General features: G+C 45.0%; 1 protein-coding gene across 3 annotated transcripts; it reads right to left on the bottom strand.

Moving 5' to 3' along the window:
• Positions 1–35,674: 35,674 nt before the first annotated feature.
• Positions 35,675–71,770, bottom strand: CEP44 (centrosomal protein 44). Of its 3 annotated transcripts, none has more exons than XM_073577576.1 (11): positions 71,704–71,770; positions 69,702–69,821; positions 64,569–64,716; positions 64,132–64,278; positions 52,785–52,895; positions 50,700–50,837; positions 50,105–50,311; positions 41,884–41,959; positions 39,317–39,429; positions 36,109–36,146; positions 35,675–35,805 (listed from the first exon to the last, which is right to left on the bottom strand). In XM_073577576.1, exons 2-11 carry the CDS (start codon positions 69,788–69,790, stop codon positions 35,760–35,762), a joined length of 1,113 nt encoding a protein of 370 aa, XP_073433677.1. In that variant the 5' UTR covers positions 69,791–69,821; positions 71,704–71,770; the 3' UTR covers positions 35,675–35,759. The 3 variants fall into 3 exon arrangements, with proteins under 3 accessions (XP_073433677.1, XP_073433671.1, XP_073433676.1); XM_073577570.1 differs by having other exon boundaries at positions 71,601–71,737; XM_073577575.1 differs by lacking the exon at positions 71,704–71,770 and adding an exon at positions 71,379–71,554.
• Positions 71,771–72,089: the final 319 nt, after the last annotated feature.

Here is a 72,089-nt window from a genome sequence, read left to right as displayed (position 1 = left end):
TGACACCACTGCTACTTCCACTGTTGTGTGTGCAAGCCAATCCTCTGTCCACAGTGCATGCGAAGATGCCTCCTGCCCTGCACCTGCAGTTGCCCACAGTCAATTAGCACCATTATCAAGTGCGTCCACGTCCTTGTCCCAGCGCAGCCTTCAGTTGTCCATACCCCTGTCATTGGAACGTAAGCGGAAATACGCAGCCAACGGCCCACAGGCCACAGTACTAAATTCATATATTTCTCGTCTGCTTGCGCTCAAAATGTTGCCTTTTAGGCTCGTGGAGACGGAAGCTTTCTGCAACCTGATGGCAGAGGTCGTCCCAAGGTATTCAGTCCCCAGCCGCCACTATTTCTCCCGCTGTGCCATCCTGGCATTACACAAGTACGTGTCCCACAACATAACCCGTGCCCTCAACAACGCAGTTACTGGGAAAGTACACCTAACCACGGACAAATGGACAAGTGCATGTGGCCAGGGATGGTACATCTTGCTGACGGCACACTGGGTTAACAAAGTGGAAGCCGGGACCCAGTCAGACATTGGGATGGAACACATCCTCCCGATGCTTCAATCAGGGTTGCCCCCACAGTGTACAGCTCCTGCACCTCCTCCTCTTCAGCCTCCATCTCTAAAATCAGCACATCAGTCAATCTGGAAGCATTGCAGCACTGCCAAAGACGAGCGGCAACAGGCTGTACGGAAGCTAATTTGCTTAGGTGACAAACCGCACAATGCTGAAGAGTTGTTGACAGCTCTGAAAGAGCAGGCAGATGTGTGGCTGACACCGGTGAATCTTCAGCCAGGCATGGTTGTGTGTGACAATGGCAGGAACCTGGTGGTGGCTCTGAGGCAAGGCAATCTGACACACGTACCATGCCTGGCCCATGTGCTTAACCTCGTTCAACATTTTCTAAAAAGCTACCCGGAGCTGCTACATCTGCTGGTGAAAGTACGCTGCCTCTGTGCCCATTTTAGAAAGTCAGCTACAGCTTCAGCTGCCCTTGCCGTACTTCAGCAGCGATTGCAGATTCCGGCTCACCGACTGGTGTGTGATGTCCCCACATGTTGGAACTCTACACTGCATATGCTGGAAAGGATTTGTGAGCAGAAGAGGGCAGTGGTTGAATACCAGCATCAACAATGCTGTCGTTATTCAGATTTGACTCCACACATAAGACCTCAGGAGTAGTGTTGAGCGACTTTTGGTTTTTTAGGGTCGAGTTTCGTTTCATGAAACCCGACTTTTCCAAAAGTCGGGTCGAGCAAAATCGGCCGACTATAGGGAAAAGTCGGGGTCGTCCCGAAACACGAAACCCAATGTAAGTCAATGGAGAATTAAAGTCGGCAGTGAGAGGAGGACAGGAAACACACCAACAGTGTCCATTTGAATGCCAAAAGCATAAATTCTTGTTACTGAAGCTTGTCAACCTTAATTAACTTCATAATACTAGTTACGCACTGAAAAATGGGGGTTATTTGGCTACAGTTGTGGGGGGAGAGGGCTGGCTCCAGGTTTTCGTGGGCCCAGGGCCAAAGAGCGCCCCTTTAACACATACCACAACTCATGATGCTCCGATACGGCAGAGAAATAGCAGTATAGTACAATGAAAAATACTTCACTTCTTACATCTCATGACTGATATCCATTTTAAATTCTCCAATACCTCCAAAAACGGACAGTATATAACTCCATACAGTATTATGGCCAGCGCTTAGTGCGCTATACAGAGTAATGAGGCCCATATATTTCTCCATACGGAATCATTATTCCCATATAATGTTTCAAACCGTATATGATGAGCTCCACATAATGCTACAGTATATGTTGGTCCCAATGGATGAAGCTCCACTGTCTTATGGGCCCAAACAATTTTCCATATATAATGGGCCACATTTCTACTGCTCTAGTGTATAATCGGCCCTGTAAATGCTGCTCCAGTGTCTGATGTCCACCTTTGGAATGCTCCAGTGTATGGTGGGCCCCATATATCATTCACCAGAGTATAGTGCTCCCCAAAAATTGCTGTCCCAACATTGAAAACAATTACATAAGTCTCCTTGCTAGGGAATCCCTGCACTACTCTGAACTCCTTGTCGTCCCCATCTTCCATCTCACTGCACTTGGCTGTTTAGGCCCTCCCACCGGCAGAGACACTTTTGCATACTATGCGGTGCCCTGTGCCAGTGCCATCGCCCATGAGTATGCCCCCCCACCTGCTCAAGGAACCTGCACTTTCATCTGCACCTTCCTCTTTGTCAACGTGTAAGGTGGTATAGTATGCGGGAAGGGGAACCTGAGTTTCCTCTGGGTCAGATTCTGGCTGTGTAGAGTGCGAGGGGAATGTAGTGGTCTGGGTCAATGTACCAGCAGCATCATCCAGCAGTGGCTGGGCCTCAGTGCACTTGTGGCGTCCCCAAGAGTACGGTCGCCACTGTGGCATTGCCTTCCTCCTAGGGAGTGTGTTGTCAAGCTTGGGAGCAACGAAGGATCTCTCTAGCAGTGAAACCAACACACAACACATTTCCCACTCCAGGCCAGCAGGGAGACCTCTGAACCTGACTGCTGAGGAGCTGCTCTCTGTGGTCGGGAGGAGGTAAGTTAGGGCACACTGTGCAGGGAAGGGGAAGTGTGTGGACGTGAGAAGGGGAGCTGGAGGATGAGCAGAGTTAAGGCTCACTCCTAGCTGGAGTGCATGGTCCAGATTCCGGTCTCCGAGTTGGTAGGGACACTGACGTTCCTGCAGCAGAAACCGGGGGAAGTAGCAGCTATAAATGCTCTGTACCCAACTAAGGCTCGGAGGCCCCAGCATCGACGTGTGCGAGGCAGAAGGAAAAGACTACAGCTGTCTGCCATACAAGTAAAGTCTGAGGAACATCTGTTAGACAGGAGGCATTTCAGTGAACCACGGTCCTGTGAGTGCTTCCTCCACAAGCGCTAGAAAGGAGACGTTCAGGAAGGTACATGTTGGCGGAGTGTTGGAAGGGAGCTTTCCATTCTGGTCCCGGAGGTTGGCAGAGGTCCTGACCCGGAGGACACAGCACGGAGGCAGGCATCTGTGTAACCTGCAGACTGTGAGTAAAGCTTTGGAACTGCACGCTCTGGTGTCCTACAGTTATTCCAGCACCGCTACATCTGGGTACCAGCACCTACACCGCCTGTGCCTTTCCCCCATCACTACATCTACACTTCCCTGGGACTCCAGCTCCACCTGTGGGGAGCTTCACCATCTTTGCTGCACAACACCATCAGTCCCAGAGGATCTGCATGCAGCGTCGGCCTAACATCTATGTTGCCGAACACCACAGGTGGCGTCAAACTATCTATATAAACTCTTTACCATTATACCACACCATTTACATGGGTGCCCAGGGCCACCGTCCAGGTCACCGCTGCTGTGACACATCCCACTGACACCGGTCCGGTACCAAGTACCCCACAGCCCTGGGAGGGCAACCCATATGCCGACTGCTGATCGGGAGGCGTTATTCCCACGAACCTCCAAACAGTGTCCCTGAAGGCAAAGTTTTTGGTTTCCGGGGGCAGTATGATTGCAAAGCTGAACCTTAAAGGAATGTCCAAAAGGGCACCACCAGGAGTGGAGCCTGTGGCTTAATTGGACTGCACCCGGGAAACCACTACCATACAAGCTACAGAAAAGATGGACAGATTGCAAGCTTTGTCGATTCTGTGTGTGGTGTGGTATGTCCGTTTGTAGTTGTGCTAGCGATTTCTCAGCTTTATTCCGTTAACGACCGAGACTCCGGCATGGCCCCGCGGTACGCGTCAAGCTTACTAGAGGGATATGCGAGGCTGTGGCACGTGAGATCGAGCAATAACAGGTCTAGCATTCCAGTACATGTCCGGGGCTGCATGCACGCTACACTGAAAGGACCAGCTTTTGTCGCTTACAGGTGCAGATAACCTGCTGAACTCCGTTAGTGATGGGGATCTGGGATTCAGATTATTCCCCGCGAACGATGATTTCCCAGTAAGTTCAGGTCAACCGCAATTCCGGAGTTAGGCCTAACCGTCATTCCTGAAAAAATTACGTGTCCAAACCACAGGTGCTGTAGCTTGCTTAACAGCTCGGCAGCCGTTCTTAGGCCCAGTATGGATTCAACAACATTGTAGAAAGTTGATAAAGGGTACAGTTTCACCAGATAACACGTATATATGTAGCCTAGTTTACACATTAAAAATATATGTCTATAGATCAGGAGGCAGACTCAGATGTTCTCAGGACCAGCATGGATTTGACCAGATTGTACAAAGTTGAGAAAGGGTACTTTATCACTGGATAGCAGGTATATATAGCATAGTTTAAACATGTAAAATCTCCGTGTTCTCAGTATAGATTACACAGAAATCTAAAAAAAAAGGAAATGCATTTGAGGCGTACACAACTATATACTTTTGGTGTTATTTTTAAATCTTCATATATATTTCTGTCTCAGTAATACAGTCCAGCCTCTCCGCAATAGGAAATGAGATGCATACAATTAGTGACATAAAGGCTATTGATTGCAGAAATCTAGGAATTATTATTCATGGGAAAAACTTCCGTCACAATTCTCATAGGCGATGCTGACCCTCAATTAATTTGTGTGTTGAGACAATGAAAACATTTTTTTGTGAATAAAGTCTTGCTGTATCGCACTTCCGTTGATTCCATCACTGTTACTCATCTCAATCCAATTTTTATCACAGGGAGCGATGGAAACATGGTGCTCACTGGCTATCATGATCTGTCACGTAACTTTGGAGTGCAAAAGACAGAAGCCACAGGCCGTAGGCGATTCTATTTGATTGGCATGAGAGGGCGCATTTTGAAATGTGCGCCGGAATGTCACACGTTTGTGAGTAGGAAAACTGTGAAAGCTGATGATAAACCACCATTGCATGTAATTGTGAGTCGACGTCCATAAGAAATGGAAGCCACTGATCATCTGGAGCTAGAGCCCGGCCAGCAGAGCAGGGCATAGCTACATCTTAACCATCATCTTTCAGTTCAATCAATTTGTAGTGGCAGTCCCAGTGAAGGATTTGACAGCCCAGACTACACAGCGGAGGAGCAGGGAGAGGTAAACATTGCAAATGCTGGGGCCCTGCCCAAGCAAGGGGGGCACACTCGTGGGCGTCGGTACTGGCACTGGGCCCCTCATAGTACGGCGGTGTGTCTGATGGCGGGTGTGCACCACCACTGTCAGAGACACTTGATTGCACTATGAGGGACCCTATGCCAGTGCCTGCGCCCAAGAGTCGGCCTACCCACCTGTCCAGGGCAATGGCACTCGCACGGTTTTGTGCGCTAGGTGGTGACCCCAGCCATGGGGGGGGCGCCCACTTAGGGAGGTTTACAAAGTGGCATATGTAGATGTGGGTCATTCAGCTGATGCAAAAGGCGAAATAGGTCAAGTTCGTGGAATAGGAGGAGGACCAAAGCAAGCCATTTTTATGGCAACCTATGTGTCATCAAGGGAAGGTGGGACAAAATCCTTGGAAACCCATGCATGGTTCATTTTAATGAAGGTTAGATCATCCACATTTTGGGTTGACAGACGGGTCTTTTTTTCTGTCAGGATTGATCCAGCTGCACTGAAGACTCTTTCCGATAGCACACTTGCAGCTGGGCAAGCGAGCTCCTGTAAGGCATATTGTGCCAATTCAGGCCAGGTGTCCAGTTTAGCGGCCCAATAGTCAAAGGGGAATGACCTGTGCAGGAGAACATCGATATGGGAGGAAACGTAGATGTTAACCATAGTTGACAACTGCTGCCTCCTGTCACTTTTAATCGATGCAGTATTAGCAGTCGTGTGAGCGGTACTTGAGAAATCATTCCACAACATGGTCATGAAACTCCTGTCTCCAACGCCACTTCTGCTGTGTGCACCACGAACACCTCTGCCAAGCTGCCCCCGGCCCGTACGGCTCGTGTGAGAACCATCACCGCTGCTGTGTGCTGGGAATGCCTCAACCAACCGGTTAACCAGAGTTGCTTGCTTAGTAGCCAATATTAAGTCAAGGTTCTCCTGTGGCATGATGTTTTGTAATTTGCCTTTATAGCGTGGATCCAGGATGCTGGCCAACCAGTAGTCATCATCGTTCATCATTTTGGCAATGCGTGGGTCCCTTTTTAGGATCTGCAAGGCATAATCTGACATGTGGGCCAATGTTCCCGGTGTCAATGATGCACTGCGAGTGTTGGGTGGAGGAGCACTTTCTGGCAAATCCACATCCCTCCAGTCACGCACAAACCCTGTACCAGACCTTGCCACGCCAACATTTTCACTTTCCCCACGAGATGCATCCTCCTCCCCTAAGTAATCATCCCCATCATCATCCTCCTCCTCCTCTTCTTCCTCCACCTCATCCAGGAGAGGTCCCTGAGCAGACAATGGCTGAATGTCATCAAGGATTCCCTCCACCTCTTCCTCCTCGTCAACATTGGCTGCAGACACCTGCTCCTTAAGGTGCGTCAAAGTTTGCATGAGCAGACGCATAAGTGGGACGCTCATGCTTAGGATGGCGTCGTCTGCGCTTACCAGCCGTGTGCATTCCTCAAAACACTGAAGGACTTTACAGAGGTCTTTCAGCTTCGACCACTGCACATCTGTCAACACCATGTCTGCTCTCAAAGTGCCTGGCCGTGTATCCTCCCACAAATGCATTATGGCCTGCCTCTGCTCGCACAGCCGCTCATGTCGATAATGAGGCGGTGGTTGGGAAGGTGGAGCAATCGCTGCAGCTTCTGCATACGAATGGAGTGTACAGGCGACCGGCGGATGTGTGCGCACAGTCTTCGCACCTTATGGAGCAGGGCTGTTAACTCCGGATAATTATTGAGGAAGCACTGCACCACCAGGTTCAAGGTGTGAGCCAAGCAAGGTATGTGGCTGAGTTTTGAAAGGGCTATGGCTGCCACAAAATTACGGCCGTTATCACTAACTACCTTGCCTGCCTCAAGATGTACACTGCCCAGCCATGACTCAGTTTGTCGCTGAAAGTACTCGGCCAGCACCTCGGCGGTGTGTCTGTCGCCCAAACACATCATCTGCAACACAGCCTGCTGACGCTTTCCACTAGCTGCTCGATAGGGGGACACCTCGTGTGCAACAGTGGCAGCTGCAGATGGAGTGCTCGTACGACTGCGCTCTGTGGACGAGCTTTCGCTTCTGGAGGAGGAGGAGGAGGAGGGTCGAACGCCTACAGCCAACTGTTTCCTATACCGTGGGCTAGGCAGCACTGTCCCACCACCGCTGTCCCCTGTGGACCCTGCATCCACCACATTAACCCAGTGCGCTGTGATGGACACGTAACGGCCCTGGCCATGCCGACTGGACCATGCATCAGTTGTGAGGTGCACCTTTCCACTCACTGACTGCTTGAGTGCATGGACAATGCGGTCTTTCACATGATGGTGGAGGGCTGGGATGGCTTTGCGAGAGAAGAAGTGGCGACTGGGTAGGTCATAGCGTGGTACTGCATAGGCCATGAGCTTTCCACCAACCGATAGGGCATCATCTCTAACGAGATTAGTTTGGCAATGTGGGCGTTCAAACCCAGTGTACGCGGATGAGAGACTGAGTACTTTCTTGACCTACTCATAGTGTCTGGGAGGGTGAGCTGGACTTGAGAGCTGCATATGGTGGAAGTAGCGGTGGACAGGGCGGACTGAGAGAGGGTTGATGATGGTGATGGAGTTGGTGTTCTTTCTGATGGCCTAGATTCAGTCTTTCGTTGATATAACAGTGGGATTCCCTGACTGCTGTGGCCTTGCAACGACACCTCAACATTTGCTGCTGTGCTAACCGGTAGGCTTACAGTGGGGGAAACAATGTAGCGTTGCTGACTACCTTCTTTGTGATCAGTTGCACATGTGGTACTTGAGGTTTGGTGTTGTGTCCAAGCTTGCAAGTGCATGGTGGTTAAATGTCTAAGCATGCAACTGGTATTCAAATTTTTCAGATTTTTCCCTCGGCTAAAGGTCTTTGCGCACTTCTTACAGATAACCTTGGCCTGATCATGAGGATTTTGTTCAAAAAAGTGCCACACTGCACTCTTCCTACTTTGGCAGACATTTTGCGGCCTAGCACGCTGTGCTATTTTGACCGCCTGGACAAGCTGTCCAGCAACTCTTTTGATTTTTGGAACCTGTCTTTGGAGTGCTCCGGGCCTGCCAGATAACAGCTGTTGCGATGTCGATGTCTGCTGTGGATGCTGCTCCTCCTCATCTGAGCTATGGTAAGCAGCACCCTCTTCCCCCAATGGATGCCAATCTGGGTCAACAACTGGGTCATCCATCACCTCCTCTTCAATGTCATGTGCACCTTCCTCTGTGTCACCGTGTATGGTGGTATAGTGTGCGGGAAGGGGCACCTGAGTCTCATCAGGGTCAGAATCTGGCTCTGTACACTGCGAGGACAATGTAGTGCTCTGAGTGAATGTACTAGCAGAATCATCTATCAGTGGCTGTGCATCAGTGCACTCCATATCAGATTCATCTTGGCCTGGGTAATTCACCATTTCACTTGATAATCCAGGCATGGTATGTGAAAACAGCTCCATGGAGTAATCAGTAGTATGGCCTGCATCATCCTTCAATCTTGGTTGGGGTGAAGGACACAAGGAAAGGTGTGGTTCATGAACATGAGCCTCCAATGACGACTCAGTGCTTTTATTTTTTACAACTTCAGAAGAGGAGGCGATAGAGCTGGAGGCTGAGTCAGCAATGTAAGACAAAAGTATAGGAGTAACCCCGGCACACTAATAACATGAAAGTAAAGTCTTCTCAACGACAGTCTTTAATTGTTGTGATTTTATTGATTGTGAAAAAAGGGTGGTGTTACAATCCAAAAAAGGGTGGTGTTACAATCCAACGTTTCAGCTCTACTTCTCGAGCTTTCATCAGGGATATGACTAGATCCTTGGTTTTGAGGTGTGTGTATAAGTGGTATAGGTTTGCCTTTGTAATCCAGCTGCTGGAACGGTACCTATAGTAACCACGATGTGTAGGGTCAGCACGTGACTCCCGTCCTTGTGTCCTAAATCTAGTCAGGTGTGGAGGAGGCCGGCCTCCTCCACACCTGACTAGATTTAGGACACAAGGACGGGAGTCACGTGCTGACCCTACACATCGTGGTTACTATAGGTACCGTTCCAGCAGCTGGATTACAAAGGCAAACCTATACCACTTATACACACACCTCAAAACCAAGGATCTAGTCATATCCCTGATGAAAGCTCGAGAAGTAGAGCTGAAACGTTGGATTGTAACACCACCCTTTTTTGGATTGTAACACCACCCTTTTTTTCACAATCAATAAAATCACAACAATTAAAGACTGTCGTTGAGAAGACTTTACTTTCATGTTATTAGTGTGCCGGGGTTACTCCTATACTTTAGTCTTGTTTTTTCCCAGAGCACCTAAGTTGGGGTTTGAGCCTGTCATATCTATTTTAGCAATGTAAGACAAAACTTTTTCCTGAAGCTCTGGCTTTAAAAGCGGTCTGCCAACTCCTAGAAAACTAAGCCTTCGAGGCCTTGTGGAGCCAGACGATGACGCAGGCTCAACACCTCCTGCATTCGGTCCTATTTTGCTTTTGCCACTACCATCAGATCCACCACCAACACCATCATTACCAGCTGCCAACCCCCGCCCAATTCCACGGCCTCTTCCACCAGCCTTCCTCATTTTTGGTAGAAATGTAGACAAAATCCAACAAACTATATAGTAATGTAAAACAAGGTACAAGGTGTCGATAGGACAGGGGAGATTTTGAATTTCTGCACACACTTGTGGACACTGAACACTTTTGGATTGTGTGAGGCCCACTGAATATCACAGCGCTATGTCACAGGCTTGATGTCGCAGGTGTGAAAAATGTCACTAGAGGATAACGGAGATTTTGAATTTCTGCACACACTTGTGGACACTGGACACTTTTGGATTGTGTGAGGCCCACTGAATATCACAGCGCTATGTCACAGGCTCGATGTCGCAGGTGTGAAAAATGTCACTAGAGGATAACGGAGATTTTGAATTTCTGCACACACTTGTGGACACTGGACACTTTTGGATTGTGTGAGGCCCACTGAATATCACAGCGCTATGTCACAGGCTCGATGTCGCAGGTGTGAAAAATGTCACTAGAGGATAACGGAGATTTTGAATTTCTGCACACACTTGTGGACACTGGACACTTTTGGATTGTGTGAGGCCCACTGAATATCACAGCGCTATGTCACAGGCTCGATGTCGCAGGTGTGAAAAATGTCACTAGAGGATAATGGAGATTTTGAATTTCTGCACACACTTGTGGACACTGGACACTTTTGGATTGTGTGAGGCCCACTGAATATCACAGCGCTATGTCACAGGCTCGATGTCGCAGGTGTGAAAAATGTCACTAGAGGATAACGGAGATTTTGAATTTCTGCACACACTTGTGGACACTGGACACTTTTGGATTGTGTGAGGCCCACTGAATATCACAGCGCTATGTCACAGGCTTGATGTCACAGGTGTGAAAAATGTGAATAGAGGATAACGGAGATTTTGAATTTCAGCACACACTTGTGGACACTGGACACTTTTGGATTGTGTGAGGCCCAGTGAATATCACAGCGCTATGTCACAGGCAGAAATTGGCTAGTGTATGACAAACTACAAGGTGTATATAGAATTGGGCAGAATAGGAATCTCCCTAGAGTGTAGGTCTGTAAGAACGGAACAAGTCCTCGACTTATCCTTACAGAGTCACACACAGATAGCTTCACTGTGACCGTGATAACAGCCGTTACACAGTACTGAGAGAGGAGCGTGCACGTACACGGCTGTCCGGTGAAATTTTTCGACCCGTTTCGCTCAACTCTACTCAGGAGTGGACATAGATGTCAGACATATGTAACATCCTCCAAAACTTTGAGGAGTCCACCAAAATGGTGGGGGGGCGATGATACCATAATTAGCGTCACCATCCCACTTCTCTGCATTCTGAAAAGCTCTCTGCTCACAATGAAAGAGGATGCATTGCAGGTGGAGCACGAGTACATGGAGCAAGGAACCATACAAGGTGATTACACACAGCCCAGCCTCATGTCATCCCAACATGGATTGGTTGCCAATGAGGAAGGAGGAGTAGGAGGAAGAATAGGAGCTACTTTCATGCACTATAGATGGTACTACAAGCACAACTGTCATACCGTCTGTTCAGCGTGGATGGCCTGAGGACAGGGAGGGAAGAGGAGGACACTTTGGTCAGTCGTCCTGTTGGTGAGGACATGGAAGGCTTGCCTGTTGCCAGTCTGGCATGCATGGCTGACTTTATGTTGCGCTGCCTTTCCCTTGACCCTCGTATTGTAAAAATATTGGGTAATAGTCATTACTGGGTAGTGACACTTTTAGACCCACGCTACAAGGAGACCTTTCAATCTCTTGTTCCAGAGGCAGACAGGTGTACTAAAATGGTGCAGTACCAGAGGGCTTTTGTTGCAGAATTATTAAAAAAATTCCCATCTCAAAACGCCGGCGGCAGACATAACAGTTCGTTGGACAACCAAGGAGTACAGGTGAGAGAAACACAACTCCAGTCCAGCAGAGGCAGGGGAACACTGGCTAAGTTCTAGGACAGTTTTCTCAGACCCTCCCATCACCCTGGCTCTGAGGCTCAGGGTAATGTCACAAGGAATGGAATGTTTTCTAAGATGCTGAGGGAGTACCTTGCTGACCTTACCAATGTCCTCTGTGATTCCTCTGTGCCTCTTAATTATTGGGTATCCAATCTGGACACGTGGCATGAACTGGCTCTCTACGCCTTGGAGGTCCTGACCTGCCCTGCCACTAGCGTTTTGTCAAAGTGGGTTTTTAGTGCCGCTGGTGGAATTATCACAGATAAGCATATTTGCCTGTCAATGGAAAATGCAGACACGCTGACTCTTATAAAAATGAACAAGGGATGGATTGGGCCAGGCTTCTCGACACCACCAAATGATGACAGTGAAACATTACCTCCAATCTAGTGTCTTTTTGGGAGGTGTATTCCCATGCACCTCTTCACACCCAAACATGGGTATACGCTTCTTGATTTTGGCTATTTGTTGTCCTCCTCTTTCTCATCCTCACCATCCACCACTACTAGAACACCAGGGTGACGTATTCAGTCATGCTCCAGCCACTCTAGTTTTTGGCAAGGGTGTTATGATGCCCATCACCAAATTTAAAAAAATATGTACACCCCCAAGTGGAAATGTTTGCCAGCCCATACACTTAGTGTATGGGCATTACAAGTTTAGGAGAGCTGCTTTTTTCAATTGGGCCTATTTTTTAATGAGGCCTTCCTTCATGTCTCATCAACCACCGCCACTAGATCACCAGCGTTAAAGAGTTCTGTGCTGCTACAGCCAGTGTCGATTTCTTAACAAGGGTGAGTGTGTTATGAATGAGTCACCGTAGGAGGCAAAAACAGAAATTCTAGCTAAGTCCAGAAAACCAGAGAAGTTGGCAGCTATCGGATTGCAGACCCCTGAACCTATCAACAACAACTAGCAGTAGCCGTGGGGGGTTCCTACGGTACCCTAGACCCCTCGATCACAGCCGGAGAACTAAATAGCCTAAAGACAGAAAGGGAAATCTAAACTGCCCCAGAGCAGACCCCAAAGCAATAGGCAGCCCCCAACATATAATGACGGTGAAGCAAGATGAAAAAACACTCACACAGATAGAAAGATAGGCTAAGCAAATGATGGGGCCTAAGCTAACTAAATAGGACAGGATTGAAAAGCTGCTGTCTGCAATCTGCCAAAACCCTATCAAAACAAGAGCCAACAGGCGGCTGATAGGGAAAAAAGCCCTGAAGACGCTAGGCTTCAAAAAGACTATATCAGTACTCAGGTATTTTCTGAAGACAGAGCAAAAAGGAATTCAGCTCACCCCAGCAGGGAATGGCAGAAATCAAGAAAAACAAGGCAAAACAAAACCAAAACACAAATGCAAAAAGCAGAGCAGAAAACTTAGCTTTTGAGGAGCAGGAATCAGACTGGTCTCCTAGAATCCCTCAGAGAGATCACCAGCAAGGCAGAAGGGCATCGGCTGCCTTATATCCAGTTAGCAATTCCCGTCACCCAGTCATAATCATCCTGCCCAGGTGCTTGGTAATCAGCCTCACTACCTTCCTTCACCAGAAGAGGGACTTCATCAGACCTCCATGGTGAAGGGGAAAATGAACTCACAACATGAGTGGTTATGCTGTGGGTAAAATACTTGTTATAAGGTTGAGGTGTACCCCACAGGGGAAAATGTTTGCCAGCACATACACTTAGTGTCTGGACATTACCAGTCTAGGAGACCCGCTCCTTTGTAATGGGACATTTTTTTTATGAGGCCCTCCTCCATGTTTCTTCCAAGGGGGGATTGGGGTGCGTGCAAATTTGGGTCAAGGCGGCCCTTGCATTCAATGCATAAGGAAAGAGTATGGCAGGACCAACTGAAGAATGTGAAGTGGATTTTCCTGTGCCCATCCAGTATGTGGGATGTGGGTTAAAAGGCTTATTGGGGTGCATATGACTTGGTAGCAGGGCGGACCTTGCTGTCAATGCATAAGAAAAGAGTTTGGGAGTACAAAATGAATAATGTGAAGTGGATTTTCCTGAGCCCATCCAGTATGTGGGTTCAAAAGCTTATTGGGGTGCATGTAACTTTGGGGCAGGCCAGGCCTTGCATTCAATGCAACATTTTTTCAGGAAGCCCTCCTGTACCTCTCGTAAAAGGGGTATTGGGGTGCGTCGTAATTCTTGGCAGACCATCCACTCACTGCATAGGCAATAACAGCATAGGAGACCCACTGTTTAATAATGGCCCTTTAAGAAGATTAATGCTGCCTAATGCCCTGGCAAAAATAGGCTCTGTGAATTTACGAGTCCCTCCTTCATAAATGAAACAAGATGTGTCTGCTTATGTGTCACACACCACATGGCCAGCTAGGGTTGATAAATGTTACAATGACATTTCCCAGTGAATGCAAAAGTATTGGTTGAAAGCAATGCTAAAGTTGCACAACACCTCAAAAACGCTGTGTGTGAAGATAGCCCAAGTGGTGGAGGAACATTTTTGCTTTGGGTTAATTATTTTGGCTTAGATAAAAGTCATTAACCTGGAAAGGATGTTCCTTAACATATTTCCCAGCAAAATCCATTTTTGTTTCGTTTTTGTTGGTTTTTTGGGGCGCCTGTAAAAAGGGTGTGAAACTCTGACAACATTGTTTAGAACTATGACCTAGAGTGAGAAATGCTTCCAGGGGCATTTGTAATGATGTTCCCATGTCATTTGAGCAGTGTTTCCATCACTTTCTGATATTTTTAGACTTTGAAAAGATCGAGGGGATGGCGGTAAAAATGCTCAGTAGTTGATACCTTTTAATGGCTAACTGAAAAGATGGTAACACATTGCAAGCTTTCGAGACTACTCAGGTCTCTTCATCAGGCTAGACTAATACAAAATCTGAAGTCACATATTTATGAACAATACAGCCTAGAAAAAATGCAATAGATAAGAAAAGTGACGTGAAGCAGAACTATCAATATGGGAGAGGGAGAAACATAAATATAAACATTGGACCAGTTCATAGATAAGGAGTCCGGATGTTTTATGGTCCTCTGATTGGGGTCTAGTTCTGTGTTGTAATGCCCCCACAAGGTTTTAAAAGGAAATTCCTTAATTGATGTAACAAGACATAAATCCATGAGACCCCATTATTCTCCAGTGGAAGGGGAGCCAGTCCTACATTGGAGTCCATGGAGATGGGAACCATCGACCTCAAAGAGAAAGAAAGGAGACGGCGGCACTTAGGAAAGTGTTTTTACTGTGGTGATTCTGGACTTTGGAAAAAGGACTGTCCCTCCTGCCCACCGACTAACAAGCGGCTGAGTCTGGGTGATCATCTTGGAGGGCACTCAGACTCTCAAGTACCCCTTTCTTCATTTTCTAAGATACTATTAGAGGTGGAACTTGGTGTTAATAACTGCTTTTTCCCTACTTTGGCTTTTGTGGACTGTGGGTCATTCTTGAACCTGATTGACTCTAAGCAGGTAGCCAGCTGTAGATTAGAGACAGTTAGGATGGAGAGTCCTATAAAAATAATGGCCATTGATTCAACACCTCTCACCAAGGACGGTCTCCATTTTGTTTCTGAAGAATTCACCCTCAGGGTGGGGGCCCTTCACCAGGAGCGTATGTCATGTTTTGTTTTGGATAACCTCTCTGCTGGCCTGGTGTTAGGGTTTCCCTGGTTGAAAGGGCATAAACTGATTATTGACTGGGGTTCCTGGGATATTGTTAAATGGGGATCTAATTGTTCTGGAAGATGTCTTGCTACTGTGTCTGTGTCGTCCGTTGGTCTGGAAGGTATTCAGGAGTACCTGAAGGACTATACGGACATTTTCTCCGAAAAAGACGCTGAAGTTTTACCACCACACCGCCCATTTGATTGTGCCATTGACCTGGTTCCAGGTGCTAAATTTCCCAAGGCCCGTTTGTATGACCTCTCGGGTCCCGAGCAGGCTGCTATGAAAGAATACATTTCTGAGAGTCTTCGTAAAAGACACATTCATCCTTCGGTCTCTCCCGTGGCGGTGCGGTTCTTATTCGTAAAGAAAAAAGACGGTGGTTTGCGCCCATACCTCGATTTTCGAGAGTTGAATAAGATAACTGTGAGAAATACATACCCCCTCCCACTTATTCCTGATTTGTACAACCAGTTGTCAGGGGCTAAGTGGTTTCTGAAATTGGATCTGTGGGGAGCATATAACCTTATCCATGTCTGGGAGGGGGATGAGTGGAAAACTGCTTTTGTCACTACTGAAGGGTTTTTTGAGAACTTAGTCATGCCTTTCGGTCTGACCAATGCTCCAACAGTCTTCCAAAATTTCATCAATCATGTGTTCTCTGATTTTATTGGGCGTTTTATGGTTGTGTATTTGGATGACATACTTATCTACTCTCCTGATAAACAGGCTCACAATGGTCATCTTCGGGCAGTTCTCTAAAGGCTCCAGGAGAACTGTCTCTTTGCTAAGCTAGAGAAATGTTCATTTTTTGTTTAGGAACTGTCTTTTCTGGGGTTCATTGTGTCTGCTGAGGGGTACCGCATGGATCCTAATAAGGTGCAGGCCATTGTTGATTGGGTTCAACCTTGTGACTTGAAGGCTCTGCAGCGTTTCTTAGGATTCGCAACTTATTATCGCAAGTTTATAAAGGGGTTCTCACAGGTAGTTAAACCTCTCACAGATCTGACTCAAAAGGGGGCTGATATCAAGATTTGGTCAGCCGCAGCAATGGCGGCGTTTCAGTTTTTTAAAAAAATGTTTCTTGTCTGCTCCGGTTCTTATTCAACTGGACCCGTCTGAACCATTTATTGTTGAGGTGGACGCCTCGGAGGTGGGGGTGGGGGCGGTGTTGTCCCAGGGACCCGCCACTTTGACTAATTTGAGACCCTGAGCCTTTTTCTCTAAGAAATTCTCTCCTGCGGAAACTATGATGTTGGGAATCGAGAACTTCTGTCCGTGAAGTTGACCTTTGAAGAATGGAGGCATTTTTTGGAGGGGGCTGTCCATTCTATTACCGTGGTTACAGACCACAAGAACCTAGCTTACATTGAGTCAGCTAAAAGGTTGACTCCTAGACAGGCTAGATGGTCACTTTTTTTCCCGATTCCAGATCTCCATCACTTTTCGGCCAGGATCCAAAAATGTCAGGGCTGATGCCTTGTCACGCCCCCCGAACCTCCATCCTTCATTCATCAGCCCGGGATGGTGGTGGCAGGTGTTTCTACTGAGTTGCAGTGTGAGATTCCGGAAGCTCAGTCTCTTTGTTCCTCCAGCTAAGCCGGTGGATAAACTTTTTGTACCAGTTCAATTTCGTCTCAAGGTCCTTCGGGAGTTCCACGACTCAGTTCTGGGTGGACATCCAGGGATCTTGGCTACCTGGAAGGCCATCGCTCGGATATTCTGGTGGTCTTTAGCCTCTGATGTTGGCGAATTTGTGTCTGCTTGTGGTTTATGTGCCTGTGCGAAAACCTCCCATAACTGGCCGGCCGGGGAATTGGTGACACTGTCAATTCCTGATAGACCATGGACCCATTTGTCCATGGATTTTATCACCAATCTTCACCCTTCCAAGGGTAATATCGTCATTTGGGTAGTGGTGGACAGGTTTAGTAAGCAGGCACATTTTGTACCCTTGGCGGCTTTACCTAATGCGGAAACATTGTCCAGATTGTTTGCTGAGCATGTAGTGCGGTTGCATGGAGTACCCTTGAATGTGATGTCTGATAGGGGGGATACAATTTGTTTCCACATTTTGGAGGGTGTTTTGTAAGAGATTGGGTATTGGTCTGTCTTTTTCATCCGCTTATCATCCAAAGACTAATGGGCATACTGAGTGGACCAATCAGTCTCTGGAGCAAATTCTGCGTTGCCTGACCTCAGCCTGACAGGATGATTGGTGTACGGCGTTACCTTTGGCCAAGTGCATTTAACAACTGCATTAACCAGTCTATGGGAACATCCCCCTTTTTCTGCAACTATGGGTTTCATCCACATTTTGGAGAGTTCTCCTGTTTGGACTCTGGGTGTCCTGAGGCGGATGAGACTATCCAGCGGTTGGGGGAGGTATGGTGGGAGGTCCAAAGGAACATTACGAAGGCTCAGACTAAATCTAAGTATTTTGCAGACAAAAAACGGTCCATGGGGCTGGTGTTCCAGGTTGGAGATAAAGTATGGTTGTCTACTAAGAACATAAGGCTCAAGGTCCCCTCTGTGAAACTTGGACCTAAATTTATTGGTCCTTATGAAATTACCGAAGCAGTTAACCCAGTGGCTTTTCGGTTGCGTCTCCCGCCGTCTCTAGGATCCCCAATGTTTTCCATAGGGCCCTTTTGAAACCTGTGGGGTCCTGCGGGAAGGGATTATTGTCTTCCCCGCCACCGGTTTTGGTAGACGGGCAGCCGGAGTAAGAGGAGGAAAGAAGAATTGTTGACTCTAGATTGGTCCGTCGTGCTCTTCAGTATCTTGTGCATTGGAAAGGCTACGGTCCGGAGGACCGGTCGTGGGTTCCTTCCCAATCAGTTAATGCAGATCGGTTGGTCCGGGCCTTTCTTGCCAGGTATCCTGAGAAACCCGGGGGTCCAGTAGCCCCCCCGTTGATAGGGGGGTACTGTCATGATCCAGAATGGGGTATTGTCTTTGGCCCGTCCTGGTCAAACAGGAGTTAATTGTTTCTGCCTCTCTCCGGCAGAGGGCATCTATTTAGTTGCCACTCGACCTAGGTCCAGTGTCAGTTATACTCCTGCCCTCGGCTGAGTTAGTTGACCCCTTGCGTATGTGTGCCTTGTGCCTGATATCTTGTCGCTTGTTTGGTTTGGACCCGGGCCGTCTCTTCGTTGTGAGTTTGTCTGCTGTTTTGGTACTGTGTATTTGCCCATTCTGGTTTACATATTTCTTGCTATGTCCTGACTATCCGTTCTGTCTCATCCTTTGGTACTGTCGTGCTATCTCATGTTTGGACCCCAGCCTGATCTGTTTACGTCTGTCTATGCCCCTTGGTAACTTTGTCCCGGAGTTACCCTTCTAGGAGTTTTCATTTTAGTGCTCGCTCATCACTACCCCCCTAGCCTGTTATTACGACCATTTTGTTCCAATTGACTTCCATGAGGTTTGGGCACATTTCTGGTACCCAAGCCGATCTTTGGACTACAGTCCAGTCAAACCTGATGAACTCGAACATGCTGGGTCTGCTCATGCCTACTCCTTTTTATATGACCTCGCTTCCAGTTGTACAGCTCATGGCTGAAGATTTATCACATGGACTTCCTGTTTTTTCTATACCCCAGCTGTCACGCTGCAGCTATGCAGGTAACTGCAACCTCCAATAGATGGCAATAGAGTGGAAGGATGGTAACTAGTCAGCAAGAGCAGACATGCAGGTGGCAGCAGAATAGTCAAACAAGCCCAGTCAAAACCTAGATCGTCACGCAGTACAAAGGGAAACACAAGCACAGAGTCAGTGGAGAGCCAAAGTGTCAATACCAGACAAAAGGCAGAAATACCAGGGACTTGAGGCAACGTCAAGTCAGAGTCAAAGTCGAGTCAAACACCGGGAAATCCAAAAGCAGTCAGGAAACACTAAGACGGGACAGGCAGAGAAGGAGGAACAGACACAGGCAAGGTCAGAAAGCACAGCAAGACAAATCAGGGTACAACCTGTGTCAGTACTCATGCCGTACGAAGAATATATCACTGACATGGCCTGCAGGATGCAGCAGGAAGAAATGGCAGAGCTGAACCCAAAACGAGGCCAGGCAAAGTTAACCTTTGACATGATCAGCCCAGGAAAGGGGCAGACAGGACTCAAAAGCCAGACTGTATCATGACACCGGCATTCACTCTGCACGTAACAAAGTTAACACCAAGAGCCTTCTGCTAACATTCAGTTATTTGGCTATAGTTTTCAGTTGCAAAGCAGGAAGAAGCAGCAGAACAGAGAGATCTTAATATTAGCCCTACAATGTGGAGAGAGAAGGTATGGGGTGGGCATGTCTTGTCTGGTACAACACATTAGCTACAGGAGCACAGAGAGAAGAGGACAAAGTTTTGGCAACTTTCATTTTAAACATTCCCTATTAACCTTGTTGTATACAGAGCACCTTTGAGTATTAACCCCTTTACCCACAAGGGTGGTTTGCATGTTAATGACCAGGAAAATTTTTACAATTTTGACCACTGTCCCTTTATGAGGTAATAACTCTGGAATGCTTCCATGGATCCTGGTGATTCTGGCATTGTTTTCTCGTGACCTATTTTACTTCATGATAGTGGTAAAATTTCTTTGATATGACTTGCATTTATTTGTGAAAAAAATGGAAATTTGGCGAAAATTTCGCAATTTTCCAACTTTGATTTTTCATGCCCTTAAAGCAGAGAAATATGTCACACAAAATAGTCAATAAATAACATTTTCCACATGTCTACTTTACGTCATCACAATTTTTTGGAACCAAAATTTTTTTTGTTAGGAAGTTATAAGGGTTAAAACTTGACCAGCGATTTTATATTTTTACACCATTTCTTTTTAGGGACCACATTACTTTTGAAGTCACTTTGAGGGGTCTATATGATAGAAAATACCCAAAAGTGACACCATTCTAAAAACTGCACCCCCCCCAAGGTGCTCAAAACCACATTCAAGAAGTTTATTAACCCTTCAGGTGCTTCACAGAAATTAGCCCCAACCCTAACTTTAGCTCCAACCCTAACCCTAACTTTAGCCCCAACCCTAACCTTAGCCCTAACCCAAACTTTAGCCTCAACCCTAACGGGAAAATGGAAATAAATATATATTTTTATTTTATTTTTCCATAACTAAGGGAGTGATGAAGGGGGGTTTGATTCACTATTTATAGCGGGTTTTTAAAGTGGGTTATTCATGTTTGGCAGCTGTCACACACTAAAAGACGCTTTTTATTGCAAAAAATAGTTTTTGTATCCCCGCATTTTGAGAGCTATAATTTTTCCATATTTTGACCTACCGCGTCATGTGAGGTCTTGTTTTTTGCGGAACGAGTTGCCATTTTTATTGGTACCATTTTCTGGCACATGACATTTTTTGATCGCTTTTTACTCCGATTTTTGTGAGCCAGAATGAACGAAAACCAGCAATGAATTTCTTTTCGGGGGGAGTGTTTATACCATTCCGCATGTGATAAAATTGATAATGCAGTTTTATTCTTCACGTCGGTACGATGACAGCGATAACTCATTTATTTTTTATGTTTTGGTGCTTTTATACAATAAAAACTATTTTAAAGAAAAAAAAAATATTTTTGCATTTTTTATTCTGAGAGCTATAACTTTTTTATTTTTCCGGTGATGGAGCTATATGGCAGCTTGTTTTTTGCGGGGCAAGATGACGTTTTCAGGGGTACCACGTTTATTTATATCCGTCTTTTTGATTGCATTATTTCATTTTATTATTTTTTTTTACAATTATTAAAAAATTTTTTTTTATTTCATTCTTACTTTTACACTTTGACCCAATGAGATACTCATTTTGTGCAGACTGATCCCTTCTATAGCATGCAGATCTGCATGCTATAGAAGCTGTCAGCGATGCAGCTTCTATGCACTAACTTGAAAGACTTCCTGACATGCACCGCAGAGTCTCTGATCCAAAGGCAAAGGGGCTGTCAGTCCCTCTGCCGGCTCCAGAACGCTGTGATCATGTTTGATCACAGTGTTCCGGGGGATAAAAAGTGTCGGGAGCAGTCCGTGACCGTTCCTGACACTTAGTGCCGGGTGTCAGGTGTGAGAATCAGCTGACACCTGGCCGCGATCAGCCGCGCTCCCCCCGTTAGCGCAGCTGATCGCCTATGACGTACTATTCCGTCCATGGGCATTAAGTCCCAGGACACATGGACGAAATAGTATGTCCAATGTCAGAAAGGGGTTAAACGACTCATATGGTAGAACACTGTTACTTACAATGAAAAGATAAAATTGGACCATGCAAAGCTTTTTTTTTCCTTGAGATTATATGCAAGATTCTGTTTTTCTATATATTCAATCTTGCAAAAAATATAAACTAAAAAAATATTACTTATAATTTTTAGAATTGAAAACCCAGATAACTTTCCTATACATTATACTTAGGCTGCGTTCACACGTTGCGGTTTTTTCGTGTTTTTGCGGCAGTTTTTAATGTGCGTTTTTGCCACGAAAACGCAAAAAAACAGCATCCCATGAAATCCTATGGGATTCCGCAATGCTGTGCTAATGCTGCGGATTTCCCCGCGGTGGAATCGCATCGCAGAAAAATACGCAGCATGCTCGTTAATTTTGCGGAATCGCTGCGATTCTGCACACATAGGAATGCATTGTTCTGCTTACTTTCCGCATGTGGCTGTGCCCACCATGCGAAAAGTAAGCAGAACATTTGCGGATGGTACCCACGGTCCGGAGGAGAGGAGACTGCCCTCCGGGCTCTGGGTACCATATCCCTGTAAAAAATAGAATTAAAATAAAAAAATCATCATATCCTCACCTTTCGATGTACCGCGCAGCATCACCAGGCTTCAGCGATGCTGCCGGCAGGTCCCGACCTGCCGGCAGCATTGCGATGATCGGGAACGCTGTGCGGGACGTCGGAAGGTGAGAAAAACACCATTTTTTATTTTTTTTAATTATTTTTAACATTAGATCTTTTTACTACAGATGCTGCATAGGCAGCCTCAATAGTATGACAGGTTGGTCACACTCGTCAAATGTAGTGTTTGACGAGTGTGACCAACCTGTCAATCAGTTCTCCAAGCGATGCAACAGATCGCTTGGGAAACGCTAGTGTTCTGCAAGTTAATTACGCTTGCAAATCACTAGTTTTTCCGCGGGAAAATCGCAGTAATTTAAAATGCGGTTTTCCCACAGAATGGAATTCCCGTGGTAACTTCCGTGGGAATTCTGTAATGTGTGCACATAGCCTTACAGCTTAAAATCTTGCGAGGCTAGTGTGAACAATAATATTAAAGGGACTGTCCCAAGAACAAAGCACATTTTAATTAACAGATCTTGGAATAGTAGTGAGTTTCACAATTGTATGGGTTAAAAAAAAATGCCTGTGCTGAGATAATCTTATAAATGTGCCCTTGCTGTGTACTTTGTAATTGCTGTGCCTGACCATGCAGAGCTACTCCAGTTCAAGCTCAACATATACCACGGCTACTGGCCACGTGGGGAGACATGCCACTTTTGATAAATGATACAGATGAAACAGCATGGACACAACTGTTGCTTTCTGAGGTAATACATTTCACTGCCTGTTTTATTACAGGACTGTTTCTGATGCATCACCAGTCCTGTGAGCTGATCATAAGTCAAGTCAGTGAAAAATAAGCTCAGCAGCCTGTGGAGCAGCACTGACTTGATTTAGGATGAGCTCAGATTCCTGTAGATTTGGAAGAAACATTCACTGAAACATTCACTGTATAACCTCAGGCAGGGAAATGTGTTGCCTCAGAAAGCTGTGAGCCCCTGTAGTTTCATTCGTATACTCAGTTATCAAAATTAACTTATAGTATGCTTCCCCTCTGGCCACTGGCTGTGGTATGTGCCAACAATGATCTTGAGCAGCTCTGCATGGTCAGACACAGCCATTACACAGTACATAGCATGGACACATGTATAAGATGTCAGCATAGGAACATTTTCTAGTTACATCAAATTGCAGAACTTATTATTATAACATCTGTTAAAATGTACTTCAGTCATTGGACAACCCCTTTCAGATATTTTGCTTAATTCACCAACCCATAGAGTCTCAGTTGTCTTAAATCTTCAGTAAATTAATGAACTGCCATTTTCACTTATAGTATGGCATATTGAAAGTTATTTATCCATCAGCTTCACATTCTTTCTATAAAACACCTGCAGAGATGCAAGATCCATGACCCTCTTATCTATTTGCATGAATTGTAGGTTCAGGAAAAGATATTGCAGTTTTAAAAATGACAGATGTAAAATCCAGTATTACGTACATTTTACTCTTTTCGTGCTGAATTTTTACTGCTCTTTTTATTTGCTTATGTGAGTGTAGAACGTGCTATTTATACTGTATAAAAGGCAGTTAATAAAACTATAAAACTAAAATTATCCAGCAATGTTAGAGCTGCGTTCATCTATGCAACCATAAATAATGGCAGTGCTTCCAACTATTCTACCTGTCCTGACTTCAGAAATGTAACCATTAACCCCTTTGCCCAAAGCCTGTTTTCACCTTCCTGACCAGGCCAATTTTTACAATTCTGACCACTGTCACTTAATGAAGTCATAACTCTGGAACGCTTCAACACATCCTGGTGATTCTGAGACATATTGACATAGTGTACTTTATGATAGTGGTTACATTTCTTTGCACCTATTTGTGAAAAAAATGGAAATTTGGGGAGAATTTTGAAAATTTCGCAATTTTCAAACTTTAATTTTTATGTCCTTAAATCAGTGAGTCATATCGCACAAAATAGTTATTTATTAACATTTCCAACATGTCTACTTTACATCAGCACAATTTTGGAAACAATTTATTTTTGTTAGGAAGTTATAAGGGTTAAAAGTTGACCAGTGATTTCTCATTTTTACAACAAAATTTGCAAATCTACTTTTTTTAGTGACCACCTCACAAGTGACTCTGAGGGGCCAATATAACAGAAAATATCCAAACATGACACCATTCTAAAAGCTGCACCCCCTCAAGGTACTCAAAACTACAGTACATTCAAGAAGTTTATTAACCCTACAGGTGCTTCACAGGAATTTTTGGAATGTGGAAGAAAAAAATAAGCAATTACTTTTCTTTCACAAATTTTATTTAGACCTAATTTTTTTTTTACTTTTGCAAGGGTAACAGGAGAAAATGAACCATACATTTTGTTGTGCAATTTCTCCTGAGCATGCTGATACCAAATATGTGGGGGAAATCTAATGTCTGGGTGCACGGCAGGGATTGGAAGGGAAGGAGCGCCATTTGACTTTTTGGATGCAAAATTTGATGGAAAAATTAGCAGACGCCATGTCGCGTTTGAATAGCACCTGATGTGCCACAACAAATGACACCATTTTAGAAACTAGACCTTACCTAGATGTGTATTGAGCACCTTAAACCCACAGGTGCTTCACAGAAGGTTATAAAGTTAAGCCGTGAAAAGGAAAAACACATTTTTCCCACAAAAATCTTTTTTAGCTACAAATTTTGTATTTTCACAAGGGCAAAAAGAGAAAATTGACCCCAAAGTTTGCTGTGCATTTTCTCCTGAGTTCACCCACAAGTGGTCAAAAACTACTTTTGAGGTACAGTGCAAAGCTCAAAAAGGAAGTAGCACCATATATGGGCAGCACAGTGGCTCAGTGTTTAACACTGTAGCCTGGCAGCGCTGGGGTCCTGGGTTGTGCTTTCACACTCGTGGTAGCATGAGATGGACTACAACCCACACAAGTGGTCAGGTAGTACAGTTCATCCAGGATGGCACATCAATGCGAGCTGTGGCAAGCAGGTTTGCTATGTCTGTCAGCATCCCACGTTCCAAAGACATACTGATTGGAAATTTAGATTGTGAACTCCATCGGGGACAGTGCCAATAATGTCTGTAAAGCGCTATGGAATTAATAGCACTATATAAATGAGTAGAATAAATTGCAGTACAAATTTTGCTGCACTTATTTGATGGTGCCATGCTACATTGGCAGAGCCCCTGAGGTGCTAGAACAGAAGAATCACCCATAAGTGACCCCATTTTACCAATTAAACCTCTCAATGAATTTATCTAGGGGTGCAGTGATTTTATTGACACCACAGGTGTGTCACAGACTTTTATACCATTGGGCAGTGAAGAAAAAATAATTTACATTTTTACCACCAAGATTGTGTTAGTCCCAAGTTTTGCATTTCATTTTCACACTGGGAAATGGATAAAAATGGCACCAGAATTTGTCCTACAATTTCTGCTGAATGTAGAAATACCCCATATGTGGCTGTACAGGACTACTTTGCGATATAGAGTTACTCGGGCAACAACCCAGCAGCAGGACAGCTACCTCCACCTTTGTGCAAGGAGGAACAGGAGCACTGCCAGAGCCCTGCAAAATGACCTCCAACAGGCCACAAATGTGCATGTATCTGCACAAACGGTTAGAAACCGACTCCATGAGGATAGTCTGAGAGCCTGATGTCCACAGATGGGGGTTGTGCTCACAGTCCAACACCATGTGGCCCTCCAAAGAAATGCCACCCCACACCATTACTGACCCACTGTCAAACTGATCACGTTGAAGGATGTTATAGGCAGATCACTAACCACGGCGTTTCCTATCCTGGTGTTCTGTGGCAAATGCCAAGCGTACTGCAGTGTTGGGCTGTGAGCACAACCCCTATCTGTGGACATAAGGCCCTCAGACCATCCTCATGGAGTCGGTTTCTAACCGGTTGTGCAGACACATGCACATTTGTGGCCTGCTGGAGGTCATTTTGTAGGGCTCTGGCAGTGCTCCTCCTTGCACAAAGGCGGAGGTAGCAGTCCTCCTGCTGGGTTGTTGCCCTCCTACGGCCCCCTTCATGTCTCCTGGTGTACTCGCCTGTCTCCTGGTAGCACCTCTGGACACTACGCTGACAGACATAGCAAACCTGCTTGCCACAGCTCGCATTGATGTGCCATCCTGGATGAACTGCACTACCTGACCACTTGTGTGGGTTGGAGTCCATCTCATGCTACCACGAGTGTGAAATTACAACCAACATTCAAAAGTGACCAAAACATTAGCCAGAAAACATTGGTACTGAGATGTGGTCTGTGGTCCCCACCTGCAGAACCACTCTTTTGTGGGTTTTTTGAGCAGTGTATGAGCATGTAATTGCCCGATAGCTTCCCAAGCTTACTCTCTGGTCTTCCCAAGACCTCCTTCTCTCCTCCACACTCGTACATTCCTCACCCATTCAAGACTTCCTGGCATCCCCCATCTTCTGAAACTCTGTGCCTCAACATGTCTGATTTTTGAGCAAGTGACAAGTCCTCTTTAAGGACTTTATTCAATATATATATTTTTTACGATGGTATTGATACTAGGTCCTGGGCTATAAAACCAAGTAGTAATCTAATAGCATGAGCTTTTAATTCCCCAGCAGGTTGGATTTGAGAGGTCAGCCCCCTATAGCAAATGCATCATATTGCCTGGTAGACTGGGAAGAGTGTAAAAGTAATGGTGTCGATGTTGGCACAACAGAGGGTGGACAGAATTTGAGCCATAGTGATAACTGGGATTTTAAAAACAGTACACAGTGAAAATCCCGGCCACCTATGGCTGAGCAATGGATGAACAATTTTGAAATTTTACCTTGCGATCCTTGTCCAGCAATGGGTGGGATTCTAAAACCATCAACAGCCCAGACCATGTTCTTTCATGACACTTTTCAGAAGCATATCCAGGTGGGTATAACACAAGGATAGCACTGGTGCACAATGTTCAAATAAGTTTAAATGTCAAGCTATGCATTGAACACGTGGCTAAGGCTGAGCCAGTAAACTTACAGTAAATGCCCTCGTACTCATTAAGCTAATGCGGACTAAATCCACTGATATCGGCTGACAGTCTAATGTGTATGGGAGTTACGGACAGAAGACAGTCTGGGGAGTTAAGGATCCAGCTTGTCTGATTTCGGACTGCTGATCCTCTTGTTCTCTAGAGAAAAGCTTGCATCAGAAGTGTCTGGCAGCAATTTGCTCAGGAGTGCTGGGCAGTCATTACTGCGTCCATGTATTGCCACGGAATGGAAGTGGTTGTCTGAATATCATTGTTCACAATGTCTCCCCAGACAACCACAAAATGAGGCCGTTCAGTCCTGGTATCATATCGCACATGACTAAATGTACACCAGATTTAATAGAGATCTTTGGTCACAGTTTTCTATACTTACTGTCAGTATTCCTATCAAATGGGTAATTGATCTATCCAACTTCGGGTGAAAATGGCCTTATGGAACAAATAAAGTAGTGACTGAAGGATCTGCCACCACATTAAACATTCATGGAATGTTAGAATTGGATGGGACCTAAAAGGGACAGCATGTCCAACCCCCTGTTCAATGGAGAATTCACTGGCAGTCTGTTCCACTAATTGATCACCCTCACAGTCATAATTTTTCTCCAATATTTAATTTGTATCTTCTTCCTGTCAGTTTCATTCCATGTGTCAGTGAGAATAAGAATGATCCCTCTATACTGACAGCCCTTCAGATATTTGTAGTCAACTATTTAGTCTCCTCTTCGCTTTCTTTTTTGCAAGCTAAACATTCCCAGATCCTTTAATCGTTCCTTGTAGGACATACAGTGCCTTGCAAAAGTATTTGCCCCCTGGAACTTTTCAACCTTTTCCCACATATGCTTCAAACATAAAGATTCCAAATGTAAATTTTTGGTGAAGAATCAACAAGTGGAACACAGTTGTGAAGTTGAATGAAATTTATTGGTTATTTTAAGTTTTTGTGGAAATTCAAAAACTGAAAAATGGGGCATGCAATATTATTCGTCCCCTTTAACGTAATACTTTGTTGTGCCACCTTTTGCTGCGATTTCAGCTGCAAGCCGCTTGGGGTATGTCTATTAGTTTTGTACATTGAGAGACAGATTCTTGCCCATTCTTCCTTGGCAAACAGCTTGAGCTCAGTGAGGTTTGATGGAGATCGCTTGTGAACAGCAGTTTTCAGCTTTTGATTTTGGTTTCATCTGACCAGAGCACCTTCTTCCACATGTTTGGTGTGTCTCCCAGGTGGCTTGTTGCAAACATTAAACTACACTTTTTATGAATATCTTTGAGAAATGGCTTTCTTCTTGCCACTATTCCATAAAGGCCAGATTTGTGAAGTGTACTGATTGTTGTCCTATGGACAGACTGTCCCACCTCAACTGTAGATCTCTGCAGCTCATCCAGAGTGATCATAGGTCTTTTGGCTCCATCTCTGATCAGAACACCTAAAGCATTTGCTAATATATGGGTATACTCAGTTGAACCACCATAAAGAAAACCCAAAACCTTTTCTTTCAAAATACTTTTTTGATACAATAGAGTAAATATATGTAGACAAATATAACTGACAGCACCTAGAACAAGGTAGGTTTTGAAAAAAACGATACAGATCATCTCAGAAAAAGAGGGCAATATCAAATATAAGCCCTCTTGAATACCGATAAAAACAATATTTTTGACAAAAATATATATAAAAGTAGTCCTATTGCAATAAAGAGCTACAAAGACATAATTATGTCGTCTTTGTAGCCCTTTATTGCAATATGACTACTTTCATATATTTGTGTCAAATAGAAATATTGTTTTTACAAATACAAGAGGGCTTATATTTGATATTGCCCTCTTTTTCTGAGATGATCTGTATTGTTTTTTCAAAACCTACCTTGTTCTAAGTGCTGTCAGTTATATTTGTCTACATATATTTGCATCTCTGATCAGTCTTCTCCTTGTTTGAGATGAAAGTTTAGAGGGAAAGCCGGGTCTTGGTAGCTTTGCAGTGGTATGATACTCCTTGGGATGTTTAAAGTTTTGGAAATCATTTGTATCCAAATCCAGCTTTAAACTTCTCCACAACAGTATCACGGATCTGCCTGTTCTGTTCCTTGGTCTTCATGATGCTCTCTGTGCTTCAAACAGAACCCTGAGACTATCACAGAGCAGGTGCATTTATACGGAGACTTGATTACACACAGGTGGATTACATTTAGCATCGTTCGTCATTTAGGACATCGGATCATTCAGAGATTCACAATGAACTTATGGAGTGAGTTTGCTGCACTGAAAGTAAAGGGGCCGAATAATATTGCACGCCCCACTTTTCAGTTTTTGAATTTCCACAAAAATTTAACCCCTTACCTACAATTGACGTAATATTCCGTCCATGTGTCCATGGACCTAATTACCATGGACGGAATATTACGTCATCGCGATCAGCGGCGCCCACGTGGTGAGCGCCGCTGATCGCAGCCGAGTGTCAGCTAATTATCATAGCTGACACCCGGCACAATGTGTCAGGGGCGGTCACGGACCGCCCCCGACACGTTAACCCCTTGCACACCGCGATCAAACGCGATCGCGGTGTACCGGGGGTTAAAGGGAAGCATCGGCAGGGAGGGGGCTCCCTCCGTGCTTCCCTGAGCCCCCCACGGCAGCGCAATGTGCAGCGCTGCTGCGGGGGGCTCCTTTCCTCCAGGCCCCCGAATCCAAGATGGCGACGGGGGCCTTCGGGGGCCTGAGGAAGCTGGCTTCCTCAGTGCCTGCAAAGCGCAGGCATGAGGAAGTCTGCAGCAGTGCCTGTGACAGATCGCTGATCTGTCACAGTGATCTGTGATGTGACAGATCAGCGATCTGTCACAGGACAGTGATGTCCCACCTGGGACAAGGTAATAAAGTAAAAAAAAAAAAAAAAAAAAAAAAAAAGTGTTAAAAAATAATTTAAAAAAAAAAAAAATCGCTAAATAAATTAGTAAAAAAAAAAAAAATATTCCCCAATAAATCCATTTTTTCAAAATAAAAAAACCCGAAAACAATAAAAGTACACATATTTGGTATCGCCGCGTCCGTAATGACCTGCCCTATAAAACTGTCCCATTAGTTAACCCCTTTAGCGAACCCCTTAAAAAAAATAAAAAACAAAGCAAAAAATAATGATTTATTATCATACCACCGAACAAAAAGTGCAATAACGCGCGATCAAAAAGACGCATATAAATATCCATGGTACCGCTGAAAACGTCATCTTGTCCCGCAAAAAACGAGCTGCCACACAGCATCATCAGCGAAAAAATAAAAAAGTTATAGCTCGCAGAATAAAGCGAAACAAAAAAAATTATTTTTTATATAAAATTGTTTTCATTGCAAAAAACCGACAAAACATAAAAAAAACGACCTAAATGAGGTATCGCTGTAACCGTACTGACCCGAAGAATAAAACCACTTTATCAATTTTACCGCACGCGGAATGGTGTAAACGCACCCCCCAAAAGAAATTCATGAAACGCTGGTTTTTGTTCATTCTGCGTCCCAAAAATCGAAATAAAAAGCGATCAAAAAATGTCACGTGCCCGAAAATGGTACCAATAAAAACGTCAACTCGTCCCGCAAAAAATAAGACCTCACATGACTCGGTGGGTCAAAATACGGAAAAATTATAGCTCTCAATATGTGGTGATGCAAAAACTATTTTTACAATAAAAAGCGTCTTTTAGCGTGCGACAGCTGCCAAACATAAAAACCGCCATAAATAGTAAATCAAACCCCCCGTTATCACCCCCTTAGTTAGGGAAAAATAATAAAATAAAAAAAATGTATTTATTTCCATTTTCCCGCTAGGGTTAGGTTAGGGTTAGGGTTAGGGCTAGGGTTAGGGCTAGGGCTCAGATTAGGGTTAGGGGTGTGTTGAGGTTAGGGTTGGAGTTATAATTGGGGGGTTTCCACTGTTTGGGCACATCAGGTGCTCTCCAAAGGCAACATGGCGTCTGATCTCAATTCCAGCCAATTCTGCGTTGAAAAAGTCAAATGGTGCTCCTTCCCTTCCAAGCTCTGCCATGCGCCCAAACAGTGTTTTACCCCCACATGTAGGGTATCAGCCTACTCAGGACAAATTACAAAACAACTTTTGGGGTCCAATTTCTCCTGTTACCCTTAGGAAAATAAAAAATTGGGGGCAAAAATATAATTTTGCGGAAAAAAATGTTTTTTTTATTTTCACGCCCAGGCGTTATAAACTTCTGTGAAGCACTTGGGGGTTCAAAGTGCTCTCCACACATCTAGATAAGCTCCGTGGGGGGTCTAGTTTCCAAAATGGGGTCACTTGTGGGGAGTTTCAATAGTTTACGTACATCAGGGGCTCTCCAAACGCACATGACACCCGCAGACCAATCCATCAAAGTCTGCATTCCAAAACGTCACTACTTCCCTTCCGAGCCCCGACGTGTGCCCATACAGTAGTTTTCTCCCACATATGAGGTATCAGCGTACTCAGGACAAATTGGACAACAACTTTTGGGGTCCAATTTCTCCTGTTACCCTTGGGAAAATAAAAAAATTGGGGACTAATTGATCATGTTTGTGGAAAAAATACGATTTTTTTATTTTCATGCCTGGGCATTGTAAACTTCTGTGAAGCCCTTGGGGGTTCAAAGTGCTCACCACACATCTAGATAAGTTCCTCAGGGGGTCTAGTTTCCAAAATGGGATCATTTGTGGGGGGTTTCCACTGTTTAGGTACATTAGGGGCTCTCCAAAGGCAACATGACACCCACAGACCATTCCATCAAAGTCTGCATTCCAAAACGTCACTACTTCCCTTCCGAGCCCCGACGTGTCCTCATACAGTAGTTATCTCCCACATATGGGGTGTCAGCGTACTCAGAACAAATTGGACAACAACTTTTGGGGTCCAATTTCTTCTGTTACCCTTGGGAAAATAAAAAAATGGGGACTAAAAGATGATGTTTGTGGAAAAAATACGATTTTTTTATTTTCACGCCCGGACGTTATAAACTTCAGTGAAGCACTGGGGGGTTCAAAGTGCTCACCACACATCTAGATAAGTTCCTTAGGGGGTCTAGTTTCCAAAATGGGGTCACCTGTGGGGGAATTCCACTGTTTAGGTACATCAGGGGCTTTCCTAACGCGACATGGTGTCCGATCTCAATTCCAGCCAAAAACGTCAAATGGCGCTGCTTCCCTTCCGAGCTCTGCCATGCGCCCAAATAGTGGTTTACCCCCACATGTGGGGTATCAGCGTACTCAGGATAAATTGCACAATATCTTTTAGGGTCCTGTTACTTTTGGAAAAATAAGAAAAGATCATTTTTGTGGAAAAAATATGATTTTTTAATTGTACTGCTGTACGTTATAAACTTCTGTGAAGCCCTTGGGGGTTCAAAGTTCTCACCACACATCTAGATAAGTTCCTTGGGGGGTCTAGATTCCAAAATGGTGTCATTTGTGGGGGGTTTCGACTGTTTTGGTACATCAGGGGTTTTCCAATCGCGACATGGTGTCCGATCTCAAATCTAGCCAAAAACGTCAAATGGCGCTGCTTCCCTTCCGAGCTCTGCTATGCGCCCAAATAGTCATTTACACCCACATATGGGGTATCAGCGTACTCAGGACAAATTGCACAATAACTTTTAGGGTCCTATTACCCTTGGAAAAATAAAAATTGGGGGTGAAAAGATCATTTTTGTGGAAAAAATATGGTTTTTTAATTGTACCGCTGTACGTTATAAACTTCTGTGAAGCCCTTGTGGGTTCAAAGTTCTCACCACATATCTAGATAAGTTCCTTGGGGGGTCTAGTTTCCAAAATGGGGTCACTTGGGGGGTTTCCACTGTTTAGGTACATCAGGGGCTCTCCAAACGCGACATGGCGTCCGATCTGAATTCCAGCCAATTTTGCATTGAAAAAGTCAAACGGCGCTCCTTCCCTACTGAGGTCTGCCATGCGCCGAAACAGTGGTTCCCCCCCACATATCAGGTATCAGCGTACTCAGGACAAATTGCACAATAACTTTTGCAGTCCAATTTCTCCTGTTACCCTTGGTAAAATAAAGAAAATTGAACCTGAAGTATTTTTTTTGTGAAAAAAAGTTAAATGTTCATTTTTTTTTTAATATTCAAAAAATTCCTGTGACGCACCTAAAGGGTTAATAAACTTCTTGAATGTGGTTTTAAGCATCTTAAGGGGTGCAGTTTTTAGAATGGTGTCACTTTTGGGTATTTTCTATCATATAGACCCCTCAAAGTGGCTTCAAATGTGAAGTGGTCCCTAAAAATAAAATGGTGTTGCAAAAATGAGAAATCGCTGGTCAATTTTTAACCCTTATAACTTCCTAACAAAAAAAAATTTTGGTTCCAAAATTGTGCTGATGTAAAGTAAGCATGTGGGAAATGTTATGTATTACGTTTTTTGTGTGCCGTATCGCTGTGATTTAAGGGCATAAAAATTCAAAGTTGGAAAATTGCGAAATTTTCAAAATTTTCGCCAAATTTCCGTTTTTTTCACAAATAAACGCAAGTTATTTGAATGCAATTTTACCACTAACATGAAGTACAATATGTCACGAGAAAACAATGTCAGAATCACTGGGATCCATGGAAGCGTTCCAGAGTTATGACCTCATAAAGGTACAGTGGTCAGAATTGTAAAAATTGGCCCGGTAGTTAACGTGCAAACCACCCTTGGTAGTGAAGGGGTTAAAATAACTAATACATTTCTTTCAACTTCACAATTTTGTTCCACTTGTTAATTCTTCACCAAAAATCTACATTTGGTATCTTTCTGTTCGAAGCATATGTGGGAAAAGGTTGAAAAGTTCCAGGAGGCCGAATACTTCCGCAAGGCACTGTAGCTCTTATCTGAACTTGCGCCAGTTTGTCTTAAAATGTGGTGCCCAGAACTGGACACAGTATTCCAAATGAGGCCTGACCAAGGAGGAGTAGAGGGGAATAATTGCTTCACGTGATCTAGACTCTATGCTTTTCTTAATACATCCTAGAACTGCGTTTGCCTTTTTTTGATTCTGCATCACATTATTGACTCATGTACAGTCTGATCTATTAGTATACCCAAGTCTTTCAGACATGCTGTTGCTCAGTTCTATTCCTTCCATACAGCAGATGTAATTTACATTTTCTTGCCCAGATGTAGAATCTTGCTTTTCTTCCCATTAAATACCATTCTATTAGTCCATGCCCATTGTTCAAGCTTATCTAAATACTTTTGAATCCTTTCTCTGTCTTCTCTCGTGTTAGCTTTCCCTCCTAGCTTTGCATAGTCTGCAAATTTGAATAGTTTACCACTAGTTCCCTAATCCAGATCATTTATAAAAAATATTGAACACTGGGGCCAGGACACATCCTTGTGGTACCCCACTTGAAACAATCTTCTAACTGTATGTGCAACAGTTTATTACCACTCTTTGAGTACGATCACTGAGCCAGTTATAAATCCACCTAACCGTAGCCTTGTCAATCCCATACTTGGTCACTCTTTCACAAGGATAGAATGAGTTACTTTATCAAATGCTATAGTCGAGATATACTATATCTACCGCATTTCCTTGATCCACCCAGTCAGAGATTCAATCATAGAAGAAAATTAGATTAGTCTGGAATGACTTGCTTGCTACAAACCCATGCCAGACTACTGTTTAATTACTGTATTCTTAAGGCCCCGTCTCACATAGCGAGATCAATAATGCATCACCGATCTTGTGATTCAACAGCTATCTCGCTACATGTGACACATAGCGGCGACCGGCCCCCCGCTGGATATCACTGATCGTGCTCTAATGTCCTGGGCGATTTTTTGATCGTCGGCGTCCCGCATGCATCGCTGTGTTTGACACTGATGAGCGAACTCATTGGCGACGCAGAACTCCGGGACGCAGGCTGGAATCGCTCATAATAGCTGCTGTGTGGCAATGCACCAGCGATCCTTACCAGGTCGTATCGTTGTCGGGATCGCTGGTGCATCGTTGAAGACATCTGCCTGTTTGACATCTTACTAGCGATCATTTAGCGACGCACCAGCAATCCCTACCAGGTCGTATCGTTGTCGGGAGCGCTGGTGTGTCGCTATGTGAAATGGGACCCTTATCAAAGTGCTTACATACATGTTGTTTAAGAATTTGTTCAAAGATCTTGCCTGGTATTTTCTTTCATCTTTGTATATTTCAATCTTTCAGTTTGTATATTTTGGCTATTCTAAGATTGTCACACATATTGGTCTGTGCCATCTCTACTACCTAATACTTCTACGAATAGGTAATAAAGCTGTGAAACATATGGGCAAGGTGAGAAAATCGCATGCACAGGATATTTAAGAATTTTTCAATACATTTCCAGCTATGGTTCCATTTAAGACTCAGGACTCTCACTTTTTTTTCTCATTACCCCCTCCGCAGAAGGACAGATGGCCAGTTGTCAACATCCATGGAAAAAAAAAAAAACCCAGCAGACTTCTATGTGAGCGGGATGCAAACTATGACCTTAAACCTGAAACCAAGGCATAAAAATGTCACATAACGGAGGGTTATTAAAGTGGCAGGAATGGTGTTACTTCATACAAAAATACTTTATTTTACATATTATAAAAGAAGAAAATAAAAGCTTATAAATTGTGAACACAAAGCCCCAGAGGCTACGAGCTGTTAGAGAACTTCAGAAGCCTGGAGGTCTCCTCCAACCTAAAAGGGAATGAAGAGAGGAGCTTGGTTATAACACAAGTGGCACAAGTAGAACACTGGGGAATATATTGCATGTTGTCGCTGGTCTATAAGGGTTGCATCACCCTGGTGTAGCAGACTGGTCCTTCTATGCCATGTTACACAACGCCTCTAATGGTGTTACATGACTGGACGGTGAGGTACTACACGCAATGTAGGAAGAAATGGCACTGCTTGTCCTTACTGTGAGAAATCTCATCTTGGGCACACTTTGCTAGGGGTTGCCACAGTCAAGAAGATACTGAAGATCTGTGTGATACTTACATTTGATTTAATCTGTCCATTCTTTGCTTTGTGCTCTCCTGTGGACATATATAGGTGTTACATTTAACTTCCAACATGTATGAGAAAAACAACTGGAAAATGTTGCAGTTCTTGAAGGTATTGATGTAGCAGAACTTAAAGGCTATGTGCACACGGTGCAGCGCCTCCCGTGGATTTTACTAAATCTGCAGGTCAAATGACCTGCATTTTTCCTGCGGATTTCTTCCTTTTTTTGGCGGCTTCACTGCTGTTTTTGTGTGGTTTTCCACCTGCGGATTTGTAGAATGGAGCAGGTGGAAAACTGTAGCAAAACCGCACAAAAGGAGTGACATGCTGCTTTTTTTTTTCTGCACAAAAAACAGCGTTTTTTTTTTTTTTTTTTTACATAGGCTATAATGGTACTGTACATCACCTGCAGTTCTGCAGCAGCGGATCCGCAGTAGAAACCGCACCGTGTGCACAGACCCAAAGACTGAGAAGCAGGGGAGGGGGCAAGTACGGCTCATTTTATCATAAGGATATCTAAAAAATCTAAAGAGGAAAATCCCTTTAATTTGTATTAGACATGTATGCTATCTCTGAAAATTATTACACAGGTTACCAATAGTGCTGCCCAGTGCACCCTGCAGCCAATCCGCAGCCGCACTTGTAAGGCAGAGCCCATCGGTGTGGCAGCGGTGGAGGAGCACAGGGTGGGTACACCTTAGTTTTATTCAGAAGGCTCCCCATGGGTAGAGTTACCATTTGAACGGAGAACCCTTTAAACTCTGCTACTGAGGTACCATTGTCTATGTAATCACCAATATCATTGATAGTAACTTGTAACTTAACCCCTTACAGCAAACCGATGCACTCCTTAGGAGCTTCCAGGTCAGATAATTCACACTCTTTCTCATTAACTCCTTTATGTCCTGATAATGGATCATTTGGAAAGACTTACTAAAGCAGAATGAAACTTTTTAATCGTAAAATGTTTGTAACAGAAAACTTCTCATATATTAGTAATAACACTGGTATAATAGGAATGTAGAATGCTTTAATGTGCAGAAATGGTGCCATTACTATTCCATTGCTATTACTAATATAATCACAAGCTTTCTTTATAAAACATCTTATACTGATTTGGTTTTCACTGTTGGGACGTATGGCGCTACTTAATGAGAAAACGTGAGTGAATCGTCTATCACTGGAAGCTCCTACCACAGTTAAGAACCAGAGAGAAACAGGCCCAAAACGCATGAACGCGCCCATCTCTCAATATTCTGTTCATCACCTGATTGGACACATCATTCAATGATTTATGTTTTTAGGTTTTATCCAGTAGCCTGGTCAGTGAGCTGAACTTATCCTTTTTCACTTGCTGTACCTTACCCATTTTAGTGTGGTTTTACTGAGGCAGTGACAATCATGGGACCCTACGGGCACAGAAGCTTAGATGGTGCAGTCATTACTGACTAGGTGGTTAGTCAGAGAGGGGGGACTCTGGCAATCACCCCATCCGATTCCCCCTGCATTGGAATTACTGGGTGCCGTCTGTGCACGAATCTCCTGATTGTCAGTTTATTATTATTAGGCGCTAACGCTCCGGTATGTCCCGTATAACAGAGCACTAATGAAGCAACAAAATAATCAGACTGTGAATTTTTAAAAACATAACTATGGCATCAAAAGAATTAAAGGGACTGTACATACAATAAAGTGAATAACATCAAAGTTATGGAAAAGCACAAGTGGGGTACGGCCACCCAACCGCTATAGGGCCCAAATAGCCGAGTCTCCTGCCTGGTGTCCTCACAATTCTCCCAAAACATCTAGGGCAGAAATCGGAGGAGTTTATGGAGCGGTTTCATGTTCTGAACCCCAATCTAGAGCTGTTTTATACAGCAGTCACCGATACCTGCAGTGATTGGAGCTAGTCCTGATAGAAGTAATGGTGAACAGTGAACACAGTATCTACATGGTTAGATTGTGGAATAGGGACCCAGGCATTCCAGACTTTATTACTAAAACCAGATTTGATTATGGGGAACCTGTAATGTCCCCATATGGGGTTAATGTGCAGGCTAGTGGCGTTCTAAAGCTGCACGGTCTCCACAATAAATGCCCAGCTGCCAGGAGGAAAGTAACTTTGTTTCTCTTTGCAGCCTCTGGCTTTCAGTAATACAGACGTGCCAGCGCGGCTTTAGCCACCGCTCAGTACACAGAGAGCGACAGCTATAAGCAAGCACCAGCGACGTAACCGACAGCCATCTAGGCACCAATACGTTGCAGAAACTGCTGTCAGTTAATGTACCAAGGCATGAACACAGTTGTTCTCTTTGTATACTGAACAGTGACTGAAGCCCAGCCGACACGCCTGTATGACTGAAAGCCGGAGGCTGCCGGGAGGAATAAGGCCGATTCCTCCCAGTAGCCGGGCTTTCAGTGCGGGAACCGTGGAGCTTTCGAGTGCTAATAACTTGCGGATTATCCCTATAGCTGCACTTTAATAGTGTTTGGGGATATGACAGGGCCCCTGTAAATAGCCTGTCACGCTAAGCGATATCTCTAGAAATATCGCTATAACGTCACTGGTTTTGTGACGTAGCAGCGATATCGCTATGTCTGATACTTACCTCCGACTGGCTCCCCCGCTGATTATCGCTGATCGCGCGAGAACGTCCTGGACCGTTTCTCGTCGTCAGCTTCCTGTGGCGCCGACGAGCGACGCGTGGCTGCGGGCGGGAGGACGTCAGGATCGCCTCGTCTGACAGGTAAGTAACGACTCCCGACCGCTGCTATGTCGCTGGTGAGATCTGCCTGTGTGGCAGCTCACTAGCGACCACTTAGCGATGCACCAGCGATCCTGACCGCGTCATATCGCTGGTCGGGATCGCTGGTACATCGCTAAGTGTGACAGTACCTTAACAACAGCTCCCGTAGACCTTTGCAAACAGGTCCCCAGATTTCCATATAGACCCCCCTGAAAAGCAGAGATCTAGCAGCTTTTAATTTTTTTTTGACAATTCAGAGTCCTAAGAACACAAGAGGAGGATTTGGGCTTTCTATGCCAACACAAGGCATTTTATAAGGTTTCTAGGGAAATCACTTCACTCCGGTCAACTCTTACACCAAGGCTAAGCTGTGGCCTTACACATCATCTAGCATCGCTAACATGTTCCTTTCCCCCAGAACAGCCTGTCCATCACCATTTGGCAGTCGTGCCTACCCGCATGTCTTCATCCACATCAATAGCGGTGGGAGAGGAGTCTGCAGATAGCTGAGAACTGTATCCAGACGACTGATGATTGTTCTCAGGAATATCGGCCTTGATGGTCAAACCTGCAAGAAACAGCCATTTTTCTATCACCTTTGTCTATTTACAGGGTTAGCCATCAAACCTGCTGATTTAGTGCTGGTGATGGGCGCAGTGTTTATACAGGGTCCTACAAGCCCAGGTCCAACCAAAGATTTCCCTGCTCTCTCACTGCTAAATTATAGACAGAAATGAAAACCAAATGACCCAGAGAACATGAAATCCAAACCTCTAACCTGAAGAATGTGCTGCTGATCACCGGGCAAGATAAGATAACCAGCGGGGTAAGATCAGATAAACATTACTACACTATTTGTTCTAAAGGAGACAGGTTATTTGTTACACAAAATAAAACACTGCAAAAATCCCTCTGGCACAAGAATGCAACAATTACACAATATTAATGATACATGCGAGACAGACAACTTCCGACAACCAGTAGATGGCAGCAGCGTTACACAATTGGCAAAACCACCGCTTCAGATGTCAAAGAAATAAGATTTTAGAATTCTGCCTCCAAAGGGGAAAAGTTATAATATGGCCACAAGCCTGGGGAATTACAGTAAGAGGAATCTAATATTATGTATTGTAAAAGTATTACAAGAGAGACAACTCCCGAAATAAAGTGCACGGCTGAGCGCACGTTTGCTCTGCCGTCACCATTGCAGTCTATGGCCCTGTCGGCACATACATTCAGACCCAATTTTGCCCTGGGGATTTCAAACGTATGCCCCGACAGGGACACACAGCAAAATGTGCAAGCACCTCATGTAAAAATGGCCTACATCTCTGGAAACATAAGGCAGATTTAAAGAAGAAAATAAGGGGGCAATCTCGAGAGCAGAGGGAGTAAAATAAGAGTAAAAAGCACCCACCTTTGACTGAGTAACATGTGGTCTTCAAAGAAGCGCTCCTCCTCTGATCAAAGGTAGTACACTGCTAGTATATTGCAATCATCATATTATACAGCACTGTGCAGTTACAATTGCTGATTTTGCCTTTCTACCCAGCTAATTCTTCTCTGTTCTATGTAGAAACAGGAAGTCTCTTGTCCCTGCATTTATCATTCCCCTTTTCACTTCCTGACCCAGCGGCTCCCTCTGCCCCCTGCCAGGGACTTTTGCAGTGACTCATGACTCAGAGGGAAAATTGTCCTCCTGTTCTTACAGAGAGAGATTAGAAGGATTCAGCTAGTCAGTTTGTAATCATGTGATGTCATGGACCTAATGCAAATACAGAATTGACTGGATAGAAAGGCAAAATGAGCAATTGTAAGCACACAGTGCTATAGAATGATGACTACAATATATTAACAGGATACAAAGTGATGTGAGTGCTTCTTTAACGCTGTACATCAGAACTGCCACAATATATGTAAATGCCTACTACATTGTCAGCGGATCCAACAGATCAGGCATTGCATTGGCTACATTTAATCGGCTTTGGATAAGGTAAGGTTCAGATTGGTGGCTCTGTGGATAGCACTGCAGCGCTGGGATCCTGGGTTCAAATCCCACCAAGGACAACATCTGCAAGGAGTTTGTATGTTCTCCTTGTGTTTGCATGGGTTTCCTCCCACATTCCAAAGACATACTGATAGGGAATCAAGATTGCGAGCCCCATCTGGGACAGTGATGATAATGTGTGCAACCTGTAAAGCGCTCCGGAATATATTAGCGCTACATAAAAATAAAGATTATTATTTCCCCTATATCTAACGGGAATCTCGCGGGAGCTCCAGACTGGCACAAATAAAAGGCTCCACTTCTGTTTGACTGAGGATTTCCTGACAACACTCACCAGGAGGGACGCCATCGGCCAAAAGGGCACTACCTGGCAATCTGTGGAAATAGTGTAGTCTATACGGTTTTGAAACCTGCAGCATGTTTAATTCCGCCACAGTATTAGCAGCAATTTTTCACCCATAGAAAGCAATGAGAAAGTTTAAAAAGCTGCAAAAAATGCCACACAAGCAATGAAAAACAGGAGTTTTGAAAGCATCGTATTACCTGCTGAGAGCCGTTTGTTGCAGAAAAAAAAAAATGCAGCAAAAATGCTACATGTGAACATGGGCTTAGGCTATATTAGGGGAAAGTGCAATTATCACGTATGGTGTGAAAACATGGGTGTACAATGTGAAAAATCTATTCGCCTCTTACTATTAATTGCCACCGTGCGGCTATACTTCCGATAATATAGGAATTCCCGCAGTACAGAGCTCTAGTACAAAGGGCACAGAATGAAGCACAGACAAAGGTCAGCTACGGTCATCCCATGTGGTTGGTCCAATTTAATATAGTAATCACCCAGGAAGAGACCCTGAAAATAAGGTGGCTGTTCATTTCAAGGAACATCATGGAAAAAAGCCAAGACAAGAAATAGAAGTGTATGACCTGCTCCATCGTAAAAACCTAACACTGACTGAAGACATGTTCGGCCGGACTTCTGTTTGACTGAGGATTTCCTGACACGACACTCACCAGGAGGGACGCCATCGGCCATTCTGCTTGATGTGCGCTCCTCTCTTATCAGCGTGAACTCAGACGTCAAGTCTCTCTGGAAAGATTGAAGAAATGAGGCCTACGTAAGAGAATGCGCTGGAAACCTACAGATTACACATTGTGTTATGGATTTCTCCTTGTAGGGCTCCGTTCCCACAATGAGTTCTTTGACGTTACACATTTTCTCCAGCGTTTCTGCACCTATTCGCTAAATTAGGTTACGGTACTTGCTTTTTTTTTTTTTTATACATAAAGCTGCTTCGTTTTTGATACTTCCTGGTATTTGGCTTTGACAAAAAAAAAAAAAAAAACTATTGATATAATCATGTGCACATTAAACATGGTTTCAGAGCTTTTCCACAGTGGAAAAGTACTAAAAACGCGCTGTGGATTTTCTGCATCTAATGCAAGTCTACGGGAAAAGTCCACCCACAAAACTCAGCACATACGTAAGAGAATCTCACATGTTGCAGACTTCAAAACACGCGCCGGTCAGTTTATATTGAATAAAAAATAAAACACATACGTGAGATTAGTATATATCCCACCCACTATAATACAACTGTAAGACACTGCGTTTTTTGGACAGTAAAGATATACAGCATCAAAATTAATTAATTTTTTAGGGGCGACGTGGGGCATCATTTCTTTCTGCTGGTGTACTTTATGCCAAATATTCCAACTGGAGAGCGGAATTTGATCAATTTGACACAAATTCAAAAGATACCTTTTTTTCTATACATTTGCTTGACTTTTTGAGTAAAATGGCGTACAATTCTATGAATGCACTTAGAAAAAAAAAAGAGATTTTTGTGTACTCACCGTAAAATCTTTCTCTTAGCCTCTAATTGGGGGACACAGAACCATGGGAGTTATGCTGCTGTCCACTAGGAGGCGACACTATGCATAATCTGAAAAAGGATTAACTATGGCTCCTCCTCTGCAGTATACACCCCTGGACGGCGTTAACCTTCTCCAGTTTTGTGCAAAAGCATTAGGAGGAACAAAACAGAAATAACATAACCATGCCTGTAAGAAGGCCACTATGTACGAGCTCAAAGAACAATACGAGAACTCAACCGAAACAACGGCCCGTAAGGGCAACAGGGTGGGAGCTGTGTCCCCCAATTAGAGGCTAAGAAAAAGAGATTTTACGGTGAGTACACAAAAATCTCTTTTACTCTGTCGCCTCATTGGGGGACACAGAACCATGGGACGTCCCAAAGCAGTCCCTGGGTAGGAAGCAATGGACGAATATTGTGCAGACAGGTCCCTAAACTTGGGGCACCGCCGCCTGCAGAACCCATCTACCCAGGCTTGCGTCCGCTGAGGACTGGGTATGAACTCTGTAGTGCTTAGTAAACGTGCGTAGGCTAGTCCAAGTGGCCGCCTTACACACTTGTTGTGCCGAAGCCTGGTGCCGAATGGCCCAGGAGGCCTCTACCGCCCGTGTAGAGTGTGCCGTAATACCGGTCGGAAGAGGAGAATTTTTAAGGTGGTAAGCCTCTTGTATGGTGAATTTGATCCACCTGGCAAGGGTAGCTTTAGAAGCCGGCAGACCCTGGCGGACGCCTTCTTGAAGAAGGAAAAAGGGACTCTGACTTCTGGAAGGGCGCAGTCCTAGACACGTAGATACGCAATGCCCTGACGAGGTCAAGCGTATGCAGAGCCTTATCCACTCTATGAACCAGAACCGAGCAAAGTGATTGCAGTGAAATTTCCTCATTGAGGTGGAAGTTGGACAACCTTCGGAAGGAAGGATGGGACCGTATGAAGAACCACCTTGTCCTGGTGAAAAGCCAGGAAGGGCCGTCTGCAGGAGAGTGCTGACAGTTCAGACACCCTGCGTAGCGAGGTGATTGCTACCAGAAAGACCACCATCTGGGATAGAAGGCGGAGTGGCACTTCCCTAAGGAGTTCGAAAGGTGGTCCCTGCAATGCTGTCAGGACCAGGTTGAGGTCCCACGTTTCTAGTGGACGTCTGTAGGGGGAACCAATCAGGAAACCCTCTGAAGAAAAGTCCTGTTAGCAATGAGTCTCTGAAAAAGCACAGAGTATTGACACCTGGCTCTTAAGCGAGCCCAGGGACAGCCTGGCGTCCAGACGCGATTGGAGAAAACCAAGTACTTTGGGGAGGGAATAAGGGAGTGGGATCTGGCCGCAAGATTCGCACCAGGTAAAGAAGACTCTCCAGGTACGGTAATACGTGCCCTGATCATGGTTCCAATGACGTCCGGTGAGAGCCCTGCCTGGGTTAGAACCCAGGTCTCAAGGGCCACTCCGTCAAATTGAGAGCCCCTGAGTTCTGGTGGTAGAACGGGCCTTGTGACAGAAGATCGGGACGGTCGGGGAGACGACAGGGAGCGTCTGCTGTAAGTTGTACGATGTCGGCGTACCATGTGCGTCTGGGCCAGTCCGGAGCGATTAGGATGGTTTGAACTCCCTCTTGTTTGATCTTCCCCTGATATCCAGAGTGTTGAGGGAGAGGTGGAAAAAACGTACAGAAGCTGGAACTGGGTCCAGTCCTGAACCAGGGCATCTGCTCCGAGCGACCGCGGATCGTGTGTTTTGGCCATGAAATTGGAGACCTTGGCATTGAGATGGGATGCCATTAGGTCCACGTCCAGGGTCCCCCAGCGATGGCAGATCTGGCGAAAAATTTCGGGATGGAGAGACCACTCTCCCGAGTCCATTCCTTGTCTGCTGAGGAAGTCAGCTTCCCAGTTGTCCACACCCGGAATGTGGACCTCAGAGAGTACCGACCCAGTGTCTTCCGCCCAGTGGAGGATATGTGTCACTTCTCTCATCGCCTGGGTACTGCGGGTCCCGCCTTGGCGGTTCACATATGCCACTGCTGTGGCATTGTCCGACTGTACGCTGATATGAGAGGCTGCCAGTAAGTGACGAAAGGCTCTCAAAGCCAGGAAGATGACCCGAATTTCCAGGATGTTGATGGGCATGTTCGCCTCCACTGGTGACCACTTGCCTTGTGCCCTGTGATGTAGGTGCACCGCACCCCAACCTGTCAGGCTCACGTCGGTGGTCAGGACCTTTCATTGACCTGTGAGAAAGGTTTTCCCCGTTGCAAGCGAGGTTGTCTTGAGCCACCAGTGCAGGGACCTCCTGGTTGACGATGTTAGCTGGAACTCCCTGTCGAGGGAAAAAGGATTCCTGTCCCCGGACTTGAGAATGGCTAGTTGAAGAGGCCTGAGGTGAAACTGGGCAAATGGGACTGCTTCCATTGCTGCCACCATCCTGCTGAGGACTCTCATGGCAAACCGGAGAGATCGGGGCGGAGGAGGATGCGAACTCCTAGACGGAGAGCCAGTGCCTTGTCCTTGGGAAGGAGCACCAGACCCCTGGAAGTGTCAAATAGCATCCCCAGGAAGGTCAGAGACTGACTCGGGGTAGTCGATGACTTTTGTAGGTTGACTAACTAGCCCAGGCGACTCAGAGTGTCGATTGTGATTGAGACGCTGAGCTCGCAGTCCTTGAAGATGGAAGCCTTGATGAGGAGATCGTCCAGGTATGGAACGACTACTGTCTCTGGAGTGTAGAACGTCCATGGTGGCTGCCATGATCTTGGTAAACATTCTGGGAGCCGTGGTGAGTCCGAATGGGAGAGCCACGAACTGGTAGTGGTCCTGGTTGATTGCGAACCTGAGAAATCTCTGATGGGCGGGAGCAATCGGTATATGCAGGTATGAGTCTTGTATGTCTATGGAGGCGAGATATTCTCCCTGCTCCATGGACGCAATGATGGACCGAAGGGACTCCATGCGAAAATGACGAACCCGTACATATTTGTCGAGTTGTTTTAGGTCCAATATGGGCCGTACGCTGCCTCCTTTCTTGGGGACTACGAATAGATTGGAGTAGAACCCTCGGAAGCGCTCGGCCGCGGGAACCGGTACTATGACTCCTGCTTGAAGAAGGGAGGAAACCGCTTGGTGGAAGGTACGAGCCTTGGCTGGCGGTTTTGGGGGAACAGAGAGGAAGAACCGGTTCGGTGGGTTGGAAGTGAACTCTATCTTGCATCCGGAAGACATCATTTCCCTGACCCACCTGTCTTCTGTAATAGGCAGCCAGACTTGCTGAAAGAACAAAAGTCGTCTGCCTACGGGTGGGGTGTCTTCCGGAGTTTGTGAGTCATGATGATGAGGAGAAAGTCTGAGGTTTTCCTCCTTTGGGCTTTGACTGGCCTGCTTTTGGCTGCCAAGTCTTGTCCGGCCTTTGCGTCGACTGAGTTGTCCCTGCGTGGGGAACGGTTACGATTTTGTGCTGGACGCGAGACGAACCAGCCCGAAGAATTCCGAAAGGATCGGAATCGTGTTTGGTTACGCTTTTTGCAAGTGCGTTTAGGTTTTAGTTGAGGGAGAGAGGTACTCTTACCCCCGGTGGCATTGGATATCATTGTGTCCAACTTTTCACCGAAAAGCCGCCCACTGAGGTACGGGAGGTGTGTGAGGGACTTCTTTGAGGCCGCGTCCGCTTTCCATTCCCGCAGCCAGAGGATACGCCAAATCGTGATGGCGTTTGATGCTATTCCCGCTACACCCCTTGCTGAATCCAGAGCTGCATGAAGCATGTAATCTGCTACCACTGCAATTTGAACCGCTTGGTCCGACAGCTCAGGAGTTGGTGCTTGGAGGCCAGCTTGTAATTTTTTGGCCCAAGCCAGAATGGCCTTGGCAGCCCAAACTGAAACGAACGCAGGAGCCAGGAAGGCCCCTGCAGCCTCGAAAATTGAACGAGCCATGCATTCTACCTGCCGGTCTGCTGCGTCCCTGAGGGTTGAGCTATCTGGCAGTGAGAGGAGGGTCTGTGCTGCTAGTCTAGAGACTGGGGGGTCCACTTAGGGTGGATCTGTCCATTCCTTGGTGTCCTTCTGCGGGAAGGGGTACGTTGTCTCCAAATATTTGCGATTGGTGAATTTCTTCTCAGGCTGTGAGAACTGCTTGTTAAGGATCGCCTTAAATTCTGGTTGATTAGAGAAGACCTTAGGCGGTTTCAGAACATCTTCAAAGGAAATCTTGTGTTCGGGGCCTCCGGGGGCGGATCAGAAACATCCAGCTCCCGATGGATGGAAGAGATTACGTCCTCAACTAGCGCTGTATTGCTAGGGGGAATTGGGATCAGGGACCCCTCCATTTCGTTGTCTGAGGCGGAGTCACAGATGCCTTCCGAATCTTGTGTATCGCCGAGGTGTCCCCTGGTGGGTGAACTGGGGTGGAGGTCTTCTGTGGTCGGGAATCGCTGTGGAGATCTGCGTTGTCTGTCTCTGGTAGGGGACGGTCTAGGTGACCTGGAACTACGGTGTCTCTCCCTAGAGGGGGATGACAGTGTGCTATGGGGTGACGCAGATGAACGCGACCTGTGGGTCCGCTTACGTCTGGATGTGCCCGGAACGGCATGTCCCTGAGTCGAGCTCTCCCTTTGCTGGGTAATGTTCATAGCCGAGGCATGACCCTGCAGAGCCTGAAGCAATGTGGAGGTTAGGTTATCTATAGACTGCGTCATAGATTGCGACATCTGAGTAGCCCATTCCGGCATGGTAGCAGACACCGAAGCATTGGTAGGGGCTTCTAGGGATTCTGACCCAGTAGTCTGGATACAGTCCCGGCACTGCGGGTACATGCTGCCACTGGGGAGAGTGGTTTTGCAGGCTGTGCAGAATGCATAAAAGCAGTCCTGCCTGGTTCTCTTGGACCTTGAGCCCGGCATAGTGCACAGAGTGCAGAAGAGCTGGCTATGCAGAGGACCCTATAGGGGAGCCTTATAGGGAATATGGATTCACAGCCGAGTAAAAACCCAGCTGTGATCTTACCCCACCAGTTTGCCCCTAGGTCCAGCGCCGAAGATCCACAGTCCTGTGCCCCCCCAAAGACTGGCTGGCCTGGTCATGCTGCAGAAATGGCCGTCAGGAAGAAGAGGAAGGGGAAGAAGGGGGCGGAGAGCTGAAAAACAGCGGCAGAGCACCCTTTCTGTCTCAATCCGCTCCCTCTATGACACTGTAGAGTGTCATATTTGTCATCCGGGGGGGCGGAGAGGAGGCGGCGGCTTCAGCTAGGCCGAAGCCCCGGCCTAAATTAGATGCCTGATGCCCAGAAAGGCTCCAGGCCGGCGTGAAAGTCGGGGAGGGGGTCGGATCTGAACCGGACTCCCCCGGATTTAAAGGCAGTGGGGCTATAAGTGGAAGGGGGGGCCCTGTGAGGGATCCCCCTGAGGCACTATAGAGCTGGTGCTGCCGCAGAGACAGGGGCGCAGGGAGCCCTGTGTCTCTATGGTGCCATGCCTGCATGCACTCCCCCCCAGCCCCGACAGGAGCCCGCAGCTGGGCTGGGGTCCCTGGATGCAGCCGCAGTGTGCTGGCCTATGCCGCTGGCAGCTGCAGAGTGCTGCCTGTACAGACCCTACCTGAGGCGTCTCAACCTAATGCCCCCAGAGGGGCATTAGGGAGGGTGCTGTTGTCACCATCAGAGGGTTTTATCCTTGCCTCGACCTCAACCCAGAAACCAAAAGGAATTGGGGAAGGGGGGGGGGGTCTCGACTTCAAGCCAGCACCCGAGGGACTGTGGAAGGAGCGACATGGGGAATAGCCATCTCGACTTCAACCGGGCACCCCATAATAGGGGACCGAGGAAGGAGCCATGCCGGGAGTCTCACAGGAGACCCACTTTACTTCATCTGTAATCCCGTTGGATAAAACGAAGTGAAAAAAAAAAAAAAAAAAAAAAAAATTTTAAGTGTGCCTCCTATGCGACACTAAGCAAAAACTGGAGAAGGCCAACGCCGTCCAGGGGTGTATACTGCAAAGGAGGAGCCACAGTTAATCTTTTTCAGATTATGCATAGTGTCGCCTCCAAGTGGACAGCAGCATAACACCCATGGTTCTGTGTCCCCCAATGAGGCGACAGAGTAAATACAAAAATAAAAACACACCCAAAACTGACAGCTTTTAACTCAACAGGGCACTGGAGTGCAAACATTTTAATCACATTTTGAAAAGTTTCAAATTATAAATTGGGTTGAACCACATGGCTATCAAAAGCCACCCAAAGCAAAAGTACGCCAACAGAAAAAAAAGGTCTCCATGATGAACACTGTCTCTAGTGCGCGGATGTCATAGAGGGGTGGTGACCCCTTATAGCCCCCTTTTTTGAGCCGCTTAAGAACGGCCCCCACCTGACAAACCAGGTGCTTTCATGTAGCCGATAACCCTTTTACCACATAGCAATAGTCCCAGCAGGAACGATGGATCTAGGAGCCACACTTGCGATGATCAGGTGAATGTCATGGGTAGAGATGAGCGAACAACATCGACTCCCTCCTTATTTGGCAAGCTGTTGCGCTTACCGAAGAAGCTGCATCGGGAGCGCTCCTGATGATCAGCTGTTCAGCGACGCAGCTGCACGTGTCACAGCTGTGTGACAGCCATAACACACAGGATTTCCATGCATGTGCTATGACTGTCACACAGCCGCGACACATGCAGCTGCGGCGCCGAACAGCTGATCAGCAGGAGCGCTCCAGGTGTCCAGGTTCACGATGCAGCTTCATCGGTAAGCACTATAGCTTGCCAAATATGGAGGGAGCCGACGACGTTTGCTCATCTCTAGTCTTGGGCACCATCTTTAGACAGTCCCCTCAGTCCATATTACTTATATTGCTGTAGATTAGTGTGGTTTAATAAACTTTTCATATTTCTCTTGAACCTCTTTTGCTTTTGGGTCTCCATCTCTGCCAGATTAAACGTAGAAGTCATCCAATAGGACCTTATTTTTGATTGTGTCAGAGCAGCAGTTGACAGGGACTGCCTTCTTTCAGCACGTGAGGAAAGACATAGCAAATCAGAAAAACTATACATTTCTAAATAGAGGATGATTATTAATATTAGCATATTCCTGCATTTAGAAATGTAGTATAGTTTTTCTGATTTGCGATGTCTCCTTCCTCACGTGCTGGGCATCGGAGGACCTTAGATACTTTGACTAGTCAGCTGCGATCCCTGGATGGCTCCTCCCCACTCTCTATGACTGACAGGTCGCTCACATGTGTGCATCAGCTGCAGAATCTTTCCCTCCTACTAGATGATGATACAGGGCACTGCTCCGCGGTAGGACACAATAGATGTAACTGACACTAGGTAGTGATATGTGGCAGCGCTGCTCCCACCTTGCCTACATCATTAGTGACAAACCTTTTTTGACTGCAACATGCGGTCTGTTTCCAGGAGCAGGACTCGGCTCAGAAGGTTCCGCCAGTCCGTCTCATCAATGATTATCTTGCCTTTCATGCTGGTCTCCAGCGCCTGCAGTCTGTCCTCCATCCAGTCAAGCCTTGAAAGCTTCTCCTGACATTCAGCAAGCCGGGCCTTCAGTAAATCTATCTGTGTGTCCTTTGTCACCTGCAACGAAACAAGCGCTTTACATTTCCCAGAGCAAATCCACATTAGCATCTGTGTTCACAGCTTTCCATACCTCAGAAGCCCCTTACTGTCATCATCATTTATGGCCGACCCGTTATAGGCTGTGCCAGGCTAGTAGTGGATCATGTTTTATTTACCACATGGTTTCAGATATTTGTGTCTTTTAAATTTAGTGCTAAATCTGAGGATTTTTACTAAGGAGGCGGTGCTCAAAGATTTAGGGAGGTAGGCCATTTTACATTATTAATCCATTAGCCATGTTCCTGTAGTAAAGGGCATAAGAATTCACACTAAATTACATAGACACAAATCGCTGGAACCTTGTGACAGATTTAAAAGAGACAAAAAAAAAAAAATTACGTCTTACTTCATCTTCACATGGATCCTCCGCTTCATAATCTGATGTAGAAACATCTTCTGCTTGGGCCACAAAAGCTTCCCTAGACCCGGGCAATGGAGACGGAAGAAGGTCGGCACCGGTGTGACGCTCCACAAGGAGTTTTTTCTGCAGTACAGATGGATTCATCAGTAACAATGACGTCTCCCTAACTATGTCTCTTATAAAATAGGAAAAGGTTTGCAAGGAAGCCATTTATAGAGGAAATATTCTTTTTTTCTGCTGGAGAACATCTATTATGGGGGTGGTGGCATCTCCATATACACAAGAGTGGTCCCACCAAAGTCAGCAGATCCATCTACACATTTATATAATGAGAAGATAATACAGTCTGTCCTTTCCGGAAACTTATACACTCCAGAAAGAAGTAAACCTAGATAGGATTGCACGCCTCCCTCTTCTGAGCTGGAAATTGTATTTAAAAGCTTCCTTAGACTGGTGTCCATTGGTTGGAACCCGGTTCTTTTATCTGCCATTATTCACACACTGAGGTCAACTCTGACACGTGATAAGGTTTTCAATATTAGACAGTGTAGGACCGTCCCGATCAGAATCACCTTGTCGATGGTGGGATGGTTTGTATGCTATCAAAACCAGTATTACTAAGAACTCTTATTTAAATGCACTTTTGCTTTTACTTGTCTCTTGTTGGTTTTGTATGTTTTATGGCAGGAGGCAAAGCTTAGTGTAATGGATCCCGTGCTGCGATATTGCAGTCTCTGTACAAATGGCAGTCATTCCAGGTAATGATACTCTTGAGAATTAGAAGACTTGAAAAGATCAACGTAAAAAAAATATGAACGAACAAAAAAAATAAAAAAATAAATAAAATGCATTTGGACATTAATAAATGACAACTAGACTATGCAGCCATTTATTAATAGCATTTAGCCTAAGTGCACACTGCATTCATGTACCTTGCCGGGTCTACACATTGGGAAAAGCTCCCTATGTGTACTTTAAAGAGAAACTGTCACCGGTTTTGTCACAGCAGCTAAAAATATATAGTCTTACTCCGTGTGTGCACTGCATTCCCTAAATCCTTCTATAACCCCGACTTCTCCTGTGTAGCCTTTTTGATTTTTCCAGTGCTATATGCTAAGGCCTGTTTCACACTTCCGTTTTTGACCGTCAAAATCCGCCGGTTTTTGAAAAAACGGATCCGCCATTTTTTTGGCGGATCCGTTTTTTCCCCATTGAGTTGCATTACCGGCGGATCTTGACGGATGGCCATCTGTTGGATCAGTTTTTTTGCAGATCCGCCAAATTTTTTGCGTCCGCCGAAATGCCTGGACGGACCCTGCAACGTTTTTTTTGCTGCAGGATCCGCATTTTACAGTGCGCATGCCCGGAGAAAGGAAGTCAGCCGGAAATTTAACTCTGAAATCCTTTCTGGCGGACGAAAACAATTCTCTCTCTCTATCCCGGGCAGCGGCTCCTTTAAAATTCTTCATTCGGCAAAACGGTCCGGTGGCATCCGTTCACATCAGTTGGCAACGGATCCGCTTTCCGCCATTTTGGCTGATTTTAACTGACCCCAAAAAACGCGGTAGTGTGAAACAGGCCTAACCGAGTCCGTCTGGTCCGATGGGCGTGGTTTCGGTCCTCTCCACCCCTCCCTCCGGCTGCTGCGCGATACCCTTGATGTGGATGATGCCTGTGCTTTGTCATACTAATGGTTGTGAGAAATCTCGTGCCTGCATAGACAAATTGCGTATCAGGCACTTCTGCTTTTCGGCTTTGCCCGCAGTTGGGCAAAGCATATTGTGCACGTGAGAGATATCTTACGGTGATGCGGATGACGCAGGTGGCTTCATCCACCATCAAGGACAGGGAGCTGGTCCCCATTCAGACAGAGAAGTGTGTGATGATCTGGCCTTCACATCGGCTAGCTTATGTAGCATTACAGGGAAGAGCAGCAGACTATGCTTTCCTATAAAAATACCACTTATATTGCACGACATACATTTATTTATTGTCTGTCTGTGGTGAACGTATGAGGAGCATGGGGGAATACACATGACAAGTGGAGTTGTGTCGGTGACAACTACTTACGCGAGTCTCTTTCTCTGGGTTTATGGATGACTGGACACAAGTTTCTTCTGGATAAAACACTTCACATTTATCCTTCGCACAAGCTATTCTCTTAACTGGCTGCAATTTCACCTAAAAATAAATAGGTGCAGACATAAATATAAGATGTAGTTCAAGGGGACGTCCACGACTGGACAGGCCCAGCTCAATCACTGCGCCGTTCTGTATGAAGGAGAAAGGGGACGACTTGAAGGGCAAAGGTGCAGGTCACATCACATCACTGGGGGCTCCACGGACACATTGTTACATTGCACAACATGAAGCTGAAGAATCATGTCTGCTCATATACAATAGATACAGAGACGTCTTCCGACACACGTTAGTTTTACCTGACAGGAGCAAAGGAGGTTTTTTTTTTTTTTTACGGGATTATCCCTCAGTCTACAGGTGATGTCAGCTGGTAGGTAGCAAGATTACTCTAAACTAGAAAAGTATTAGGCCGGGGTCACACTTGCAAGTGTGATGCGAGAAACTCGCGGGAGTCTCTCGCATCAACACCCGGCACTGCCGCCAGCACTCGGGACCAGAGTGTTCCGCTGCATGTATTTCTATGCAGCCACACACTCCAGTCCCGAGTGCCGGCGGCAGTGCCTGGTATTGATGCTGGTTTCTCACATCACACTCGCAAGTGTGACCCTGGCATTACCGGTAATAGACATGGATTAAGTGAAAATAACAATAAAATCGAAATTTCCACAGGGGGATTTCTGCTCATAATGACCACCCATTGGCAATGAAACCAGTTGATCGCCTCTTTTAAATGGATGATGCAAAATGCTTGGAGACAAATCACTGTATATATGATCGTTCATTCGATTGGAAACATGGGTGTGACCGGTTATTGGCAGTGCAATTAGTTAGCATGATATATATAGCAGGAGGGGATGAACAGAATGATATAAACGGGTGTTTGATCTAAAATTGTAACTCATTCATTCATTCATTCATTCATTCTAGCACCTGCTTACTACTCTGGACTTAGATATCAAACCGGAATATATCCACTAGGTCCGTCTATTGAACTCCTGTGGAGAGTAAAAATGAGATAACAGTGCTGTGAATGGAGAGTTGCAGAGAGGTTTGTAATCACTAGGGTGACCGCAAAAAATCGATGTCAGAATTTTGTCCGTCTGGACCCCACAAAACGATTCCCCTTTCCAGATATTGAGATAGCCAAAATTCGAGCTCGATCAAACGACGTTAACCCGTGCCGCTCGTCGCTCAAAGTTTGAAAAAATCCAAATTGAGGTATTTTAAGATTTAGGTATTTTGCATAGTCTGTTAGACTATAAAGAATGTGACAACAACATTGCAGAAATAGCCCTGACCAAATTTTCGAACCATTTGTGATATTTGAATGCAGAGTTGGTGGGATTATCGTTTTTTGATCCCACCATTACAGACAATGAAAAGTTGTTAATGGCTAATAAATTGCTCAGTAGCACAGATGAACCATCAGAGCACGCTAGGGTTGTAAATCCAAAAGTTAGGAAAGAAAAATTAAAAGAGGTAGGAAGTAACCGACTTTAACGACCTTCTGACAAAAGATGAAGAACAAAAGCAATATGTCCTGCAAGTTGTAAGCAAATGCCGAGCATTATATTCTGACGTTTCAAAAACTACTTTAACAAAAGCTCTAGAATAGATTAGATAACTATGTAAAATTATCAACTCATGTAGGTTAGCGTGCTCTGATGGTTCATCTGTGCTACTGAGCAATTTATTAGCCATTAACAACTTTTCATTGTCTGTAATGGTGGGATCAAAAAATGATAATCCCACCAACTCTGCATTCAAATACCACAAATGGTTCGAAAATGTGGTCAGGGCTATTTCTGCAATGTTGTTGTCACATTCTTTATAGTCTAACAGACTGTGCAAAATACCTAAAACTTAAAATACCTCAATTTGGATTTTTTCAAACTTTGAGCAACGAGCGGCACGGGTTAACGTCGTTTGATCGAGCTCGAATTTTGGCTCTCTCAATATCTGGAAAGGGGAATCGTTTTGTGGGGTCCAGACGAACAAGATTCTGACATTTTTTCCTCCCCATATGAGATCCGGTCACCCTAGTAATCACACTGCTTATTCTACTGCCACCCCCTCACACTGGCTGCCATGGAATAAAAACTAAAAAGGTGTCTATCATGACACTCAGCACTGCTCTTTACACATAGCAGGTGGAGAGATCAGGGCCGTCTCATTAAATCTCACAGGAGACCATCTAGGGGTGCGTACTTCTTTCTGCGGTATAACAATTCTTACTTAAAGGGGGTATTCCCATCTCCAAAATCATACCATATATATGTAGTAGATGTAATATCAAAAATATTAGCAAATACTTACAAATAACAATGTAGTTTAGTTCTTCTGATTCGTTATGTTGCTTCCCCCTTGTGCAGTGCCCTACAGGAGGTAAACGACATAGTGAATCAGAAGAACTACACTAAATCTCTAATTGGAGGTATTTGCTAATAATAAATATTATACCTACTACATATTGGGAATATATCTTGGAGATGGGAATACCCCTTTAAGATTGGTCAAAATCAAGCAGGGGATTAAAAGAAAAGTCTGCCAAGACAAAGACAGAAAAACAAAAACCCACTCTAAGTAGCATATGGCCATCATATGCTACTTTATGCAGCACGGTCACTCAGTGGTTAGCACTACTGCTTTTCATGGCTGTGGTCTTAGGTTCAAATCCCACCAAGGACCACATCTAAGGAGTCTGTCTTTGTGTGGTTTTTCTCCAGGAACTCAGATTGGGAGCCCCAATGGGGAGAGCGAGGATGATGTCCAAAACTCTGGAATATGATGGTGCTATATAAGCAAACTAAATGAAAAGCAGCATTTAACAGAAGTATAGGTTGGGTAATCCATTTTATTATTTCTAAACACTGTTTTTCGGTGATTCCTTTGTATCCACATTCATACAGCACCCACACACACAAATGATACACCATTTGAAAGGTAAACTTGCCCCCTTCAGCAAGAAAACAGCCAAACAAACCACACATCCATGATTTTATCACAAAACACAGTTTAAACATTCATTTTCATAAACCTGCAGTAAGGAAAAATGACCTGCAGGTGGCACCACAGTACCCCAAAAGCACACTACCAACACATTTGTATACATGCACTGCTTTTTCGGGGACTACTTCACCCCACACACGATACACCATTTGAAAGGTAAACTTGCTCCCTTCAGCGAGAAAACAGCCAAACAAACCACACATTCACGATTTTATCACCAAATACAGTTTAAACATTCATTTTCATAAACCTGCAGAGAGACACAATGACCTGCAGGTGGCACCTCAACCGGAAGACATTTTTTTTTTGGCCTCTACTTATCAAAACAATTTATTGTATTACCAATCTACATATATAAATACCTGTCTGTGTTCATCATCTCATGAAATACATTTACATTTGACCAGCTTGCTTTTTCTGAAACTGCCTGCGCCCCCCGACGACCAATGTGCTAGTAAACATTATTTCGCCAACCCATTCCCCAAAGCTGGACAAGGGTATTACATGTCTGGTATTTTTGGTCTGTATAAACTTTATACACCCATCCCCTATTGGAATATATAGTTTGATTTTTTTATTAATATTATGCACTAGCACTTTATCAGCATCATCAGTATAAGTAGATAGTGATCAGAATCTCACTCTTCCTTACAAGCAGAATATTGCTTGTCAGCACGTTGTAGGTATTCTGGCATTTGCTTGTGAACAGGATTAGGACCGCGCTGCTCTTGATTTTTTGATGGAATCTTGATTTTTGTAGGTAAACCATGTTGTTTCTGACACAGGTACAAGTAAGTCCGGTTTTATTTTGGTTGACATTTTCGCTCCCCCTACAGGATATTAAATTACTTCGTACATCTACGCTATAGAATTAGCCGTGGTGGAAATTAATAGTTTCCCAAGATTTCTAATAAGCAGCAGACAAAGTGTTATAAAAGGACAGATCTGAAGTCAAAAGAACTGGAGCCAGGAACAGCCCTGGATAAATAATCTCCTGCCCTGTAGATGCAATTTGCGGGCCGGGGAATGACAGAACAGATTAGGTGAAGAATGTATAGGAAAACCAAGAGCCAAGTTTACTATGAAAACAACATAAAAGGAAAACAAATAAAAACAAATACTTGTACTATTGCCATTATTTCACTATGGAAGTCCCCTCCTGCTCTGCGCAATACATTCCCATAATATGGCAGGGTTAATGGGAAAATTGGAAACACATGGACTTCTGAAAACAAAATTACATTTCCTAGGCCACAAACAATTTCATCAGCATCTAATGGACTCCAGAGAACAGGACAACGAAAATGCAAATCCTCAATGAGGAGGTTTCCAATGGTTAGCTCAAAGCTGGCAAAAATCATATTGTAAAATATAAAAGGAAATAATATAACGTTTTATTAAAAGTTTGCTTTAATAAAGTAATCTAGCCTAACTCATCGCCCCCGGGTCCAGTGCAGGGTCCCTGTCACTGCATCTCCATTGACGGCACTGAACGCCGCGAGCTCCGTTACTTACATCTACTATCAGAGCCGTCGAGGTCAGCAGTTGACAGCACTGCAGACTAGAACAGGCTTTAGGAGCAGCAAAGGAGAGTTAGTTTTGGACCTGGGGAGGGGGAGTGAAGCAGAGTTTATTAATAAATACACACAAAACGGTCACTGAGGGACAGGGTTTCATTATTATTTTTTAAACAGAAAACCCCTTTAAAAGATATTAGGCAGAGATGAGCAGATCGCAGAACCCCAGTCCACGGTGCAGGTCAGTGTTCTTTCTCTGGCCATAGATAAAGCACTAGACAGTTTCAAAGACAAACGGACATAAGTCTCACCAAAATATTAAGGAGTATAAAGCAATAGGTGAAAATATAAAAAATAACTTTTAATCAATCATTTAAAAGTACCAATCGGTGTGTCACCCTGTGAAAATAAAAAAGCAGCATACATCTGCTTATCAGGCATATAGGTCTATACTTAAAAAAGAAAAGAACGGCCTAGCCTGAATAAGGGATATAGATGGTCACCCAAAGAATTCTCTATATGGGTGTACAGAAAACATCTATGGGTTTAGAACAGTTGAGAACACTTTCCCATGAATGCCATGACCCTTTTGCAATATATATATATATATATATATATATATATATATATATATATATATATATATACACATATACACACACACACACATAGAAAAATGCAAATTTTCGGCCAAAAGGCCACAAAGGACCAAAAATTGACAGTCAGGTGAGAATAATAAAAGAGGAACAATTTCACCCCATGGATAGATGGATCAGGAGTCCGGAAGAATCCTCTATTCAGTCCAACTGGAGGATGCAGTAAGGGAAGACAATACCCTGTCACATCCCTAACACCTAAATTAGGCTCAAACCCAGACTCCTGCCCTAACAAGGGCAGTCCACAGCTGACCCTAACAACACATGCCCTGCACTTTCCCTAAGGCGGTGTCCCGACGCGTTTCATCCAAGTACAATCATCTGGGGACTAAACTTGTAAAGTGCCATGGTGCTGATAATAGGAGAAAAACTTCCACTCCCTATGCTGTCCAAGGGAAGTGGAGGAATGAGGGCATATTTATAAACGACCTCAAAGGTAATCACATCTTAATTGGTAACATCTGTCAAACAATTACCTCTTATATCGCGTCCATGAATCCCTTGCGGGCACCATTGCGCATGCCGTTTCCGTTTGTGGAACGCACGCCGAAGGGAGGACCTGCATTGCTCCGCCACTTCCGGCACTAGACGCAATCCACGCCTCACTACGGCGCATGCGCGCCCGAGAATGACAGACGGCCCCGGTACAGAGGATCCAACAGCGCATGTGCGCCCAAAAAACAACTATATTCCGGTCCACAATAGCGGCGCAGAGTGTTAAACAAATATAAACATAGATGATCATGTGTCCGGCGACAAAATCCCCCATAAACAAGCGGCCGATTCTCGATCCGCTACCTCCAGTGTGGGGCGGACAAAACTCCATTAACTTCATTAATTTCCCTTTTAAATTCTTTTCCAATGAGCCCCAATTCCTGACTCCATGCTACACATTTACAACATTGATTCACCAATAAGGCAAGGAAAGACTAGACTGTGAAATCTATAGACCGATTGCCCTTCTCAATTCAGAAGGTAAAATATTTACAAAAACTTTAGCAATATGTCTGAATCCCTTTTAGACAAGGTGGCGACAACAACACTAGAAGGGCAGTCACTCATAGAAATAGTCAAAAAGTCTGGAGAGCCTACTCTCCTCTCGAGTTTGGATTCCGAGATGGCGTTTGCTTGCCTTGGTTGCCTTTTATGCTTAAAGCCCTTGGGACATATGGCATAAAGAGCCCTTTTTTTTTTTTTTAAAGGTTGTTGAAGGATTATACTCTAGTCCCTCAGCTACGATACATCTTTCTCATAGCTCTTCTAAACCAATTTAGATTAAAAACGGCACCAGACAGGGTTGCCCACTTTCTCCCTACTTTTCGTCCTTTGCATTGAGCCTTTGGCTGCTGCTATCAGAGCATCACCAGATATTAGGGAAGACCGGGTTATCCCTTTTTGCCGATGATATCCTCACAACACTCTCAACCTTATACATTGCTTCAAAAAATGTGGCCAATTATCAGGGTATAAAACAAATACAACTAAAGCCGAATCCCTCCCAATTAACATAAGCGACTCCCACGTAGATCACCTCCAGAGTAAAGGCCCCGTCACACATAGCGATCTCGCTAGCGAGAGCGCTGCTGAGTCACAAGTTTTGTGACGCAACAGCGATCTCACCAGCGAGATCGCTGTGTGTGACACTGACCAGTGACCGGCCCCCCTGCCGGGTATCGCTGATCGTCCTCGAATAGCCAGGACATTTTTTTGATTGCTGGTCAGCACGCATCGCTGTGTGACAGGCGGGAAACCAGCGATCAGCGTACTGGTAACTAAGGTAAACACAGTTTCTAAGCACCGGGCGGTGCTCAGAAACCCGATGTGTACCTTAGTTACCAGCTCCCTGCATCAGCGCTCTGGTAACTAAGTACACAGCGACGCCACGCGCTCGGCGTCGCTGGTGCTGATCGCTGGTGAAGCTGTCTGTTTGACAGCTCACCAGCGATCATGTAGCGACTCACCAGCGATCCTGGCAAGTTGGTATCTTTGTCGGGATTGCTGGTGAGTCGCTATGTGTGACGGGGCCCTAACATTAAAGACCACTGGGGCACCAGCTCGTTCAAATACCTAGGAATCAATCTCACAACCTCGTACTCCACTCAATACAAGAGCAATTTGCACTATATAAAGAAATGCGATCATCACTGGCTAAATGGAAATCACTCCCTCTCTCACTATTTGGACGCATATCAGCAATAAACGTTACTATTCTCCCAATACTTTTCTAATATTTTGAGACTTTACCCATATCGGTCCCACTCAGATATACGTGCTTTTCAAGCAGTCATTTTAACTCTGGAATGGGGCTTACAATCCTAATTCAACAGACCTATTAGGTCCAATAACACACACTAGAAATATATGGAGGATCTGTTCTAAAAAAAAAAAAAAAATCCAATCTGGCGTCATCGGAAGAGCGGAGTCCGTCTTTTTCCATCCGAATTTCCCAGGAAGTCTAAGGCCTGTTTCACACATCCGTTTGTGTCCATCAGTCAAAATCCGCCGTTTTGCAAAAAAAACAGATCTGCCATTTTTCTTGGCGGATCAGTTTTTTTTCCCATTGAGTTGAATTACCGGCGGATCTTGACGGATGGCCATCCGTTGGATCCGTTTTTTTGCGGATCCGCCAAAATGTTGACGTCCGCCGACATGCCCGAATTGACCATGCAACGTTTTTTCGGGCGGCCGGATCCGCACTTCTCACTGCGCATGCCCGGAAGACTTCACTCAGCCGCAAATTTAACCCCAAACTGTGTTCTGGCGTATGAAAAACTCTCTCCCCCCCCCCAGGCAGCGGTTCATTTAAAATTCTTCCTTTGACGGATCCGTTAAAATAACGGTCCGGTGCCAACCGTTGTGGTCAGTTCAGGGATGGATCCGTTATCCGCCATTTTAGCGGATTTTGACTGACCAAAAAAAACTGATGTGTGAAACAGGCCTAAGTTACTCAATGACGGGGGTATGGACTCAGTCTGGTTTGTTTAAACTTCGCTGACATAATCAACTATAAAACTCAAATTCAACATTCTAATGATGAGCTGAAAACAAAATTCTCCCTCCATTCGCTTTCATTATTCCAATAAATTAGGATCAGGCACTTTGCCTCATCATTATTCCATGGTCTTCAGGCCTCCATTCCTACCTCCTTCGAGAGACTATGCGAGAATAGTTCAACAAGAGGTTTAATATCTAGTATTTACAATATTCTACAGACTCCAGACAGATTCCTTAACTAGACACTCTACTATGCTCAAATGGGAGGAATATCTGGGCTGGGTAAGCCACAGACAGTGGAAGAGTGGAGAAATGTTTGGGCCAGAGCGGCTAAGACTGCAGCTTGCAGTTCATACAAAGAAAATCATAACAAAATTCTTCATTTTTGGTACCACTCACCTGAATTTTTAAATGGACCCATCTATTCCACTCCTTTACTGGAGGTGCACCCTATCTAGAGGTTCTATTTTTTGGGACTGCCTTTGATTAAACTGTTCTGGGTGAAAGTCCAACTCCTCACTAAGCATGTTTTCAGAGCAGATGTCCCTCTAGATCCTCAGCTCTACTATTATCTATTATTATGAGAGATACTGTTTGTTCATTCGTGAGCTGTTACATAAACATTTCCAAGTATATAAAGTGTAACAGAGTAATAGTGGTTGACAACCTGTAAATGATAGTGAAAAATGTAAAATGGCTGGTTTTTTTTTCTTATTACAAACCCACAGTATTATTGTGAAGAATATTGGAGATATAATTTCATGCCAATCATTTGTATCCTATTTGACCTGGGATTATAAAACCTCCTTTCCTTTGTCCAGCAGGAAGTACAATATTCTCAAAGCCTAAAAAGCTGGTACATAGCTCAGCAGGGAGTCAAGTCTCAAAAGGCTGTGCATGACAGATCTCACACTTTGAGCCAGCTCAGAGCAGGACAAAGGTATACTTGCAATACAGAGTCATGGTGAAGCTACAAAAAATGTTTTAGAAACAAAATTCCATAAGAAATTACGGAGATACTCTACATCCTAGCCATACGCTGTGTACATTTTTGAGATCTCTGGAATGGGCTAAACACCTCCCAGGGTCTCAATCTGTTCAAACACCCCAGAGAGAGGAGATTCGTAGAATGGCTAGTAGGAACCAGATAGCAAAGATGTGTTTAGTCCCAACGCGTAGCAGGGGCCTGGTCGGATCCAATGGTGCCATAACTGCCTCTCTAGAACCATGCATTAAAGAGTTATGACTCATCTTAGGTTTTGGGGGTTTTAGCTGCTAGAGGCAAGGGGAGGGTATTCGGGTTCAGCCCAGAGGGCAGTGACCCAAAGAGAATAAAGGCTAGTATAAGGCCATGTGGTCTCTCTCAGTTATTCATGTAGTCCACTTCACAAGGGGGAGTCACATCGAGTAATGCGCTGTGAAGGAGCTAGGAGCCAGCTGGCAGCCGCCCATGCCCACTGTGGCTCAGTGCACACATGGTCGAACATCAACCCGGTAATTGACATGATCCATCTGCTTATATCTTTTGGTCTACCACTACTGAATTTGCATATCTGATCATTGTATATGTGTAACCATCACGCATATAGTGTATTGTCTAGTGTGCACTTATGGTAATTAAATATGATTTAACCTTGAGCTGTTCTTTTATCTCAGTCTATGAATCCACACATCAGTTTCTCTGCTTAACTTTCCATGCTACAGGGGCTGGTTTCTGGCCAAATATAATTCTGTTAACGGACTGGGCTTATATCTAACGAGGAACTGGTGGCTTTCCTACCATTCTGAACAGGCACTGTTTCACTGGTGATAGTGAAAGAACCCTCTCAGCCTGTCAGGCTTGCAAGCAAGTGTGGTGCCACGTCTGTGAATGCGTTTGCCACATCCTCTTACTTCCTTAGCCTCCCTGGGGCCGTATGGACAGGTGGTGTCTGTGTAAAACTGTACCAAGTTGACCTTACGTGTCCCTAGGGGGTGTGGAAAGTCACATTGGTCTAAGTGAGGAGACCGCATTATGTGATCCGATTGATGTAATAGGGATGTCATGCGGGGTTGTGAGTAAAGCACTGTTTGATATTTTCTATGTCACTGAGCCTATGGGCTTATATGAGAAATGTGACCATTGCTTTAAAGGGAATCTGTCACCTCTTTTTTGAGATATCATATAATATCATTCATTTGTGTGTCACATAAGGATTCTCTTAGTACTTTTGCTTCCCCGACCCCGCACCTTTCATGCATAAATGCCATTTTTATATCGGTTCAGATGTATGTAAACTGTCACGGTCCGGTACAGTGGGCGGGGCTTATTCACCTGCTCCCCCCTCCCTGTCTTGCTGTACACAAGAAGAAATGTGTAGCGCAAGACAGGGAGGGGGGGGGGGGGGAGCAGGTGAATAAGCCCCGCCCAGCAGACCAGACAGCGGCAGTTTACATACATCTGAACCGATATAAAAAAGGTATTTATGCATGAAAGGTGCGGGGTCAGGGGGAAGAAAAAGTACTAAGAGAATCCTTATGTGACACACAATTGAATGATATCATTATATGATATCTCAAAAAAGGGGTGACAGATTCCATTTAAAGCAGCTTAACAGCTGGAACACACCTGGTGGTGTCCACTATCTGGTCCTGTCTTGACCATGGCTTTGGAGTCCGAGCCCATTTTGGTGGAGTCAGAGTTGGTGTCATGGAAATTGAGGAGTCGGAGGTTTGGCTTACCGACTCCTCAGCCCTGGTCTTGACACACAGGAAATAAGTGGAAATGCCAGCAATCACTGGCTGAGCAGTCCCCTCTGTTAGATCAGGTAACAGATCTGCTTTAAAGTTCAATTAAAAATGCTTATATATATATATATAAAAAAAAAAAATTAAACTTTCTTTAAAGGGGCAGACGGTAGTGACGTTGAGCAGATGCTGTTTCCAACGGTGAATGCTGCATCTGTCTTGAAAGGGTCCTGCGGTGCGCCACTAGTCAGTGCCGAAATGGCCAAGCATGCGACCTCCCTCCACCAATTATCAGAGTTCCAAAAATTGCCAAGCACTACAACTAAGCAGCATGGGCAGACTTCATACGTAAACGTAGGCCAATCACCTGCGTACCTTGCTGTGATTCACAATTTCTTTGTGTTTCTTAACTACGCAGTCAATGATATCACATACGACCTGTATCCTCCGCTCAGGGAATCCGAACTGGAGAAACTGCTGCTTTGTTAACACAGGCTTGTAATGGAAGACATCTCGGAGAACCTGCAACAACGGATCAGAATGGCCATCACTTACATACAGAAAGCTCAGGAACAGAAAGTCCAGCACTAACTGGAAAAAAGCTGATGTGGAAGAGCAGTATAAGGTTTGTGTATTTTACATGGAGGACTACAGCATTTAACGAGGAATTGTTCAATTAATAAACAACCTCTTAAGCCAGCCCGTGGATTATTAGATGGCTAGGGGTTCCGAATGGATCCCTCTTACCACTGCTTAGCGCGACAAGCCCATCAAATAGTCGTTTCACTGTTGATAAGCAGAAGAACATTTACCTTGTATACGGCATCAATAAATCTCAGGTCACTCTTTGCAGCAAGCTCAACGTCTTGTGACACTAATATCTCGGCAATGTACGCTGAATAACCAGTGAAGGTGTAGCTGATGATTGGCAGCGATGCTGCGGGGTCTCCTTTCACCAACCTTTAGTGACAAAAAGAATTAAACTATTAAAACATCCCCTCAATTTATTAGTCAAGAGTCCAAACAGTGCACACAACGCTACTCAAATATTTCCAGGGGTCGCATTAGTTTAGGAAGAAGTAGATGATTTTTTCCATCTCCTTCAACCCCTTTAAAGAGGGCCTGTCAACCAGGGCTGTGGAGTCGGAGTCGTGGAATCGGAGTTAGTTTTGGTTGGAGTCGGAGTCGGTAGAAATGTACCGACTCCAGCTTTAAAAAAAATGTATTAATATTTCATAATTGAACTTTCATATGAATTTTATAAATGTTACTCAAATATATATGTTCTATCAAACTATGAACAACAGTGATAAGCAGTTCTGCTGGAGATAGAGACATTTCTTACTTCTTGTGTGTCACTGTTCTCCACTGCCCTTATCTAATCTTATACTTGGTTAACCTCATGCTGCCCCAACCCCCCTACTTACAATGTATGAAGCTGAAAGTGAAAATGTGTTGCAAATTCTTAGTAGTAAAGCTCCTCCTCTAGACTAGATCATACTAGGTGTGCGTCTTCCAAGCATCTCACAGCTGCCTGCTACTCAGAAGAGGAAGTCTGTAAGAAGTATTATCCTTTCAACAAACTTTGCGTCAGTTAACTGTGAGTACATGAGGAATAGTTACAGTATTACTGACCACTATATCAGTTGTACGACCTGGAAATAATTTTGTACAATTGTTTTTTGGAAAACCAATTGTCATTTGGATTGTGAATGCAGAATTAAAAACCTGAGAATGTCAAAGAAGCATCACATTAAATCAGCTGTATTTGAACATTTCACCATCACTCAAGATAGAAAACATTATGTCTGTCAGTGTATGACAAATGATCCAGACGAAAACAAATGCTGTGAAGCTAAGATGAGTGCATATTCAAGCAAAGATAAAAATGCTCCTACCAGAGCTTCTAATCTAAAGAGACATTTACAGCGCTTTCATCCAGAAGTACTGAAAGCAGTGGATGAGAAAGACTGCATCCAAACCAATGAACCAGTGCCCAGCTCTTCCAGCCAAACAAAGGAGCAGAGAACTTTGCAGCCATCAGTTGCAAGATATTTTGTCAGTGACAAAGTTACTGTGACAATGACAGTAGATACATTTAAAAAACAGATCATAGAGCTTGTTGTAAAGGATAGTGTGCCTATTTCATTATTTTCACGACCAGCTTTTATGTGTCTGAATGGGGAAATGGCCCGTAAGCTTGGTGTTTCTCTGGAGAGAGAGAGTATTAGAAAATTAGTAATCGAAGAAGCTTTTAAACAAAAGTAAGAACTTAAAAAAACTCTCAAGGGACGCTTTCTGTCTCTTAAAATGGATGCCTGCACACGTCACAGAGTGAACTATTTTGCCATCAATGTCCGATTTGTTTGTGACAAAAATGAAATAGTTACCAAGACATTGGCAGTAAAAGACACCAAAGCTCATCACACCAGTGAGTTTCTCCAGGTCTTGGTGGAAAAGGTTCTGCAAGACTATGAACTTAAAAAAGAGCAAGTTCTTTCTGTCGTAACTGACAATGCTTCAAATATGATAAGTACTATTAAGCTAATGAATGAGAGTAATGATGGTGTCCAGCAGCTAGAAGAACATTCTGGGTCCACAGACACAGAAATGTTTGAAATAGAGGAACACAGTATTGTAACTGAGGAGCAAACTGAAGTTGCTTCAGATGAACAGCAACATGATAGTTTAGATGATCTTGTTGAAACTGTGTCAATATGTTCTTTCATTCATCACATGCGCTGTGTTGTGCATACGCTACAGCTGGCTATAAGAGACAGTCTGCAAGAAGGACATGCTGCTGCACTGATTGGCAAGGTGAGAAAATTGGCTACTGTTGCCAGAACCCCTAAAGTTGACTCAATTTTGAAGAGACGTGCTGGAAAAGGGGCAATTATTGATCAAGCCACACGATGGGGCAGTACTTACTTAATGATTCAGCGCTTGGTTGAACTGAAAACCTTTCTTGTAGACATGGCTAACCCTCAACTGACGCTAAATGAAAGTCAGTGGAATCAGGTGACTGAGCTGGAAAAATTGCTAGAGCACCCATTTACAGTGACTAAAAAATTACAAGCAGAGGACTTAACTCCAGGTATTTTCTTAAAGGAGTGGAAGAACCTGATGTTTCGCCTGTCCCAAAGAGGAGGGTTAATTGCAAGTGGCATTGCTACATCAATGAAACGGAGAGAGGAGCTACTATTACAAAATAACATTCTTTTGGCAGCTGTTTATGTAGACCCAATGCATCAGATTCTTCTAGATGATCAACAGCTAAGTAAAGGAAAAGAAGCTCTGTTTGAAATAGCAGTAAGGATGAAAGGGTTGCAGAACAGTCAGGAGGAACAAGAAGAATTTGGTCGTACTGCCACATCTTCACCCTCATCATCAACTGATGAAGAATTTAATTTCGAAAAATATTTGGATCACAAGGACCGTGCAAAGCGTTCCCGCATAGAAGAGTCATCCCCATCAAGGAACACAGCCAGTACATTTCAGCAGAATTTTTCATGTGCACTAAAAGAAATTGAGAAATTTGACCGTTCATCAAAAATAACAGTGCAACAAGCGATTCCTCTGTATCCTGACATTGTCAGAGATGTTGCCCGAGTGGTTACTGCTTTGCCACCAACACAAGTTAGTGTAGAGAGGTTGTTCTCTGCTCTCAAAATAATTAGATCAGATTTGAGGGCATCCATGAAGGAGGATCTGACAGAGGCAATACTTTTTCTGAGGACAAATTTATAGATTTCTTCTTATTAACTGCATAAAAGTGTTTATTGCATATTTACTTACAGTTTAGAAAAGTTTATAAAAGTTATTTGCTATATTCTAATTGTATTCTAATAAATGTAGTTTTTGCTCTAAGTGGTCTGATTACTTATATGATGGTGAGAAACTGAATAAGCACGATGTTTAATATTTTACAACAGTAAATTTGTTGTTATGAATTGGCCATTTATGAAGGAGTCTGAGTCGGAGCCGGAGTCGGAGCCTGATAAAATCCAGGAGTCGGAGTCGCAACTGTGGCTTACCGACTCCACAGCCCTGCTGTCAACACGACTTTGTAATGGAAAGTAAAGACATGGCTGTAATGGCGCTTTCGGTGAATAAATTCGCTTTGTGGTTCTTTAATCACATGTTATCTGCTAATTAGATTTTGATGCACAGGGGCCAGACTGTGCACCGAGTCTGCGACTCGCCGGCCCCTCCGCCTGCGCCCAGTCTGCGACTCGCCGGCCCCTCCGCCTGCGCCCAGTCTGCGACTCGCCGGCCCCTCCGCCTGCGCCCAGTCTGCGACTCGCCGGCCCCTCCGCCTGCGCCCAGTCTGTTAATGACAGGTCACTGTTGAGATTTCAACTAGAGGGTGTCAGTCATTACAGACACAGCAGCTTTACATAACAAAATCGTGCTGACAGGTTCGCTTTTAGAACATCTTGTTGTGTCTCAGGAGAACTATACACCATAGTCATACAATCCCTGTTTAGCAGTCCTACCGCAGCATTAGTGGCAGTGCCCCAATCTGAATCCCCGAAAAACTGGATGGGCCGTTGATTTTAGTGAAGCAGATGGAATAACTTTCTGCTGTCTGACCTACTTGTCGACAGCATCCATCTGTTTGAGGAGAAAAGAAAACTAAAAATCAACCACGTTTTATGCCCGGACACTGCCGAAAAGGAGGTCAGACAATTCACAAAGTGACTCCATCTGACTCATTACAGGAAATGGCCCCAGGTGTTAGCGATGCACCCGAATTCCATTTTTAAGGACTTCAAAACGTAAGCCTCGACGGAGCCACTGACATGAGCCCAAAACAGTTATGTGAACTACAGGTTCTCCTCCTGCATGATCTTGTACATCCGTCCTGACAGATGACAGATTTAATAGTCTCAAGTTGACCTCTGATGGAGGGGTCTGTGGCCAGATCGGTCCATTAACCACCTCCAATTAAGAGACATGGAAAAGCGGTTTACAATTGAAGGAGACTGATAAACGGTCAGATGCTCCTCCACCAGTGGCCATGTAGAGAACAGAAGTGCTTTGCACTCGGTGAGGATGGCCGTACTAATAACTACTTATAATAAGAGCCATAAAATCATGTCCCCAACACATCTGTTAAAATCAAGATAGAGGTCACCCCCTTTAGGGATCCCCTTAAAGGAACCCTATTAATGACATCATAAAAAGTTTTTCTTTGGGGCACGTTAAGAGTACCACTGTCTTTATGTCTCTAAACCCAAACAAGAAGTACAGGGATCGGTAAAGTGTTTGGACAGCGTTGGATCAGGCACATAGGGGGATGAATCAGGGACGTAGGGGGATGAATCAGGGACGTAGGGGGATGAATCAGTACTTATTTTACATTTCTTTTATATTCTTAAGTAAGGACAACCCCAATAAAGACTTAATCAGAGCAACACTGTGTTTCAGCATATCTATAAGTGTGCTTTAATATAATGCACTCATCAATCCCACGCATAGTAAATAAAAGTTGGCGAACCCACTGACCAAGTATTCACAGAGTCCTCCTAAACCTTTCCTGACAGAAGATGAGAGAAGAATAAGGTAATTAAATTCACACCACGCAATTTGCAGGCTTCCAGGCACATTCCGACTAGATCAGTCCGGCCTCATTATAAGTACACTTATAATGAGCAAGACCGCGCACGTCTAGTTGGCACGTGACCACATATATGCAAATGATACACTTGTGCTCACTTGACCGCCTGCAGCACTGGAGAATCCTCACAACACGTGTGATGTGAGGATTCACGAGTCTGCAGTCACACAGAGATTGCGCACTTGTACAATAAAGTCAGAAAACCCCTTACGCTTTTCTCACAAACCCATACCATTCTGGTCAGCTTCTCCTTCCTTATACCAGGCTGCCTACAGATCAGACTTCACATAACACATGACCAGCCAACTTTAATTACTCCTCTTACCCCGAGTAGTCGACATCTCTGGGATAACTCAGTGACCTCAGCTTCTGCTCCAGCTTTCGGAGAACTCCTTTCACATCCCCGGTCGTCATGTTATCCTAATACAGCAACTGAGAAACCGTCCTGGAAAAACAAGTGGATCGTTAAAAGAAAACGTGATACCAAATCTCCGCATGTAGGATGTGCTGGGGGCTTGATCTCCATCCCACCGTACTCATGGACTCGGGCAGCAGAGCATGTCTGATCATTCAAGAGGGCAAAGTGACTTCTATACACAAATACTGGTATTGATGAATATCTGGGGACCACCACGGTCACACCCTGCCAATCAGAAAGACACCAGGGCCGCTAATCCTCTGCTGTCAGCTGGATCCCAGGGGAATGTAACGTGGCACAGGACAGTAGCAGTGGTACCCATCCCTTACGCCCCAGCGCGGTACATGATAGTGGAGGTCCTGGCTGGGTGCGTGGATTGGTGCTCTCAGGGCGCTACGCCTGTGCAGGCCTCATATAACCAATGTCGCTGGTGTGCCAGGACCAGGTGTTGGACAGTTCAATGAGCGAGACCAGCTGAATGGGAACATGGTAGAGAACGTATACAGGAGACAGCGGGCACACAGTCTAATGAACGGTTCCTTTACAACTCAAAGCATTTCCCACACACAGATTCCTTCCTTTGTGTCTCCATTGTTCTCTTTTCACGCTCTGCTTGTCCTGTCCCCACTGGTTCTCACCACAATCCAGCTCGGTAGTAATCTGGTTTAGCAAGAGTCCTTCACTTGCCCGGCAGTTCTGCGTCTTCTCTCCCGTCGGGTGCATGTATGGACAGTACTTAATGTTCTCTTTTACTGACACTCGAACTCCCGTCTGCAACTTTCTACTCAACTCACGTACTCAGTCCTGTCAATGCCCATTACCTTCTATTATTATTGATATAGCACCATTGATTCCATGGTGCTGTACATGAGAAGGGGTTACATACAAATGTCCTTCTAGCGTTATAAGCTCAGGGTCTCGTAGCTAGGTGTCCTCATCCAGGAGCAGTCTCTAGTAGATCACTCTGTCTCTTAGTTACTTCTGCTCCAGATCTCGCTATCACTTTTCCTTCGGTCTCCTCACTTTAGGGACACCCCAGAATGTGGCACTGCTCACAATGAGCCTGAGGTCCTCATTCTATGCACGCCATCTGACTAACACAGGAAATTGTCACTTTCCTTTCAACTTAGCATCTCCCACTCTGGGCTAGTCCCGAATATTAACTAACTGTCCCTATGGTCAAACTACACAGACTATCAATATTACTAATACCTTAACATCAAACTTGTTTCAAGAGGGAAGATTGGGCAGTATATGCAACAATGGGGGGCTGCTACCCTGACCCCCAAAAAACTGGAGAGGTGGAGGTTAATACGTAAGCAATTACATAGAAGGGTTGACCCCTGGGTACGCTCACACTGCTAAAAAAAAGTCACCAAAGGGGCAGACATAGCATTGGTGAGACCCGAGTGACCGTGCAGGGTCCAAGAGATAAAGGGGCTCATCTCCTCCTCCAGTGAACTGTGCATTATAGGGCTATGGGGCTGTTCGGCACAGGGGCCTCTCCACCAGTGGGCGAATATAACCACCGCTCTCCCACCTGATTACTGTGCCCCAGCTGCTGCAGAACATCATCATACACACCTTATAAGAAGTAATCATGAACAGCCACCTCCTCAATCAGAGGTTCTGCAGCAGCTAAAGTGGCTATTATAAACAACCGCATTAATAACGTGACGTGCTGGATCACTGACGTCCCCTGTGGTCACTAGAGAGGGTGTGCACTGCCGACCTCCCCGCCACCTGCAGCACGGATTACAGGACGTGAGCGATCATGACCCCCGGTGTGCAGCCCTCCGCCCTCACCTGCACGGCTTCCGTACAGCGCAGCTCGTATACGGCGATCTGCTCCCGAAGTAACGCAGCTGCTGCACCCAATAAGCCCCGGCGTCTACAAACATCCTCTCACCCAATTAGCGACCTCCTGTATTCCACAAATGACGCTTCGGCTTACATGTAACTTCGGAGATGTGACGTAAAAAGAGGGTTTGTGATTGGTGTAGAGTTCCAGGGCGGAGCTTGTGCATTTTTGACGGTTAGGCGCCGGTTGGTGATGTGTGGAAAGCGGCAATTAAAACGAGCAGTAGTGGTATATGGTGACGGGGAGCACCGGTATTAGTGTATGGGGAGGGGAAGTGGCTGTGTGGTACTGGTGTAAAGTGATGGGAAGCAGCGGCACTCTTTGGTGACGGGGGAGCAGAGCAACAGTACCGCAATATGGTGAGGGGGAGCGGTGGTGCTGGGGTGTGGAGATGGGGTGCAGGGCAGCGGTACTGGGGTATGGAGATGGGGTGC

This window comes from Dendrobates tinctorius, unplaced genomic scaffold, assembly GCF_039654945.1.
Source record: "Dendrobates tinctorius isolate UK_male_01 unplaced genomic scaffold, ASM3965494v1 ptg000008l, whole genome shotgun sequence".
Taxonomy (NCBI): Eukaryota; Metazoa; Chordata; class Amphibia; order Anura; family Dendrobatidae; genus Dendrobates; species Dendrobates tinctorius.
Note: the sequence above shows the minus strand (reverse complement) of the source record. Positions and strands in the feature narration are given on the sequence as shown.

Excerpts from the sequence above, each read along its gene's own strand:
- CEP44 (XM_073577576.1), bottom strand. The coding sequence starts at position 69,790 with ATGACGACCGGGGATGTGAAAGGAGTTCTCCGAAAGCTGGAGCAGAAG. Across the intron at positions 50,838-52,784 it reads ACCCAGAGAAAGAGACTCGC|AAAAAACTCCTTGTGGAGCG; the intron begins GTAAGTAGTTGT and ends TCTGTACTGCAG. Across the intron at positions 35,806-36,108 it reads ATGGACAGATTAAATCAAAT|GTTGGAGGAGACCTCCAGGC; the intron begins GTAAGTATCACA and ends ATTCCCTTTTAG.